We start from the raw sequence: 72,089 nt of genomic DNA, 5'->3' as shown, positions 1-72,089 counted from the left end.
ATTCCTGCGCAAGAAGCAGACGATCTGCTCTCCGCACATCTTGAGATAACCAAATTTCAGCTCCAAGGATTATATGAGGGTTACACGTGTCAATGACAGAACAAATGTCATCGTGTTCAGACAGGACACAATAAAAACGAAAAGTTGGAAGAGTTAAGTGATTTGGTTTTATTGGATTTGCAGTTTGAACGTGGAGAAGAGTGACAAGCAGGTCTTTTTGCGCCGTCGCGTGCACTCTTTCACGCAGTTGTTTACATCATCAAAAATGAAGCACTGATTTCCATTAAACATCTTATCAAAGCGAAGCCTGGACGTAGCATTTATGTTTTTCGCATGCTCAATCAGGCGATTGCCGGGCATATACTACTTTTTTCAAATAATCTTCGCAGATTGAAACCTTCTGTCTTTTTAGTTTAGAAGCGCCGAAAAGAATCGTTTCCTTGATTTTGAATTTATTGAAACGTACCACAATTGACCTCTGTTTACCATTTTGAAATTTGCCAATCTGATGCGTCGCCTGGAGATCAAGCCCGAGCCCAGTGGCACTTGCAATGATTCGAAAACAAGCTTGAGAACAGTGACTTCTGATTCCTGCAACGTTTATGTTGGAATGACGGGTAAGCCCGCAAAAAGATGATTGTTTCTTGCCAACCTGTTCTCAAGACCATCTTGCGTTCTGAAAATATGTTTGGTAAGCCTAAAATTTTCACTAGCATCCACTTTAAGTTGGTTCTATCTTAGCCATCATTGTGTCAATAGGGGTGAGTGCTTCGTCAGCTTTTTTTGTTTTTTGTTTTAGTTGAATGCCCTGAGTGAGCTGCAGAAGCTTGTTCTGGCCGGCTTCGAATCTTTTTTTTTTATTTATTAATTCATCAATACTCTAAGCCTGGGGCCCGAGACAGGGTGGAGTCCCAAAGAAAATCACTCGTGACCAATGTTTTGGCCGTTACATACACACACTAACTCACGAGTTTAGAGTGTGTTAAAACATCTTGAAACTGGAGTTGCACTACTTTAGTGCACGCAGTATCGTTACAAGTTATACATATACAGATTGGATTTAAAACACTATACAAATTTCAGACCAGCCTAGTACACACAAAAGCACGCGCACATAAAATGACAAGAAAAAAGCACTATTATCATAACCGTAGTAACTCATTTTCGAAAGCACTCAAGTAGCCTATTGGTACTCTATCATGGGAGAGGCAGTTCCATTCCTCTATGGTTCTGGGGAAAAGTAAACATTTGAAAGTATCGATACGTGCCACTAGGAAGTTTTAGTAGATCGTTTTCAAAAGCCCGCTACCGCTACAGGCGCGCGCTTCGGAGCATGCACCGAAGGGGCAGCGCGAGCACCCGCTACAAGTAGCGTGGCCCGAAAACACGATCTACTAAAACTCTCTATTATGGGTGTTATCTGGTTCGGGTGATTGCTTCGGACAAAACTAGTTGGTCTTGGTTTTATATATTGGTGAATATCAAAGTTGAAGAGGCTGCGATGCACTGACTACTACATGAATTTTAATCTTGTTATTTTTCGGCGTTGCTCGGGATGCGGCAGGTTGAGTTGTTTAAGCATGTCGCTAAAATGAGTCAGTCGTCCTATTGACCCCTTTCGAAATACTGCCTTCTATTGGCAGCTGTGAAATCCCTGCACAATGGCAGGCTAAAGCCTCAACGTTACGGCACACGACACATTGACCGAAAAAGGTGATGAGCGCAGTGACCTTGCACTTCCAACGCTGTGTGATTGACTCGTCGGATCGCAGTGTTGACCACGCTCCCACGTTCGCTATCTTGTAGAGTTACGTTCCTAGATGCAGTTGTTCCGCCATCGGCACCTGACTTTCGAAAGGTTATCTTGACAGTACGAACCTCGCTGCTCGGCTCTGAATTTTTAGGCCGCAGCTCTTAGGCGCCCGTTTCTGGCTTGAGCGGCGTCGCCGTCGGCGTAACCGCGCAGTGAATTTAGCGGGAATATTTCCCCGCTAAATGTAGCGGAAAAATGTCCCCACTAAATCTAGCGGAAAATTTTCCCGCTAAATCTAGCAAGAAAATTTCCCCGCTAAATCTAGCGGAAAAGTTTCCTCCTAAATCTAGCGGAAAAATTTCCCCGCTAAATCTAGCGGAAAATTTTCCCCGCTAAATCTAGCGGAAAACTTTCCTCGCTAAATCTAGCAGAAAAATTTCCTTGCTAAATCTAGCGGAAAAGTTTCCTCCTAAATATAGCGGAAAAATTTCCCCGCTAGATTTAGCGAAAAAAATTTCCCGCTAAATTTAGCGGAAAAGTTTCCCTCTAAATTTAGCGGGAAAATTTCCTCGCTAAGTGTAGCGGGAAAATATCCCCGCTAAATTTAGCAGAAAATTTCCCTGCTAAATCTAGCAAAAAATTTCCCCGCTGAATCTAGCGGAAAAGTTTCCTTGCTAAACCTAGCGGAAAAATTTCCTCGCTAAATCTAGCGGAAAAATTTCCCCGCTATATCTAGCGGAAAAATTTTCCCGCTAAATCTAGCGGAAAAATTTTTCGGGTGGTCACATGACCCCTTTTTCGAGGTTATATGACCCCCCGAAGTCGCGTGACACCCCCCAGGTCACGTGACCTCCCTCCCCGAGGTCACCTGGGAGGGTCACGGGACCTCAGGGGGGCACGGGGACCCCCCTCCCCCGGGGTCACGTGACCTCGAAGGGTGATCACGTGACCCTCCCCCAGGTCACGTGGCCCCACCCCCGAGAACACGTGACCCTCAGTACCCTTCCCTCCTCCACCTGAAGAGCTGGGCTCTATGCTTGCTTGCAAATTCTGGTAGGGGGCGCACTGTGATTAGGTATGCAGTTAGTTAAGCGTCTGGTGAAGGGGCTTTTAGTTTACTTAGTAATGACCATATTCTTCCTTCCGCTGAAATTCATGTGTATATTCTGATTGAGATCTTCAGTTATTGTAACACCCAAGTACTTGAAATTACTTACACGCGAGAAGGGTATGCCATTCATTTCATACTCGAATTATAAGATATTTTCCTTTTATTCGTTACCCTTGCATACACGGTTTTTGTGTAGTTAATTTTCACTTTCTACTCCGTGCACTCATTCATCATTTTTAGTGCCGATTTCAGTTTGAGTTGGTCAGCATGTTTTGGTATCTTTGAAGAGAATAAGCAATCGTCGGCCAATAGTCGAACCGTGAGGTCAGGGCTGAGTTTATCTGCAATGTCGTTTATGTAACTTAAGAATAAAACAGGACCCCGCACTGACTCCTGAGAGACGCCCTATATTACGTTTAGAATTCCTGATTTTGCGCCATTAACTTCTACGAACTACGCTCTGCTTGTAAGATATGATTGAATCCATTTGAGAATGTTCAGGTTTACACCATGTCAGGGCCGTATTCAGAAAATTTCTTGGGGTGGTGGGTAGGGGGGGGGGGGGGTGCGGAACACGGTGGCCATCTTGAATGGCCGTTTTTAGAGCGGAGCTCTTAGGCGCCCGTTTCCGGCTTGAGCGGCGTCGCCGTCGCCGTCGGCGTAACCGCACGTTGCATGCAACTCAGCTTTCATGCAGCCTGAGTTGCATGCCACTCAAAGGTGCTTGTCGCCACAACCACGCGTTGCAGGTAAATCAAGTTGCATTTAAGGTGAGTTGCATGCAACTCAGCGTGGCATGTCGCCGCAACCACGTGTTGCAGTCAACTCAGGTTGCATGCAACCTGAGTTGATTGCAACCTTCCGAGGTCACGTAAACCCCAGGCCGCGCGACCTCCCCCGAGGTCACGTGACCCCCCAGCAAGTCAGGTTGCATGGAAACAGTTGCATGCAAGCCCCGAAGTCACGTGACCCCCAGGCCACGTGACCTCCGAGGTCACGTGACCCTCCATGTTACGTGACCCCCTTCTCGAGGTCACGTGACCCCCACCCCGTACCTTCCTGTCCTCCTCAAGAGCTGCGCTCTAATTCGGCGTTACAGGGAGTTGTAAACGGCTTTCATTTTTTGTATTTGCTTTTAAAAAAACAGAAGCATATGATCGGCCGATAATCGCTTTTGAAGGCCTCCATAGCGTTCTTGTAATATACAAATGCCTTCGTCACAAAGGAACCCAAGCGTTGGTGTTCCCCTTTGCCCGTATATGCATGAGCAAACACTGCACAATACTTGCAAAGTGCTCTTAAGTGTTCTGATCAAGTGAGCCACGGGTAGCTAGCAGCCCAGTGAGGTTTGAACCTGAGGCTTCGTTTTGTTGTGGCTGGATATTGTAGTACCCTATTGAAAATTCCACCAAGATACGTAATTTGGGACACTGTCTACCAGTCAGCAGCCTTGATGGAACGTGATCGACCATCAGATGTCATCTGATGGTCCATCAGGTGAGGTCTGACTGCCACTGCCAAGAGATTTTCATCAACAAGGGCAGCTTTTATATAAGAGTAAAGCTATACGCACTCATAAATATCGCCAAATGCCTCGATAAAACAAAATGTTCGAGAAAAAAAAAAAGCAGCAACACCGCGGATCGAACTCGAGACCACTTGCGTACAAATCGGACACGTTAATCCCTTTGCTACGCCATTGCTTAGAAAATTAGATTTCACCATTCGTTTTATACGAGATGCTTCGGTTGCAAATGCAGTTAAGACTTCAGCATGTTATGCAAAGCACTCGTACATCACTCGCCGTACTTCAGTTCTACTCACCTGCCATGTAGAGTACTTTCGCGCCGTAGAACGATCCTTTTGTTCGCGCGTCTCCGGCCCAGTAGACCTGGTACACCTTGTCGTCTTCAACTACACCGCTAAAGCCCCTTACATCGTCGGAACTCACAACAGGCTGGGTCTTGTCGAGTAGAAATTTTACTAAAACATAAGACATTGTAGAGCCCGGGCAGGATCGACAGGTTGGAGCAAGCGGGCAAACAAAACGAGTCGAGAGCGATCGTTCGTGGAAGCTCGGCGAAGCCTCTATGGGCGAAGCGAAGTGGCGTTTTCGGCGTTTCGGCGGGCTTCTGATCAAGGTTGTCGGTCGGCTGCGTGTCATATCTCTAACATCAGCGGTTTTAGGGGCTCATGTCCCGAAATCGTTTTCTTGTGCATATATTATTTTTCGTATTCATAGATTTGACCAAGTATTCATAGATTTGACCATCCGAACGAACTTGACGTCCTTTGACCGTACGTCTGTCTGCACGTCAAAGCTTTTTGACGTACAGTCAGAGCCAATCGATGTAAAATCAGAATCGCCACCAAGACATCTTGATGGCATTTCGCGGCGGCCGACTGCCACCAGGAAACCATCAGAAAGCCGACAAGTGGAGTCTGACTGGAGTTTGACTGTCGGTCAGAGTAACTTGTTGGCCAATCAGACATGTTTGACGTAGAGTCAGGCACAGTCAGCGGTCCACTAGAAAACATTGACTGCCAAACAGGGTTACATTGATGGATTTTTCCTTCGGGTAAACAGGAGGAGTCCGAGGATTTCGCACCGACCTCTCCTTCAAAGCTATTTCATGGATACTTTGTGAGACGATTAACAGTGATGGCACCTGAGGTACGTGAGACGGAGTATGCGGAGGCTCCATCACCCACATCGTTTGTGTCTCGCCTCGTCAGCACAGGTTCGTTGGCTTCAAAAGTGCTTGAGTATTCAGGAAAGCACAACGTTCACTTTTTTTGACAAGTCTATGGGGCTGAAGGTCGTCGGCGCCTTTGATTTCTTCGACAAAAATTGCGGAAGGGAAGTCACCGAGAGGTGCACTCAAGCCGTAACCGTTTGCCACTTCAATAAGGTCTTCATGTTCGTCGCTGGCTGGGCGTCGTTCCGACTCAGTGGCAGCCGAAACACCTAGGTCTTCGGACACCCGCAAGTCATATGATTATCCTAATATGCTTGGGTTTCAGTTCTCTCAAGGGGGAGGGAGCATCACTCACTGCTGTTTCTGTCTGTAGCTCTTCGTCACTCTCAACGGGGCTAGCTCTGGCTCTCTTCTTGAAGACGAAATCTGTGTTTGCTTCGGTCTTGCAGCGTGCCTTTTCATGATCTTCTCGCGTTATACAATTTAGAAATATATTAAACATATATACTACAATTTATAAATTTCTATAAAACTCTTTGCAAAGTATAGACTTGGTCCAGACTGATTAAGAGTCTCGTCTTCTCCCGCAGTATATAAGGTTGCTGCCTCGCTAGACCAAGAGGAGGTGAGAAGAGGAGGCCAGACAACAGGCAAAATGGTCTAGCATGCTGGCTGCACACCAGGTGTTCGGCCTGCAGCGTGTCACTCGACACATACACATCGTTGCATGCGCTGTCCAGGCCTAGTAGGGGGGGGGGGGGGGGGCGTTTTGGGGGCTCCGTGGGGAACGTTCAGGATGGAAAGAAGGATACAGGGAAAAAAGGAACGAAGTAAGAACAGGGGTCTCCGGGATGTGAAGGGAAGAATAATACCCATGCCACACGGGCAACTCAAATGCCATTTACAACGAATGGCATTAGAACGATCGGCCAATCAGCGCGCGACGCTCCGAGCGTGGGGCGTCCCACTCGCGAATGATCGCGAGCCGATTCGTTGATCACACGGATGCCATTCGTTGTAAATGGCATTCGAGTTGCCCGTGCGGCTTGGGTATAATGTAGGGGGACTACGACACACACAAATATACACACAAAAAACATACTTTCAGCTTACGACAAAATTTATTTATTTGCCCAAACTCTGCCCCAGTAAACATGACTTGGGTGAGAGGGAACCGGGTGTAAGGGAATAAGAAAAGTATATACAGGCATACTTGACGCAGATTTCTAACCGCAACCCTGCGCATCCTCCGCAGGGTCCAGTGACGCTCGGATCCCCTGCGATTATAGGCACAGCTCGGAACGATCGAATCTTTGTCAATCTCTTTTCATCCTCTTTTCACCGCGCGAAACACCCCAATACCCCCGTCGGGCCCCCCAAAGCCCCTCAGGCGTCTCACCCTCGCGGTGTTCTGGAAAGTTGGACTGACGAACAGAAAACCGATACGTGCTTTCCTCAAACGTACGTGTTTATTGCTCGGGCGAGCATCTCTCAGAGGCGCTACGCGCCATCCCAGCCATTTCAGCTCTGAGGGAGTGTCACCCTACCTTCTGCAGTGTGCTATACGAAGCTCAATGTCATGTGAGCCTCGATTGGCAAATACGGTCTCTAGCATCCGCAACGGTCCACTGTGCGGTGAAACGGAACGTTCTATGAAGATGGGAAAGCGAGGCGCCTAGGTATCTGAATCTTCTGCCGAGGGGGATGGCACCCAGGCACTTGGCTGAGAAGGAAAAACAGGAGGGCGCTATCGGAGTGGCTCCGAAAAGACCGGTCGTGGCCGGACGCGTTGCGGTTTTCGAGGCGCGGGGAAAACGCGCTGGAATTCACGCGGCTTTGGTTAGCAGTAATAGTAAGTGTGCTGCGTGGTATATACAGGCACCACACGGGCACCCCTAACAGCATCGCTGGAACTCTAGCGTGTCCCCCACTCGGTCTCCCGATCCAGTGACTTTAGTGAAATCGAGACCAGCCCGGGCCTCTTTCGAAATGCGCCTCATTTCTCCTTTCTTCCCCATCCGACAGTGAAAGGGAGGAAGGGAAGGGGGGCAGAGGGGAAAGGGGTGTTGGTCAAATATATATTTCGGGAAGGGGGGGGGGGGGGGGCTCGAACCCCGAAACCCTCCCTCGGGGTACGGTAGTGCATCAAGTGTAAGTAGTATCCTAAGAAGCTCTGCATGTGGGACGCGATCAAATGCCTTCGATAGGTTCAGGCCTATTGCGTCCATCTGTCCTTTGTAACGGGCGCGTGCTCCACCAATGAACCAAGCTCGTGCCGGGCAAGCTCGCGCCCGGGCAGATAGCAAAGGCGCCATAATAAAAGGCTAGCCCTAGTTGACCTCCCTCTGTACGAACCTTCTTCTCGCGCTGATATATGGCGTCAGATATGGGATACGGCGACCACGCATCCTTCGGTGACTTCGCGACCAAGCCATGGACGGACTTCGACCTCCGGAGGGACTCTTGCTGACGGGCAACCTCGCCCAGAATTGGCGTACGTTCCAGTAGCGATTGGAATTGTACCTCGAAGCCACCGAGCCAGTAAAACCGCGCTCCGAGAAGCAGAAGGCCGCCATTTTGTTACACGTCGCGGGTCTAAAGGCGTTGGAAGTTTTTAATACTTTCCAATGTTCCACCGAAGAACGCGAAAGCTACGCTACGTTAGTGCAAAAATTTGAAAGCTACTGTACACCGTGCTGCAACGAGACTTACGAAAGATATATATTTCGCTCGTGCAAGCAGAACGAAGACGAAGCGTTCGAATGTTTCTTCAGAGACCTACAGCTCAAAGTACAGTCGTGCAACTTTGGAACTCTGGCCGAATCGATGATTCGAGACCAAATTGTTTACGGGACAGCTGACATGGAGCTGAGAGAAAGACTGCCACGCGAAGACCCGTTGACGCTCGAGAAAGCAGAACAACTTTATAAGGCGGCAGAAATATCAGCCAAGCAGAGGAAAACCTGGGACAGTCCGGGACAGACCGTGGAAGTCGTGTCGAAGCGACGCCAGTCCCGCCAAGTAGGAAAATGTGGGCGGTGTAACACGAAACACGAACCGAAGAAGTGTCCCGCATACGGCAAAGAGGGCTACAAACGCAAACGAAAAAATCACTTTGCGACACGCTGCAAGACAAAAGTTCCTGTTGATAGCGTGCACGACGTGCCCGAGGACCATGACTTCGACGTCTTGGAAGTGCAGAACTGCAAGAGCAAGGGCGAATGGTGGGTACAAGCGCAAGTGGCTGGGAAGCATATTGACCTAAAGGTAGATACCGGAGCACAAGCTAATCTGCTACCGAGGAAAGTGCTGCGCCAGATCGACGAGGCTGTTCCAGTGACCAGAATAACCTCAGGATTACGAGACTACAACGGCAACGTGATCAACCACTATGGAACTGCCGTCGTCACTGTAAAGTTACGTGACAAGGAAGCACGAGTGCAGTTTTTCATCGTGCAAGACCACCATCGACCCCTCCTGGGACTGCCGGCTTGTGAATACTTCGGACTCGTGAATCGCGTTGACGATGTGTCGCTGTCAAGCATGGCATGGTGACAAGACCTGTACAGTGCAGCCTGGAGGCATAATGTGGCAATATTCCTTTTCACAAATTTAGAATGGGCAGAGTCGTATGGCAGGATTTCCTTCATAGATCGCGGGTTGTAGCGCCAACATCCCCAGAAATCTGTGCCATCGCATGCTAGCGCCATCTCTTGGCGGATTATGGCAACGCTCCCATAGAAGCAATGTATTAAATATAGAAATACGGCAATATTTGCTCAACATCACATTTTTTCAGATTTGCCATGCTACCCGTCCAATCTCTGACACGATCCGATCCTTCCGCAAAAAAAGTCAAGATTACACCACATAAACTGCAGGTTCCTCATTCGAGTAAATTATTTTATGCATAGCCACTATGGGTGGTATCAGGTTTGATCGGTTTTTAAAATATATTATTAGGTGAGTGAAATAAATTTTAATTTTATATTATGAATACAACCCTCCCCCAATCATATGACAAAGTTTCGTGATTTGTATGATATTTTGTAATGGGTAGAGAAAACATCCTTCTGGGGCCCCTCTCCCAAACGTGCCACACAAAGTGATTTTCAAACCTCCCTAATTTAAAAATAGAGAAAGATACGAGATTTGCCATATAACTGCGACAAGGCAAAAACATCCAGGAAGCGTAGTGTACGCTCTGTCTTCTCTCAAACTTATTTGCTTGGGTTCCTGAGACCAGTTTGTCGAACCAGGCGCATAATCGATCAGCCAGCTGTTCAGAATTGTTTCCTGCATTCTGCTGCTGGGATCACTAAACTACCAAACAAAGAAAGCGGCTATTTGTTTTTTATTTAGAAATTTTATCATGGCTAAGAAAAGGTATAGAAATATTGTTATTAATCATTAAAAAATTATTGACCTTGGCGAAGCTACATTTAAGGCCAATAAAGTGGGAATATTGAGTGATTATTTGGCAAGGAAGCTGACTGTGCTTGATGGTCTCTTCATGACACGTCAAGCACATAAATTCAAAATATCGAGTAAAAAACATGTCGGTCGATCCAGCGAGGAGAACATTGGAAAATGAGAACTACGTAACGTCCTCGCTCGAACGCCATTCCCATCGAGGAGGCTTATTTTCAAGGATATGCAGTTGTACCATGATTGATTTGATGGACTTAAATTTTATCATTTTTCCCAGTTAAAGACCCGAATGTTCTAAACAAGTTCCTTCTGGATGAGCGGAGGCCCAAATTTGAAAAGTTGGACGAAGCCGTCAATACGGAAAAACCAGGTCTAGTTTGAAGCGGTTTTTCGCAAGACAGATTTATTTCCAAGTATTTGCCATGGCACCAGCATGTAGTAGAGGGATGAAAATGATATATTTCGCCCAGAATGGGTGCATGAGCCGTGCTCCAAAAGTTCCCTGTGAAGGCACGGGTGCTCAAACTTTAAAAATGGGACGAAACCGTCGAAACGGAAAAACCAGGTCCACTTCGGAGCGGTTTTTCTCAAGACAGATTTATTTCCAAGTATTTGCCATGGCACTAGCATGTAGTAGAGGGATTAAAATTATATATTTCGCCCAGAATGGGTGCATGAGCCGTGCTCCAAAAGTTCCCTGTGAAGGCGCGGGTGCTCAAACTTTAAAAATGGGACGAAACCGTCGAAACGAAAAAACCAGGTCCACTTCGGAGCGGTTTTTCTCAAGACAGATTTATTTCCAAGTATTTGCCATGGCACTAGCATGTAGTAGAGGGATGAAAATTATATATTTCGCCCAGAATGGGTGCATGAGCCGTGCTCCAAAAGTTCCCTGTGAAGGCGCGGGTGCTCAAACTTTAAAAATGGGACGAAACCGTCGAAACGGAAAAACCAGGTCCACTTCGGAGCGGTTTTTCTCAAGACAGATTTATTTCCAAGTATTTGCCATGGCACTAGCATGTAGTAGAGGGATGAAAATTATACATTTAGCCCAGAATGGGTGCATGAGCCGTGCTCCAAAAGTTCCCTGTGAAGGCGCGGGTGCTCAAACTTTAAAAATGGGACGAAACCGTCGAAACGGAAAAACCAGGTCCACTTCGGAGCGGTTTTTCTCAAGACAGATTTATTTCCAAGTATTTGCCATGGCACTAGCATGTAGTATAGGGATGAAAATTATACATTTCGCCCAGAATGGGTGCATGAGCCGTGCTCCAAAAGTTCCCTGTGAAGGCGCGGGTGCTCAAACTTTAAAAATTGGACGAAACCGTCGAAACGGAAAAAGCAGGTCCACTTCGGAGCGGTTTTTCTCAAGACAGATTTATTTCCAAGTATTTGCCATGGCACTAGCATGTAGTAGAAAGATGAAAATTATATATTTCGCCCAAAATGGGTGCATGAGCCGTGCTCCAAAAGTTCCCTGTGAAGGCGCGGGTGCTCAAACTTTAAAAATGGGACGAAACCGTCGAAACGGAAAAACCAGGTCCACTTTGGAGCGGTTTTTCTCAAGACAGATTTATTTCCAAGTATTTGCCATGGCACTAGCATGTAGTAGAGGGATGAAAATTATATATTTCGCCCAGAATGGGTGCATGAGCCTTGCTCCAAAAGTTCCCTGTGAAGGCGCGGGTGCTCAAACTTTAAAAATTGGACGAAACCGTCGAAACGGAAAAACCAGGTCCACTTCGGAGCGGTTTTTCTCAAGACAGATTTATTTCCAAGTATTTGCCATGGCACTAGCATGTAGTAGAAAGATGAAAATTATATATTTCGCCCAGAATGGGTGCATGAGCCGTGCTCCAAAAGTTCCCTGTGAAGGCGCGGGTGCTCAAACTTTAAAAATGGGACGAAACCGTCGAAACGGAAAAACCAGGTCCACTTAGGAGCGGTTTTTCTCAAGACAGATTTATTTCCAAGCATTTGCCATGGCACTAGCATGTAGTAGAGGGATGAAAATTATATATTTCGCCCAGAATGGGTGCATGAGCCGTGCTCCAAAAGTTCCCTGTGAAGGCGCGTGTGCTCAAATTTGAAAAGTAGGGCGAAACCGTCAGTACTGAAAAACCAGGTCCACTTTGAAGCGGTTTTTTTTTTCAAAATAGAGTTATTTTCAAGTATTTGCCATAATACCAGCATGTAGTAGAGGGATCAAAATTATATATTTCGCGTCGTCTACCACTTGAGTATAGAGAGACCAAGGTTCGAGAAGATATCATAGAAACAACGTCTGAGCGGATGAACACTGAAACCTTTCAGACTCGCCAAACTGCTTGGCCCATGGACAACACGACAACGCCCAACGAGCCTTCAAAGCAATTCTAAAAGCGCAACGTGCGCGCGTGCGTGCATCGTGTATGCGGACGCGAAGTGATAAGCTAAGCTATGTTTTTCTTTAATACTAACTTTGATCTCCCCTTTCCTAACAAAGTAGCCAGACCCTCAGTCTTTGTTCAATAAAACGGTGGCCGGAAGCGTACTGCTGTAGAAAATTATGTTAGCCCTGGAATAAAGAGCATTGAGAAAGAAACGGGTATTACTCTGTCTCTGTCACAAATGAACAGAAAGGTACTTCACGAACCTCGGAACCAAACCAACACAGAGAGTGCGCCACGTGATCAGACGGTATTGCGCAGCAGTGCGAAAAATGTAAAGTCATGTGGCACGCTCACCGGGCTGGGTTGGCTGGGATGAATCGTAACGTTTGCTGCGGTTCATTGAAGAGAAAAATTAGATATAGCTATAAATAACAAATTATAAACCAAATCGTGTAGGAGATTCTCATGGAACTTGCAGCATTTTGCACCGTCTTTTTTGGCGTAAACGCTTCTTCGTTAAAGGGGTCTGGAACTGTTATATAACCTCTATGAATCTTTGTCGACTTCCGTGAGGTCCTTTATATGGCTTCTTCCGTGAGTGCTTTTTTGGAATTCTGAAGATGCTCCGGAAGGGTACTGCGGGGGGATCACGTAGTGGTCGACGGTCACGCGTGACCCCACGGATCATGGGCACTTGACCGTGCGACCAGCAGGTTCGTTATTTCTAGTGTGGCTACGTGGTGGACGAAAACCGATGGGTCATGGTCACGTGACCCCCACCCACAAACAAACGACGCTTACGCATGAACATGTGGCCAGCAAAAGTGCGCTATTATCAGTATTATCAGGTTGCTTCCAACTCAGTCACGCGACCATGTGTGGCCATCAAAGGTGCGCTATTTCTTATGTGGTCACGTGGTGGACGGGACCCCACGGACTATGGTCGCGTGACCTCAGTGACGATGGACAGGTGATCCCTTATGATCATGATCACGTGTCCGTGCGACCACCGAAGGTGCGATATCTTATGTGGTTGCAACCACTACCCACTCGACAGACCGACCGACGTCAAAACTGAGAAAGGTTTTTTACCTTTATGATGTGTGAGGGCAGACATTAACATAAGCTCACGACGTTTTTGTTAGAGTATTTGAAGGCCTTGAGGAACACAGGCTCTAATCATTGTAGTGAGGTTATGCTATATGATCAAATTTTAACGACTGTGTCTGTTTAAAGCAATTAACGGAATATGACCGAAGAATTGCATACTTCAGGAATATTTCGCATATTTACTCGAATTAGTTTTTATACTAGACCACGGCGTTTGGACAAAATCAAAGATTCGGGAGTTCCGCTCGTTTCAGCTGAATTTACTGTGGAGTTATAAAGTCGTTCCTAAATCCTCCGATTTCCTCTTCTTACTAGCAGGAACCAATCTCGCTCGGTGGCCGCTGTGTCAGCGGAGTAGTACTCACACATTAGAATAAGAACGGCGTTGCATTGCACTTTTGGAACTACCTTTCTGATAGGAGTATCAGAAAGTTACGCTGGAATTATGCGGAAGTGAAAAAGGCAATATCATTCATGTTGTTGACAGAAAAACATTTGTATTTTTCCACACGTACGTGTTTTTGATTATATACAACGCACATGCGCAGCAGCCTGTTTCTTGAAATGTGAATAATCTTCACAATCTCGGTGCAGCAGTCCTCACTACTGCTCTTATGTCATGCTCCAAAAACGTGGTGGCGTGTGCAAATTTCTGATAAGTACTAAGAACTCCTGATATGGTCATAACGCCGTACTGAGCTGAATTGTGGGAGCTTGTCACGTGGGCCTGAAAGCTCCTATATAAACGCATGCACCCCGAGATGGTTCCTTTGTTGAACTTGCACGTTGCCTGTTCGTCGATCACTACTCGCAACAGCCATCCACCTCTTCATGTCCTACTTCGCGGTGGAGAGAGTTATCGCCAAAACGGTGAGTAAGATTTCATGTTATTTCATACTAGTGTATAATAGGACAGGACAAATTCTAATTTCTTTTTATATGCTATATTATAATGTACCGCAGATGTTGGTTTTAGCTTTTAAGGCCAGCTTTCGATTAATGCTCATATCCACCTATTTCCAGCTAGTAATTTCAACGTCGTTGAAATTTTAGTTTCATCGCATAGCCATGCTCTGTCTTTTGTGTTCGTAAAAACTTGGATGACGCTTAAGCTTCGCCTTTAAGAGTGGAACGCGATAGCGTTATCGGGCCCCGTTCGCATCGCCTTCTCATTCGCTTCTCATGCTCTTGAGTCACGCAACAACATAGTGCTCATGACACAACAGTCCTCGTTCCCAAGCCATGCAAGCGTGCGTTGCGTGGCCTAGTCAGTACACTGGATGGCTCGCCACCGGAACGGTCGTAGGTTTGAATCCCGCCCGGAATTCTTCAATTTTTTTTTTTTAAGGCGAATGAAGGACTTTATAAAATGAAATTATTTGAGACACGCGGCGACCTTTAATTCGCATTGCATTTCATGTTTTAATCACTTTCATTCCACGCGTGACGTCACGTTTCACGTGAGCTTTGTGGGTTGTTTGAAATTCCCGCGCGAGGTCATGTGCTGTGACGTCATACCCTATCGAACAATCCTGGATTTCCCCGTCAAGCCACCGACGCCGGCTTTTCTGCGACACGAGCTCGTTAACGCTCTCGCATTAAAAGCCCGTATTTCGCGTGCGTGTTCACCGTGGTTCGGCTCTTTGTAACAGTGAAGAGGGTAACACAAATAAATGGAGCACAAATAAAACGACCTTGTGCCTCGCCGGAAATCAAACACGGAACCGGCATTCAAAGGCAGCCCAACTTTAATGGTACCACGTTCACTGGAAGATGAAGTGAAAAATATGTCAGAAGTCATAGAAGCATATCAGATAAAAAAAAATGTTCCTGATAATTTTGTTAGCCAGCTCCTGCGCTCTATCTCCGCAAGAAAAGATTGATTTTATCGACACGTGACGTGACCAACAATGACGCTTGCGTCGTTGTTGGTCACATTGCGAATATTTGTGGCATTTGCTGTCTCTGTCTTTCTTCAGTCAAGTTCCGTTGTTTGTTCAGCGCTTGCCCTATTTGAATCTCTTCAGCTTTATTTCTTTTATGCGATGTTGTAATTTTTACAAATATGCACAACCAACTCGCCTGCATCGCTTCTTTAATTCTAGGGCAGTTTCAATGCCGGTCGCACAACCACTTTCAATGCCGGTCGCACAACCACAATCACATGACCTACAGAAAATAATTGCCATAAACACCTAGGCAGAAGTGCAGAGGTCTCTTGCGGCACCAGAAGACCAGGAAACCAAGCAATAGGCTCTCTACGACAAACAAATAGTTAAATTGAGTCAATTGCGATTTCATGGGGAAAGAGTAAATATACCGTGGTACTGTTCTAAAGTCGGTAAACGCAGACTGCGTTGAGTGTCTTAGCCTTTCATGGAAATTCCAGAAAAACAAAAGCCAAGCAAGTATCAAATCCCCAAAAGTAAAACAACTCAGAAAGCCACAGAAATCCGACGGGAGAAACAGGCTGACAAACACAAAGCGTTCTGCATCTATCGACTGTATACGTAGTATTAAGGACCCTATAAATTTCAATCTTCTCCACGAGTGCACAAGGAACACACCAAACATCTGGCTTTATTCTCTGTTTGGATAAAGCCAAATGTAGGAACAGAGTGACAATAAAATATCACGAAAAGCCAACGTTTATTATACAATGCAATTCTGCATTTAACAGTTCGATCGACAGAATAAATTGGAGCCTCAGGATTTTATTCAAGATCACTTTTTGTTACATTATGTGCTGTGATTATAACGAACTTTCCACTGACCTGCCCACATGAATCCAGTTTTATATATTATCTCATTAGACTGCAGAGAGTGTTAACGTTTGGCGTCCGGGTGATTGTACACTTTTATAATCAAGGTTGCACTTTATTTTGCAGAGAAAGGGGTACCTCCTTAAGTGGACAGGATACTCCAAGTGGAACTGCACCTTTGAACCACCTCGAAACCTGACTGCTCGCTGCTTGGCAAGCTTCGAGACGCCGTCGAGACCCACAGATGCTCGCCTCGAAGCAGCGCGGGACAGTTTCGTCCTCGCCATTCGCCAGAAACTGAGCAACACGAAGACCTCCAGTGGTCTGGTTAAGGTTCCTTTTGAACTCGACGTATTTCGCTGGGTGTTTTCTAGCAAGGGTGAAAGCCTTGGGAAGGGCTGGTCTCTTTATAGTCACGAGTCTGACTTTGAACGGCTTAATTTGCCGGATGGATGGAGGGAAGTGTTCCGTAAGTCGGGTGAAGGTGCTCAGATTGCTTTACCTATAAGGATGAAGCTAGTATTGCGTTTTTCACGTAAACTTCAAGGAAGTGACGGCGAGGTTCTCTCGTACCCCCACGAAAAAGTGCATATTTGCATTTCCACGCAGGCGCGAACTCGAAAGGGTCTTGATGTATGAACGGCTTAACATATTTCCTCGTGAAGAGAGCCAGTTATGGACATACTTCGAGAGAGTGTAGCGGTCACATTTGTGGGGGCCAGCGTATTGCTCAAGTGCAAACTTGAGGCAGTTGTTAGAGCATTAACCTGCGAGTCCAATCTCGGGATTAGTTCTATAATCCAAAGCTATGTAAGAGTCGCCAACGAAGGACAAATCAATGAGAAATTTCTCTCACAGTACCGAAGAACACTATCCACGTTCCACAAGTTAAAGGGCAGAAAAAGGTATAGTTTTCTTTCAAGGGACTCGACATTTCAAGTCGACCTTTCCGAATTAGTTGGTGAAGCATTCTTTGCAAGCTCTGAAGAGCTAGGTAGTGGCAGCCAAGGCAGCAGCACTCCCCATCACGACAGGTTCGAGCAAATTTCAACCATTCATCTGGACTATGAATCGGAGAGTACGACTCAAGTCGGTGGGAGTTCTCCGCCTGTTCAGACCTGTCTTGCTCTAAGCGGCCTTGAACGGAAAAACGTGGAACTACGTAGCACAGTTTCCAGTTTGGAAAGCGAGGTGGCCCAGCTAGAGGAAGCGAGGAGAAAACAAGACCAAAATACTGTTAATTTTGGTAACTATTCACACAGTGGCGCTCTTATTGGCCAAGGCAGCCGTAGGAATGACTACCGGCTTCTTTCCAAACTTCCGTCACAGCTTTACGACCAGTCAGAAGCCTTGGTTTTACAGTACGGAGTACACCTGAGCTCTGTGCTTGTTCAAGACAACCATGAACAGTTGCATGAACTGAATTACGAGGACGACAGCGTTACAAAAAATGTGCGTAGAAGTTTACCACATTCCTCGTTCTTCGAGATGACCAACGCAAAGAAAAAGCGTATTGAGGATTTAGTTATGTTCTAGATGAACACACAGTAAGCAACACCGCGTGGAATGAACTGAAACGAGTTCTTCCTAGTCTTCCTACGTTAAAAACAATCTCCGAGTGCAGAGACTATCTGGACGAAGAGTTTCAACTTTCCCGGACACCTGGAACTGCACCTGGGGCCCAAGTGTCCTTCAAGCGGGAGCTTTGTCGGTACATTAAGTCCGCTACCGAGAAGTCTCATGCCAACTTAGAAGAATTCTGTAGATCTAATCCTTCGGTTATCGTTAAAATCGAAGGGGACGGATGCAACGTGAGAAGAAAGGGCACGTGGACCACGCTGAGCTTTTCAACACCAGATGGCGATGACAGGCACAGCCCAAAGAATCACTGCCTTCTTGGTATTATTCAGACAAAAGAAAACTACTTCGCCCTTCGAGAAGGATTTGGAGAAATTGTCAAAGAAGTCAATGATGTGTCCGCGCAGAGAGGTATTCTTGTAGACGACACATTCGTGTCCGTGGATCTCTGCTTCGGTGCGGATCTGAAGTTTATTTTGCTTCTCCAAGGCATGCAGTCGGCGGCTTCATCCCATCCGTGTCCAATCTGCAAGGCCAGTAAGGAAGAACGCTCAAATCCCAGCATCCCATCAGGCTTTTTTAATTCATCTGCGATGACTCGTACCCTAGATGGAATGAAAAAAGACTGCGACAATATGACAAACTCTAGTCGTTGTCCGCCGCTGCTCATGATAGAACCCTCCCGTGTGGTACCTGACATCATGCACATGGGAATGCGAATAGTTGATAGGCTTGTTGAGAACCTCATTCTTGAAATGCAAGAAAAAGATTCTTCAATAAAAGTATGCTGCACATCAGCGAAAGAGGACCATGTGGCTAAGCTTATTGCGATTATCCACGATTGTGGCGTCAGCATCCATCTTTTTTCTTCAAATGATTCGAAACATCAGGGGAGGAGCTTCAGTTCGCTGACAGGAACTGACGTTGACGTACTGCTAGAAAAGCTGCCTGGTCGTCTTCGAGATGTCCTTCATCACGACACAGCCGAAGATGTTGTTTTGCTCTGGAACATCTTAAGAGAAGTACTTAATGTTTACAAGAATGATACATCGGGCTCTGACGTCTCGGCGCGAACAAAACGTTTTCTCGACGTTTTCGTGCAGCCGGGCGGAAACCGCAAAGGATATGGTCGAGACCGTGTGACTCCCTACATTCACATATTTTGTGCGCACTCGGCGCAAAAGCATGTACAACTGCACTGCCTTGGCCATTATTCCAGTCAGGGGCTTGAGAAGAAGAACGACACGCTGAAAAAACTGCACCAGCCCTTGGGAGCAAGAACACAATGTAAGGGTTACAATAGCTCAACAACAGAAGAAAAAACTCAGTTTGTTGAGTGCCAGCCTGGTGAAAAGAAGCTGTTAACCAGTGCACCGCGCAACTTTTTGCGATCTGATATGGTGTCAATTATTGTCGGAAAGATCGTTTGAGTTCTGGATGACACGAGGAAGTGCTGAGGTTTTAAAAGGATGGATGCTGAACGAAATATTCGCTGGAAGCTTTCGCTGCTTTTTACGAAAAGAATCCGGTGGTTCTTAAAAAAATAGAAAGAAAGAGAGGCAGAGAGAGAGAGAGACAGACACAGAGAGGGGGGGGGGGGAGCAACGCTATAAAAAATATCAGGACGGACTTAGCCTTGCCGTTGGAGCTGGCATTGTCCCGCTCGGCAGTGGTTCCAAAAGAGGTGAACTGGACTGACCGAAGTTTTGAAGGAACCGATGAAGTAAGCAAAAGAGCGAGATTAGTCGACGAGTCTGGAGAGGATGAATGAACTTACATTGCCTAAGGTCTGACACGCTGATAAATCCACAATGAGACTATATGAATAGCGCGGTACAGTTTTAGACGGGTTCTGAATGCGTAATTCTGTACGTTTGGTGATATCATTAAGTATTGTAGACTAAGAAAAAGAAGGTGCAAGCTTCCGGAGACTAAATAGACACGGAAGAAACTAGGAAAGAGGAAGGAGAGAGCGCTCGCACTGAAAGGATCGAGATGACGGTCGGGTACAGTTCAACAATACCTCCAAAATAAATAATTCATTATTTCCTTATATTTTAACACAGTTCGTATAATTAAACCGGCTTTTTATTTTTATTGTCACCGTGGAGATCCTTCCTCCATTTACTTAAAAAAGGCTTCTAAATATATTAGGCGTATTCCGGTTTCTGGGGCGGACGTGAGTACTATAAGTATGCTTCTGTGTTTTCGGACAAATTCGATAAAATCGAAAAAAATACTTCCGGTAAAATATTTTAATATTTATATTTACCCAAAAAACTCAAATTTTTCAGGACCGCCAACTGCTATGAATCCTACTGGTCTTAATATTTTCCAGGGATCTTCGAACAAGTTTTGCTCTACTTCTCTATATCTAATATTTATTTATTTATTTAAAAAACTGCAGGCCTTTTTCAGGCCCTCGCAGTATCAACTTTCGTTTGTATGATCACAAAGAACTTCCGTTTAGCTTCTATTTTAAAAAAGGGGAATCGTCCAACACGTTTCTCATTGAAAAGGATACTTTTACTAAATTCACAAACTGCTGTTTTCAACCTTTCGTTCACTTCACCGAAAAAGCCGAAAAACTCTGTACGATGAAAGAAAGCTCCAAAGAACTCCGAATTTATGGTAAAAAATAAGCACTAAACAACACTCCGCGATTTTAAGCAGAAATAAACTCCGAAAACGCAGAATCCTAATTATAAGCTGGATTTCGTATATGTTGGTGCAGCTTTTAGATTTCGTTATAACTTATAGGTAGGGTTCCATATTTTCGTGTATTCTTTTTTAAATTTAAGGGTGTCTTTGGGGGTTCATTTTTTCAATGTTCTCTGTTTTCGGTATCTATTCCTGGTGTCGACCATTAATCAGGGTTTATCAGGGCTTACGTCGTAAAAGCTATTGCACGTCTATCGCGTTTTTGCAACACACGATGCTATTCGCGCCAGTTATCACTAAGTGGCCCATGTAGAAACAATAATTGCAGCAGAAGGAAGCAGCCTCGCGGAAAAGGGCGGTTTGTTTTCGGGGTCAACAGAAATAAAGCAATTTTTCCAGTTAACCTGGGGTTTCATTTAATTCAAAAATTTCAGTTCGGAGTTTTTTAGTTTTACCAATTTCAAGAAAAATGACAAGAAAAAAGGAAGCCAGACATCAGCACAGCGAGTGGTCATACCAAAGAGAATATTTCGCTGCTGATGACTTCAGCGGAGGCAGTGTAGCGATACGATGGTTGTGGAGTTCATGGAAGCCTAATTTAGGCAACACAAAATATGGATCCTTTTTGTTGTAGTTTACTCGACACACTCGCCAATCTGCAAACAACTTTCCAAAAATATCGCATATGTATTGTCGGGTAGTTTTTCGAATACTTGTTCGGAATTCTTCCGCAGATCTGACTTTTTTGCTTCCATATCGCTAGATATGAAAACGCGGAATGAGAGTGTTATCGACTTCTTGCAACCGGGAGGCGCTGATACGGCGTGCTCGTCCGCTCTTTGCGCCCGTCTTGCGTTTGTTTGCCTCAAAATGCGCTCACAGGCTGCTTTTACACTCTCCCCCACCACACGCACACACACACGCGCGCGCGTTCACACGCACACGCGCACGCACGGACGCACGCACACAATGACACACACAAACAACCCGTCTCGTCGAATTAACCACCAACACTGGCGCGGGTTTTACTGCCACGTCAGCACGCTCTCTGCGTGCTCTTTGTGCTGTCCATCAATTGATCTTCCCCCTTTCTGTACTACTGTCTGAGAAGCTCTGATAACGTAGCTCTATTTTCTATTTTTCACAATTTTATTCATTGCACGCGGAACGCATTTCGGTTTGGCGGGAATTTGCACACGACGTAAAAGTTAAAGGTGAATACGCCACGTGTCGGTAAATAAGTGAACTAGAACAGCCTGTCACAAATTTCTGGCCATGACACACATGTTGCCCGGTGAATTGCAGCCGTGAATCCAGAAATTGCATGTACTGATCGTTTTGGAGTTCATAGGTGAACGTTAGGCCTGCAGAACAGCTCTTGAAAACGGTCATTACATCATCTACAACCTCTTGCATTGAGAATTTGCGAAAAGCCTTAAAAACACCAGATAATCGTCAACATATCTGTATACCCTGCCCACCTGTTGACGCAATGCCGTTTCAATGGACCTATCAAACTTCGCTAGGTAAATGTCGCATAGAACCGGAGCAACGCTCTAGCCGATGGAAATGCCCTCTCTCTCTACATAGTAGCTGCCGTCGAAAAGGACAAAGGTGGACTGCAAGTAGAACATTAGGAGTTGCAAACAATTGTCCGTCCCCACTCCACTGGCATTTTGGAAGGCAACAACGCCATTTTCTTCCGTGCACTCACGCACCGCAAGAAACAAGTGTTTGTGGGGCACAGAGGAGAAGAGTTTTTCTACAGCGACTGAAAACGCCATCGAGTTGTCGGGCACATCCTTACTAAAGGACTCAATGAGGGACTGCGAATGTTTGCAGAGGAAAGGATCATGAAGCTCTAGAGCACTCAGGTGCTTTTGCAGGTAACAGCTGACCAGTTTTTGCCACGATCCCTTCTCCGTGACAATGGCCCGAAGAGGCGTGTCAGGTTTATGGGTCTTGGCCGAAAAGAAGACCTCCAAAGTACCGGTCTTACACTTTCTTTTGCTGTTTTCCAACGGTGACAGCTCAAGGCTATTGCACAGTTTTAGGGCGGCACTCTTGACCTTTTTTGGTTCGAGTGGAGTTGGTTTGAAATTTTTGCAAACGGCATCACGTGCTTTTAGATCCAGTATGTCCCTCGCTACCACCACAAAACGTTCTTCCTTGTCTGCCTGCAGCAATCCAAGGTTTTTACTCAGGAAAAAGGAGACAATGTTCGCTAACATGTTCCCCGTGAGCTTAGAAGATCTCTTCTTTGCGCACCGCACCAGACAATCCACCCCCTCTAGCGTACACCTGTCCCTCGCCTCAGCAGGGGCTTTTGCAGACACGTCTCGCACTAAGGCTATAATTTTATATGGTTGCATGCGCGGTTCAACACTGTATTTTGGGCCTTTTGAAAGAGTCCTTGCGACCGCTTAAGGGACATTGACCTCACCCATGATACTCAAGCCACTCTGGGTAGGTGTGGCTGATCGCATCTTTTTGGAAATCCTCAGTCTAACGCGCGGCCACAAAAATTCCGTCACCAGTGCCACTAGCTGCAGATGCTCTGGAATCTCGATGCTTGCGGTGTCCTGTCGTTGCTGAGTTGCCGCACAGGCACAGTACCCGGAGGCAGTCGTAAAAAAACCTCACCTTAAAGTATAAAAGTTGAAATGGAAACTTCGATTCCACCTAAAAGAAGTGGTAACATCAATTGTCTGCAAGTCTAAACGTCAAAATGCAATTTCCTTGCATTTCCTTTAATAAAACATGGAAAAATGAATGATTATGGTCTTAACGATGCTGAACTGAATGTTGCTCTAAAATTTATCATGAAACACAACAGAAGCTTTCAGGACAGCATTCTTTTGTTACATTCGAGTTCGCACACAACAAAAAAAATGGAAGTTTTTTTTTAATCGGCAGCTTAACTTTCTATTAGTTTGATTACACTGATAATTTACGATAGGTTGTATATCTTTTTATCAGATGTCTGGACTATTGACAAGAGCTGCAGCATGTTCTGTTGCTTCATGCCTGCTTTGAGTGGACAGGTGGGGGGCAATAAATTGCAGGAATCTTCAAATTTAACAATAAAGATAGCTGTTTTGTCTCAGCTCATATCACTGCCATCTGTACACATGCAACTTCATGAGTCCTACCATGCACGTACTGCAAAACAAACCACAAGTATTTAAAAAATCACTTTATTAGAAACTAATGTGATACATATTGGCTCAAAAGCCTGCTTCGGCTTACCACAGGTGTTTTATCGCAAAAACTAAACAAATAACATCATAAGGAATAATACTAATACACCAAACTGGTTCAATTATTATACAATAATCAAAAATAAATTACAATGACAAGTTTTGTGAAGGATTGCTTTGCCTGCTTTGTGTTGCAGGATTAAATCAGAATAAAAATAAATTACAATAAGTTTCCTAAAGGCTTGGGTTGCCTACTTGCTGTTTTTCAAAGCTTCGTTTTTTTTTCTGCAGTTTCTTCTTTTATGGTTTGGATCCTCAGATAGACAGATGCACAAAAAAAAAAAAAAAAATCTAACAGAAGTTTGAATACACAATGGAACACAGAAACCTTTGTATTATAGCTGGAATATTCACCAAATACATATGGAAAACATTAAAACAGTAACCGTTATTGGCAATTCTTTTTTCCTGTTCTAGGAATGTGCTCCGAGTGCTGTCACAACTCTCACAGCTCTTACTAAAATATTTGTATTTTTTTACCCATGAGGGTGCTCAAGCACAAAAAGTGTGCTTCGTCGACCCCCGCCCCCCCCCCCCCCCCCCCCCCCCCCCAAACTGACCTTTCTACTCTCAGTACATGGCTAATACCAGAGAGATTCCTGCCGAAAAGTCCAGAACGTCAATTCATAGGTCCTCGCAGACAACGCACATGCTGCCAGATGTCCATGGGTGCTTTCTAGTGAAAACTAACGACGGGTTCCCGGAAGTCTTTTCTGGGTCCTGGGGAAAAAAAGAGTCAATGATAAGAAATAAGTTCTGGACGTCAGACGAAGTTATAGGTGAGCGAAGTAAAATTGTCGAGGACATGTTAAGTGCGCACAGTGTCATAGATGGAAAGTCCATGCAGCAGAGTGAAGACAAGTGAGGCAGACGCCCGTTGCTCCCTTTCTATATTTCGCTTTCCCCAATTCTCACTTGATTGTGAAGTGTTTCGTACGGTGGAACAAGTGCATCAGGGTGTCCACCAAATTACTGATTTGAAAATCCTGACTTTCCTAGTATTTCCCTTGACTATTTTGATAAAACTTCCTGACCACTTCTGGGTCGAAGGATCATATTTCGGAAACGTTATTCAGCATAGTCGTACCCATACGCAACCGTCAAGCTTTGTTCCGCATCGCCGTTCCACTTTCACTGGTCATTTTTCCTGATGAAGCCAACTTTTTGCCGATTTCCCTGAGAATTTCAGGTTGGTAGACACCCTGATGATGTATCAGGTTACAGACGGACATCAGAAAAATGCAGACTATTTTATTCAAAATTATTCTAGCCATCAGGAGGAACCTAAAATATTCCCATAGAAAGAGATAGAGAGTGGAGAGGCGAAGGAGGCTGCTGCTGCTATTGTCTACTTTTTCTTTTAAAAGAATATTAATTTAAGGCTCAAAGGGAACGTAAGTAATACATCAGTAAGTGCACTGAGAGCACTTGGAGCACAAGGGGCACGGCCCTTACTGAGGGAACCGGGGAGGGTACTAGGTCTAGCTGTACCTGTTCTGCAGCACCCTGCATAAGCTAGGTGCTAGGTAAGACTGGGGCTTATCTACTGAGAGTGTCTAGTATAGTCAAAGAAAGCATTATAAAATTTTTTGTTAGGCAAGCTGCTTCGTGGCTGCAATAAAAAAGAGTATATTAAGACAGGAATAAGGAAGAAAAGGAAGACGTTTTTTTTTCTGAATAAACTACTTCGTAGTGAGCACTTTTTTCTTCCTTTCTTGTCCCCGTCTTATTGTGCTCCCTTTTTAGTTGTAACGAACGCAAGCCACGATGGAATTTAGAGAGGGCTAAAAGCTTGCTTTAAAATCTGTGTGCCTGTGAGGGAACGCTTCATGTACAAGGCCTACTACAATGTAGTAATCGCCAAAATTGTTTTATCTGAGTAACAAAAGAATGCATCTCTGCATTACAAAGTATCCTATAACTTTTCGTGTACTGTACCGATATAGGCATCTTTTGCACGCAGAAATGGCGGGACACTAAAACTAATAGTAATTAGTTTATTATCTTGGCTTAGATAATCGTTACTGAAGTTTGGCAGGAAAGAATCGCCTTCGAATATGAGCCCGAATCTGGTCTTTGGTTTGTTTTAAGTCATGGCCACGTACTCCTAATAAAATACTGAAATAACCAGTTGAGAAGACAGCGGATGATACTTATCTCACTCGGTCTCCAGCTTTAAAAAAAATATGTTTACAGATTGGTATAGCGAAGACACCCTTCAAACAGATTTATCTTTTGCAACCATAGTTGCACGTGATTTATCCTTAACATGAGTAGTTACATCGGTAGAGTAGATTGTTGGGCTAGTTGGTTTTGGAACTTGGAATACATTTTAGTGCTCAAAAAACAAGGACAAAGAGACGAGAAACAGACAGCACAGTGCGCTACTAACAACTGATTTTATTACATGAAACGACACTTTTATACCATCCGAGTTTCTGATTTCGCTCCACCACTAGCCAACCCCATGCCAGGCCGCGTCATTGAAGAACGCACGCTCCTTGTCCAGTAGATCAATCGAGGCCACGCTGACACATGCTGCACCACCCTTCTTAATCTCATCTGCCTCGACTATCTCCCTCAGTTTTTTCCTTGTGCCGTGCCAAAACCTTGCTCTCGGAAAACAATGGCACAGACTTGCAGCTTTGACAATGATCCGACAGATGACCGTCCCGATAATTTCCAACTTTAAGTTTGTGTTCCCTCAGCCTATTATTAACACACCTACCCGTTTGACCTATATACTTGTTTCCGCATGATAAGGGGATCTGATATAATACTCCATCCGCACATTCAATGAATGGATCCCTGTGTTTCACCGCGCAGCCAGAAGGGGCCTTATGAAAAGGATCTGTCATCCTACAAAATCTACTAAGTTTGTTTGGTGCGGAAAACACTACTTTCACGTTTGATCTATTGGACACCTTTTTCAAGCCATGCGCCGTTTTGTGAATGTACGGTATCACCGCGACCTTTTGTTTATCTCTGAGAAACATTGGACGAGGGCAATATTCACTACGTAATCTTTTTATTACGATCTCTGCAACTGACACCACTACATTCTTCGGGAAGCCAGCTGCCAACAACCGCCCAGGCCTTCTGACATCACATGGTGGCATGATTTTTTGAGGGCGTTCACAACGCACATATTGGCAATACTACTTTTTACCAGTTTAGAATGAGCTGAATTGTATGGCAACAGGGGTTTTTGGGCTCTAGGGTGGTACATCCAACACACATATCTTTGAAAAAAGATTAGTCTGATATCAAGGAACTGTAACACACCATCTACCGGTAGTTCCTAGGTTAGTATGAGGGGGTGTAAGACGTTTTTAAAAACAGTAAAGAGGTCATCCACTCTCGACTGGAATTCTTCAGGCCCATGGTTCAACAGAACTAAAAAATCATCCACAAGTCTAAAAACTTTGATTTCGTTAAAATCGTTGCCTTCATTAAAGTGCTCAAAAAGAACTTTGTCCTGATGGGTTAAAAATATGTTACTGAGGATGGGTGCCAAACATGAGCCAATGCATACCCCTTGTTTTTGTATACAGTCCCCGTCATTCCATTCCACAAACGTCGCTTTAAGATAAAACGAGAGCATTTCAATGAAACTCTCTTCCATCATGCCGATTTAATTCTGGAAGGCCACTGTACCAAAGCGATCGATACAATGTTCCACGGATGTTATTAACTTGTCGTGCGGCAAAGAGTAGTATAAATCTTTAATGTCAAATGAACAGGCTGAAAATCCTTTGCCGGAGTTATCTTTTAAAAAATCTAAAATATCGTCAGAATTTTTTACCACAAATGGATGGCTAAAGCCCAAAACTTCCAATTTGTCTTGGAGAAAAAGCGCGACCGGCTTCTGCCATGAGCCCCTCTCTGATAATATGACCCTCAGGGGACATTGTTCTTCGTGGGTCTTGGCGCTAAACATGATTTGCAAGCTTCCATCTTTGTTCTTATTGATGCTCTGAGCTAGTTGATGAAGGTTCAACTTTTTGCATCGTCTCACTGTCTCTAATCTCAGCTTTTTTAGAGACACATCATCTCGGCGATTAAACACTGATGAGATCGCCTCAAGGGCTTTGCTACCGAATTCCACTTCCGTTAAAACCACGAATCCTCCCTCCTTGTCAGCTGGAAGGAGCGAAAGCCGTTGTTCTTTTAAAAACGACACCTCTTTTTTGACCTGACCTTGAGACACCGCTGGTTTGTTTCGAACAATCACGTCCACCCCCTCCGAAATACACCTTTCTACCTCTCCTTCTGGAGCAATTCTCGAAACTCTACGAACAAGTCCTATAAGTCCTGGTGGACTCAACTTTGGTTCAACGGCTAATTTCGGACCACAACCGAGAACTCGTCTTACATCATCAGGGATGGGCACTTGACTTACAGATTGGATGTTCCCACAGACCACCGGTTGCCTCTTCGGAAGACTGGCCCTGAGCTTCTGTAGTGTCAACCGCCAAAGGAATTCCGTGTTGCGTTCCACAATGTTGAAGAACTCCCGCAGACGGTGGTTGTCCTGATTTCCTTGGTTAGAGTCGCACAAAACAGCTCTTAGCAGGTTCCTGTAGACGCGTGCCTGCCTCTGCCATTCAGCTCACAGGATCTTCATCAACCTTGTGCTGTGCCCAGCTGACGGCTCAAAACCTCCAAAGAGCCTCTTCCTCAGGTGGATTCTTGCCACGAATGCAGAACGACGAAGTACGGGCTTGGCATGTAGCGTGAATCAGAAGTGGTACATTGGAGCATGGTTTCAACGAAGAACAAATGAAAGGGTCCGTTGTAGAAGAAATAAATTTCAGTAGAGTAGAGATTATTGGGCTAGTTGGTTTTGGAGCTTGGAATACATTTTAGCGCGCAAAAAACAAGGACAAAGAGACGAGAAGGAGACAGCACAGTGTGCTACTAACAACTGATTTTATTACATGAAACGACACTTTTATACCATCCGAGTTTCTGATTTCGCTCCACCACTAGCCAACCCGATGCCAGGCCGCGTCATTGAGGAACGCACGCTCCTTGTCCAGTAGATCAATTGAGGCCACGCTGACACATGCTGCACCACCCTTCTTAATCTCATCTTCCTCGACTATTTCCTTCACAGGTTTTTCCTTGTGCCGTGCCAGAATCTTGCTCTCGGAAAACAACGGCACACTCTTGCAGCTTTGACAATGATCAGACAGATGACCGTCCCGGTAATTTCCTACTTTCAGTTTGTGTTCCCTCAGCCTATCATTAACACACCTACCGGTCTGACCTATATACTTGTTTCCACATGATAAGGGGATCTGATATACTACTACCTCCACACATTCAACGAAGGGATCCCTGTGTTTCACCGCGCAGCCAGAAGGGGCCTTACGAAAAGGACCTGTCATCCTACATAATCTACTAAGTTTGTTTGGTGCGGAAAACACTACTTTCACGTTTGATCTGTTGGCCACAATTTTCAAGCCATGCGCCGTTTTGTGAATGTACGGTATCACCACGACCTTTTGTTTATCTCTGAGAGCCATTGGGCGAGGGCAATCTTCACTACGCACTCTTTTTAATACGATCTCTGCAACTGACACCACTACATTCTTCGGGAAGCCAGCTGCCAACAACCGCCTATACTGCGTGCCCAGGCCTTCTGACATCACATGGTGGCATGATTGTTTAAGGGCGTTCACTACGCACATATTGAAAATACTCCTTTTTACCAGTTTCGAATGAGCTGAATTGTACGGCAACAGGGGTTTCTGGGCTCTAGGGAGGTACAGTCAGGGACAAAAGTCCCCAGGACATGCGAGCTGCGGCTGAAACGCATTGCTTCTCCATCTGCAGGCGGGTCGCCTAGCTGGTTTCGAGATCGCACAAAAGCGCATGCGCTCTTCTGCGGTTAGGCGAGTGCCGCTCTTCTGCGAGTTAGGCGCTGTGCCGCTCTTCTGCGGCACAGCGCCTAACTCGGAATCGGGCGCGTGGTACGGCCTCGGAAATAGCGCTGGCGGCTGACGAGCGTCTGCTACACATTCCGAAACTCGAGATACCACTTGAGGCATTGCGCCGCTATTCGCCGTGTCACCGCACCTTGCTTTATAACCAGTTCAGCTTATCGCTCAATTGAGCTGCCGTGACTTCTTGCTTCATAGGTGCCATGTCAGTAAGCGCTATCTCCGAGGCGGTACACGCGCCCGATTCCGAGTTAGCCGCCGCGCCACAAAAGAGCGGGAAAGCGCACATGTAGCAGGCACAGTAGGACGCGCATGCGCTTTTCTCTGATCTCGAAACCAGGCGACCCGCCGGCAGATGGCACAGCAACGCGTTTCAGTCGCAGCTTGCGTGTCCTGACTCCTGGAGACTTTTGTCCCCGACTTTACATCCAACACATGTTTTTCAGAAAAGATTAGTCTGATATCAAGGAACTGTAACACGCCATCTACCGGTAGTTCCTGGGTTAGTATGAGGGGGTGTAAGACGTTTTTAAATACAGTAAAGAGGTCATCCACTCTCGACTGGAATTCTGCAGGCCCATGATTGAACCGAACTAAAAAATCATTCACAAGTCTAAAAACTTTGATTTCATTAAAGTCGTTGCCTGCATTAAAGTGCTCAAAAAGATGTTTAGCGCCAAGACCCACAAAGAACAATGTCCCATGAGGGTCATAGTATCAGAGAGGGGCTCATGGCAGAAGCCGGTCGCGCCTTTTCTCCAAGACAAATTGGAAGTTTTAGGCTTTAACGATCCATTTTTGGTAAGAAATTCTGACGATATTTTAAACTTTTTAAAAGATAACTCCGACAAAGGATTTTCAGCCTGTTCATTTGACATTAAAGATTTATACTACTCTTTGCCGTACGACAAGTTAATAACATTCGTGGAACATTGTATCGATCGCTTTTGTACAGTGGCCTTCCAGAATCAAATCGGCATGACGGAAGAGAGTTTCATTGAAATGCTCTCGTTTTATCTTAAATCGACGTTTGTGGAATAGAATGACGGCGTCTATTTACAAAAACAAGGGGTATGCATTGCCTCATGTTTGGCACCCATCGTCAGTAACATATTTTTAGCCCATCAGGACGAAGATCTTTTGAGCACTTTAATGAAGGCAACGACTTTAATGAAATCAAAGTTTTTAGATTTGTGGAAATTTTTTAGTTCTGTTCAACCATGAGCCTGCTGAATTCCAGTCGAGAGTGGATAACCTCTTTACTTTTTTTGAAAACGTCTTACACCCCCTCATACTAACCCAGGAACTACCGGTAGATGGTGTGTTACAGTACCTTGATATCAGACTAATCTTTTCTGAAAGACGTGTGTTGGATGTACCACCCTAGAGCCCAGAAACCCCTGTTGCCGTACAATTCAGCTCATTCGAAACTGGTAAAAAGGAGTATTGCCAATATGTGCGTAGTGAACGCCCTCAAAAAATCATGCCACCATGTGATGTCAGAAGGCCTGGGCAGGGAGTATGGGCGGTTGTTGGCAGCTGGCTTCCCGAAGAATGCAGTGGTGTCAGTTGCAGAGATCGTATTGAAAAGATAGCGTAGTGAAGATTGCCCTCGCACAATGGTTCTCAGAGATAAACAAAAGGTCGCGGTGGTACCGTACATTCACAAAACGGCGCATGGCTTGAAAAAGGTGGCCAATAGATCAAACGTGATGCACTGTAGGGCATTCATCCTGTATGAACCACCTGGTGAGCATTCAAGTGCTGTTCATCGATGAATGCCATGGTGCAAGTGCTGCATTTGTAGATTGTACCCTTGTAATTTGAAAGGAGAATCAAGGGAAGATTCATCTGAAAAAAAAAAAGGTTCGATTGAAGAGGGAAGCTCAGTTTAAACCCTCTTGGCTGGATGGGACACTTGGATAGACTTTCACTCTTGTGAACAGCCTGGGGAGCATTCAGGTGCTCTTGGTCAGTGACTGCTATAGCATGAGTCCCAGGTTTGTAAGTCAGTTCATCTTGGTGAATCTTTCCACGAGCACTCAAATGCAACTCCCTGTTAAGTCTTTCTGGGGAGGTCTGGCAAATGACTCGATTTCTGACCAAGTGATTTTGTTGACGACCTATAGATTGATATTCCTGTACAAACTCTGTGTTAAGGGTTTTGCGTTTGTATGGCACCTTGCCTTTGTGAAGCCCTTCGTGAAAACTCGAGCTCGATTTTACTCGGAACTCTTTGAAGCAGGTGCCACGTTTAAGTAACCTTTCACCTTTGTGCATAGCCTGGCGCCTACTTGGTCCTACGTTTTGTTTAAAAACTTTGTAACACGTGTCAGATCTGCTAGTTTCTTTACACTCATTAACTGTTTCGTGAGTACTAATGTGTGACTTTTGACAGATGTCTTCTAGACAAGTCGTTTCATTTTTTGAAGTTTTTCATGAACATCCAAAAAACACATCGTACGGAATAATTTCAGACAGGTGGGGCATTTATAAGCCACGGGCACGTGAATAAGCTTGTGAACATTCATCTTAAACTGAAAATTAAACTCTTCCAAAGAGGTGGAGCACATGAACCGCTTTGGGCCTGCATGAATTAGCTTATGATTGGTCAAGTGCTGTTTCTTTGCAAATGCTCCTTCAAGGGTTCCCTATTTGAAGGTCTTTTCATCTCTGTGGTAAAGACTCTTGTGAACACTCAGGGAAGCTTTGCTATGGTACAAATTTGCGCACGAGGGGCACTTAAACCACTTTTCATCACTTTGAGACATCTTGTGCTCCGTCAAGCTTGACTTTATTTTAAATGCTTTAGGGTAGCTGGGGCATTTAAATGGTTTTTCATGATTGTGAGATGTCTTGCGCACAATCAAGTTTGACTTTATTTTAAATGCTTTAGGGCAGATGGGGCATTAAACGGCCTTTCATCGCTGTGACATATATTGTGCTTCGTCAAGCATGACTTTATTTTAAATGCTTTAGGGCAGCTGAGGCATTTAAAGGGCCTTTCGTCACTGTGAACCCTTTCAGAAGTAGTTAAGCAACGCCAGTTAGCCTTGGTGTGGAACATGACATTAAAGGGGTACCGAAACAAAATTCCAGCGCTCGTTTTCTAGCTTGAACGTGTTGTATATTGCACCCTAACCTCAAAAGCACCAGTCTTCCTTGAAAGGCATAAGAAAACTAATGTTAAGGCTAAATAAACGATCTTTCAATGTGCACCTGGTGGACGCAACGTTGGGGAACTTGTACGTAGTCGTGACATAGCAGAGTCCTTTGATGCAACGCAGCTCTTTCGAATTTCAACATTTTCCATCTTAGCTTTCCTCCTAGCTCAACTCTCAAACCGCGCATTGTACCAAATGGTCCAAGAAGACGAAAAGGAAGGACTTCCCTCTTTCGCGGACCCTCGTTCGTGCAATCGGACACAGACATTGTCCCCCAGAAGATTAGCCCGTCGCTCAAAACTCGAACAAAAGTTGCTTTCCCCACCCCGTTCAGCCCTAAGCTGACGGAAGGTACGTGCCCGCGTGCTCCTTGGGCCAGCCACACGCTCGTTACCCCACGGGTACTTCGAACGGCTCGGTTGTAACGCGCTGACGCTATTGACACCGCCACAACGCTGACAACGCCACCAAGGGCCAAGCTCATAACCTCGCCAGCCTTGCTAACCAGGTGAAAATTTCTAACTGGAACCAGTTGGCGCCTCAACTGGTTTCAACTTGGACTAACTGGTACCAACTGGGAATCAACTGGGACCAATAGGAGTCCAACTGGGACCAGCTGAGGGGTCAACTGGTTTGAACCATTCCCAGTTGGGAGTCAACTGCTTTGACTCCCAGTTGGGAATGGAGTGAACTGGGACCAGTTAGGAAAGTAACTGGTTAGAGCGATTCCCAGTCGGACTTCAAATGCTTTTCCCGTTCCCAGTTCACACCGGGCAACAATTTTGAAAAGTTGGGGGTGCATTGACCTTTGCTAATGAAGAAAACTAAAAACACTAACATTTTTAGACTTATACAAATAGGAAAATTTTTAATTACTTGTACATTTATATATTTATAAAAATAATATAAAAATTTTAATGAACTAAATAATTTTAAATGGAAAATATAATTAGTGACAAAATGTTTCACCTAAATGAACATTTAGTGCATTATTAAAATAAATTAAAGCATTTATTTAAATACCTACAGTATTTTTTTATTTTTTATTTTAATAAATAAATTTGTCTTTTGGCCAATCAGAGCTAGCCGGCTGCCGTGGCTACGCCGTGGCATGCGGGTGCGGATTAGTGGTACGCGCTGTCGACAGATGGCGCTGCCTATGCTGACGCCGGCAAAGATTAAGTGAATGGTGGTAGAAATCGAGAGAAAACTAGGCATTTTCTTATTAACTGATGGCAATAGGGTTTTTATAGCCTCACTTTCTTTGCGGTGCGGTGTGAATATAGATTTCACATTTAAATATTCTAAGCTTAAATGGTAAAACAAAATGGCTAAGTGGTGTAAGCTACCGCCCGATCCAAAGGGCTCAGCCGGATTCATCCATCCATCCATCCGGAGTCGGACGGACGCTGCGGGCGCGGTAGAGAGAGGTCGCCATCGCCCAAGTTGGCGTCGTTATGAAAATGTCAAAACTACAGCTGCGCTTCTTTGGATCTAACTGTACACACACCATGGTGGCGGCGGTGAACTTCGAGGATGTAAAGATGCAGTTCAGCGATCGGAGGGCACCCAGGAAAGACTGGACGGAAGAGAGAGAGAGAGAGAAAGTTTATTATATAGGCTGCTTGCACTGACGTCACATCGCGCACTTTTGAACACCAAGTTAAAGGAGGAGAGGGAAGCTGCTTTTGTAAGAATTTTGAGTGACAGGTTAATGTTCTATAATCTTCTGGGAGGAGAATAGCGACGCCCGTGTATATCCGGGAGGTTTTTGATAAGAGGGGAGCTCCTTCTTCCCCTTTTTTCAGGAGGGGATCAGAAATGACGTCATTGCAAGCCACGTATAGGCTCCTTGCACTGACGTCACATCGCATACTTTTGAACACCAAGTAAAAGGAGGAGAGGGAAGCTGCTTTTGTGAGAATTTTGAGTGACAGGTTAATCTTCTATAATCTTATGGGAGGAGAATAGAGACGCCCGTGTAAATCCGGGAGGCTCCTGATAAGAGGGGAGCTCCTTCTTCCCCTTTTCTCTGGAGGGGATCAGAAATGACGTCATGTGCAAGCCACGTATAGGCTCCTTGCACTGACGTCACATCGCATACTTTTGGACACCAAGTAAAAGGAGAAGAGGGAAGCTGCTTTTGTAAGAATTTTGAGTGACAGGTTAATCTTCTATAATCTTCTGGGAGGAGAGCAGCGACGCCCGTGTTAATCCGGGAGGCTCCTGATAAGAGGGGAGCTCCTTCTTCCCCTTTTCTCTGGAGGGGATCGGAAATGACGTCATGTGCAAGCCACGTATAGGCTCCTTGCACTGACGTCACATCGCATACTTTTGAACACCAAGTAAAAGGAGGAGAGGGAAGCTGCTTTTGTAAGAATTTTGAGTGACAGGTTAATCTTCTATATTCTTCTGGGAGGAGAATAGCGACGCCCGTGTTAATCCGGGAGGCTCCTGATAAGAGGGGAGCTCCTTCTTCCCCTTTTCTCAGGAGGGGATCAGAAATGACGTCATGTGCAAGCCACGTATAGGCTGCTTGCACTGACGTCACATCGCATACTTTTCAACACCAAGTAAAAGGAGGAGAGGGAAACTGCTTTTGTAAGAATTTTGAGTGACAGGTTAATCTTCTAGAATCTTCTGGGAGGAGAATAGCGACGCCCGTGTAAGTCCGGGAGGCTCCTGATAAGAGGGGAGCTCCTTCTTCCCCTTTTTTCAGGAGGGGATCAGAAATGACGTCATGTGCAAGCCACGTATAGGCTCCTTGCACTGACGTCACATCGCATACTTTTGAACACCAAGTAAAAGGAGGAGGGGGAAGCTGCTTTTGTAAGAATTTTGAGTGAGGTTAATCTTCTATAATCTTCTGGGAGGAGAATAGCGGCGCCCGTGTAAATCCGGGAGGCTCCTGATAAGAGGGGAGCTCCTTCTTCCCCTTTTCTCAGGAGGGGATCAGAAATGACGTCATGTGGAAGCCACGTATAGGCTCCTTGCACTGACGTCACATCGCATACTTTTCAACACCAAGTAAAAGGAGGAGAGGGAAACTGCTTTTGTAAGAATTTTGAGTGACAGGTTAATCTTCTAGAATCTTCTGGGAGGAGAATAGCGACGCCCGTGTAAGTCCGGGAGGCTCCTGATAAGAGGGGAGCTCCTTCTTCCCCTTTTCTCTGGAGGGGATCAGAAATGACGTCATGTGCAAGCCACGTATAGGCTCCTTGCACTGACGTCACATCGCATACTTTTCAACACCAAGTAAAAGGAGGAGAGGGAAACTGCTTTTGTGAGAATTTTGAGTGACGGGTTAATCTTCTAGAATCTTCTGGGAGGAGAATAGCGACGCCCGTGTAAGTCCGGGAGGCTCCTGATAAGAGGGGAGCTCCTTCTTCCCCTTTTCTCTGGAGAAGATCAGAAATGACGTCATGTGCAAGCCACGTATAGGCTCCTTGCACTGACGTCACATCGCATACTTTTGAACACCAAGTAAAAGGAGGAGAAGGAAGCTGGTTTTGTAAGAATTTTGAGTGACAGGTTAATGTTCTATAATCTTCTGGGAGGAGAATAGCGACGCCCGTGTTAATCCGGGAGGCTGCTGATAAGAGGGGAGCTCCTTCTTCCCCTTTTCTCTGGAGGGGATCGGAAATGACGTCATGTGCAAGTCACGTATAGGCTCCTTGCACTGACGTCACATCGCATACTTTTGAACACCAAGTAAAAGGAGGAGAAGGAAGCTGGTTTTGTAAGAATTTTGAGTGACAGGTTAATCTTCTAGAATCTTCTGGGAGGAGAATAGCGACGCCCGTGTTAATCCGGGAGGCTGCTGATAAGAGGGGAGCTCCTTCTTCCCCTTTTCTCTGGAGGGGATCGGAAATGACGTCATGTGCAAGTCACGTATAGGCTCCTTGCACTGACGTCACATCGCATACTTTTCAACACCAAGTAAAAGGAGGAGAGGGAAACTGCTTTTGTAAGAATTTTGAGTGACAGGTTAATCTTCTAGAATCTTCTGGGAGGAGAATAGCGACGCCCGTGTAAGTCCGGGAGGCTCCTGATAAGAGGGGAGCTCCTTCTTCCCCTTTTCTCTGGAGGGGATCAGAAATGACGTCATGTGCAAGCCACGTATAGGCTCCTTGCACTGACGTCACATCGCATACTTTTCAACACCAAGTAAAAGGAGGAGAGGGAAACTGCTTTTGTGAGAATTTTGAGTGACGGGTTAATCTTCTAGAATCTTCTGGGAGGAGAATAGCGACGCCCGTGTAAGTCCGGGAGGCTCCTGATAAGAGGGGAGCTCCTTCTTCCCCTTTTCTCTGGAGGGGATCAGAAATGACGTCATGTGCAAGCCACGTATAGGCTCCTTGCACTGACGTCACATCGCATACTTTTGAACACCAAGTAAAAGGAGGAGAAGGAAGCTGGTTTTGTAAGAATTTTGAGTGACAGGTTAATGTTCTATAATCTTCTGGGAGGAGAATAGCGACGCCCGTGTTAATCCGGGAGGCTGCTGATAAGAGGGGAGCTCCTTCTTCCCCTTTTCTCTGGAGGGGATCGGAAATGACGTCATGTGCAAGTCACGTATAGGCTCCTTGCACTGACGTCACATCGCATACTTTTGAACACCAAGTAAAAGGAGGAGAAGGAAGGTGGTTTTGTAAGAATTTTGAGTGACAGGTTAATGTTCTATAATCTTCTGGGAGGAGAATAGCGACGCCCGTGTTAATCCGGGAGGCTGCTGATAAGAGGGGAGCTCCTTCTTCCCCTTTTCTCTGGAGGGGATTGGAAATGACGTCATGTGCAAGTCACGTATAAGCTCCTTGCACTGACGTCACATCGCATACTTTTGAACACCATGTAAGAGGAGGAGAGGGAAGCTGCTTTTGTAAGAATTTTGAGTGGCAGGTTAATCTTCTATAATCTTCTGGGAGTAGAATAGCGACGCCTGTGCGAATCTGGGAGGCACAAAGGAGGATCCCGATAAGAGTTGATCTCCTTCTTCCCCTTTTCTCTGGAGGTTATCGGAAGTGACGTCATGTGCAAGCCACGTATAGCCGCCCATGTCCGGGCAGTGGCTGCTAGTGGGTGAGGCCTTCCGGAAAGGCTTGGCGGGTCAGGTTGGAGCTTGGGGGAGTGTTGTTGAAATCAAGGGGTTTCGCACATGGGAGATGTGCTGCGCTAGGCGAAGTCAGAGGGCAGGGCTGAGGTCCGAGGGGGGAGTGGCCCGGCTCTCCCAGGTAAAGGGCATGTTGGGAGGGAGGAGATGTGGAAGGAGAAAGTGGGGAGATTGTTGGGCGCGTGGACAAGACCAGTAGGTGTGTCTCACGTCGGGATAGGCACACAGACCTGACAATGCGGGGTTCCGGGGCGGTTCACAATGTGGTGGGTTATGAGGTCGCACGGCAGGGAGAATATCTGTGCCTGACGAACGTATGTACCCTCGCGCCGTGTCAGGTTAGGCAGGTGGGAGGGGGAAGGGTACGGCGGGAAAGGCGGAGGTCTTTCGGGCGCTGTCTTTGAGCCTTGCGATGAGCGGCACGTTCCTCTTTCGGGTTGTAGTTCGGGGGCCAGGATTGAGGGCTGCTCGGAGTCTCGTTTGCGCGAGCAAGGGCGTGGGCCCTTTCATTTCATGCGGACGGAAGAGGAAACGCCGCGGAGAGCACAACGGCGAAAATGGCGGGAGGTATGGACGGTTTCGCCGAGGCCGTGCCGCCAGGGCGCGCTAGAGTATGCCAACCGGATGTGCTCCCAAGAAACTTCCGGTTTCTTCAGTTTCGTGCGCGTATTCGGAGAGAGGACGATGTTTTCGGCGTGTAAGTCATCTCCCTTGAACCGTGCACGTCGTGGGCCTTGCTGCGTTGTACCAGGGTGCAGTCTGAGATCTGGAACGAACCTTCTTTCGCAAGTGCGAACATTTAGGTTCCCCACAGAAACCGAGAGAAGGAAAGCCTGGATCGCAGCGGTACGACGGGACAATTGGCTGCTTACTAAGAGCTCACAGATTTGTTCTGCCCACTTCGTTCAAGGCAAGTATTTAATTTAGATTTTATCATCCCCTGCCACGGGTTCGGTGTTTTGAACGTTAGCGTTGCGAAACATTTCGCACGCAAACAAGCGTCCCGTAACATCGCCCGAGATGCTCGGGAGTGCAATCGTGAGTCAGCCGGCTTAGCCGCGTTTAATGGACCCTGACTAATTTCGAGGGCTAAGACTGCTGCTTGATGGCTCAAGAAGGTACTATCGCGGACTATGCCAGATTATGGGGACGTATTCGTTGTCTTTAGATGGTCGAGGCCGCGTCAGGAGCCATCGGGCACTTATGGTGCGCTGAAAAATCATCCGTTCGTGTATCCGACTCCGTTTCCAGGTGGTTTTCGACAGTAGCTAAAGCTAGGAACGAGTGCATCTCGGATTTCGCCTGTGCGTTCTTAGAGGATAAGTGCTTAGACCGAAAGCGCTGACAAGCTGGCCGACGCACTTCCCCATGATGCAGCTGCTGTCCAAAAGAACCTCGATCGGAGCCTAGTTTCAGGTTGTGTTATGTGGCTTCGTGTGCAACATTGCACTGCTCCTGTTTGGGAAAACTAAAGCATACGTAGGAAAGCAGCTGGGCCACCACATTTTAAATTACACACGTAAAAGTTTCCTCACGTGCGTGTGTCCGTGACACAAAAAAACAGTAAAAAAATGGCATAAAACGTAAGGGTGTGTCACTTTCTACCGTAACTTTTTTTTTTTAAGGAACATGAATTTGTGTCATAAATTACTCCTTTGCCCTTGTTCAATGAAGGAAATTCTATCAACATGTTCTCAGTGGTTTCCCCTCCCCACAATTTGTTTACTGCACAACTCTTCTGCAGAGTTAATATACAACTGTTACTGTTTCCACTGCACGCTTGCGTGTATTTTGTAATGTCTGTACATTTATGTCTTTCAGGCAGGCCATCTTCTGATGCAAGTCATCCTGACTATGTCCATACACTGTTCCCTTATCGTGTTCGAGGGAACCTCGAGCAGAAGATCGCACGGTACCAGCGTGCTAAGAACAAGCATGCGCCAAGTGGCCCCCCTGCAGTGGACCCTGGCCCTCCAACAGTCACCATTGAGAGTGTTGGCCACGAGGACAATGTTGAAAAGGCCTGTGACGCAATGACAGAAACAACACTTACTCTACAGGACATCTCAAACCAGATTTTGGAGAACAAATCATTAAAAGAGCGCATCATTTGTATGGAACAGGACTTGGCAGTCGCTAAAAAGAAGATTGCTGAGCTTGAGGAGGAAAAGAAGCCACCCAACCTTCCGGAAGTTACCAAAAGCACAGTCATGCAGTCTGACAAGACTGTGAAATTTTACACGGGGCTAGTGTCTACAGCCATGTTTAATGCCTTGCTGCAGTTTGTGCTGTCCATCTGGAATCCCCCACACAGGACATGCCTAGATTCAGAGCAGCAACTGATCCTAGTGCTCATGAGACTGCGACTAGGTCTTCTAACACAAGACCTGGCATGTCGATTTGGCATCTCAGCATGCACTGTAAGTGTAATTTTCCACTCGTGGCTCGACGCTTTGGCAGAGAATCTCAAGAAGTTCATCATCTGGCCATCTCGACGGTCGATTCAAACCCATCGTCCTCGAGCATTTCGAGACCCATTATTTGACCATGTCAGGGGAATAATTGACTGCACGGAAGTATTTTTCCAGAGACCAACTGTAATGAAGGCCAGAAGCCAAACTTTTTCCAGCTACAAACACCACAATACCATCAAGCTGCTTGTTGTGGTATCCCCGTCAGGAGCAATCACGTTTGTTTCGAAAGCCTGGGGGGGCAGGGTTTCCGACAAGGAGCTAACCTTACACAGTGGGCTACTTGACATGGTTGAAGAGGGAGATGTCTATCTTGTTGACAGAGGGTTCCGCTGTGAAGACATGTTTGCAGCTCGAGGCGCAACCCTTTTGATGCCCTCACTAACAAAGAAGCGCACCCAACTACCTGGAGCCGAAGTCACTGCGTCAAGGAAACTCTCCAGCGTCCGCATCCATGTTGAGAGAGCAATACGAAAGCTGAAAGTTTTTAGATTATTCCAGACCGAGCTGCCGGTAAGTTTCGTGAAAAGAGCTCTCGATGAGGGCTACGTGACCATATACAAGATAGCAGCGGTGTGCGGCGGGCTCGTCAACCTGCAAACTCCTCTCATCAACAGCCGCTAGGAAAGCTCGTGAGAACAGCTGGCAATGAAGGTTATGCAACCATGGACAAGTCAGCAGTAGTGTGTGGTGAACTTGTCAACCTGCAAACTCCTATCATCAACAGCCGCCAAAAAAGCTTGCGAGAATAGCCGGCGTTGAAGGCTATGCAGCCATGGACAAATTAGCGGCTGCGTGTGCTGAGCATGTCAACCTGCCAACTCCTATCAACAGTCACAAGGGCTTGGCTGTGCATCACTAAATGTTTTCATTGCAAAGGAAGCAACACATGGTGAAGTGTGAAGTCAGTGTGCCTTATAATAATTTCTTGAGTGCTAGACTGCATTGATCGGTAAATACAAGCATTTTTATTATGCTTACTTTTGGTTGCTGGGTGCATAATTTTCTTGACTACTAATTACGTGACAAATGAAAGTGCAAAGTGAAACACAGACGAGATAAGACACACGTATGACAAGGGCAGGCCTGCGCCTGTCCATGTCGTACGTGTGTCTTATTTTGTACATGCTTTAGTTTGCACTTTAACCTTTTAAACTACATAAACTAGACCAAAGTCTTTTTGCAACAGATAAAACCTGAACTCAAGCTGCCACCTTGACAGGCTTTGGCTTTTTTATAATTTAAGTCCCTTATGATCATAATATAAAATATTCACTGGTATGTACTGTACATGCTTGTTCGTCGAATTGTTCAGAACTTTTTGTATGTGTATAGTACATTCGGGGCACTTTTGAGCTGTAAAAATAACTTATAAACATACTTGACTAGTAACATCAAAGCCAGACAGCAAAAAGATATTCTTAAAATTTTTAATTGCATACAGCACAAAAAAGAAAAAAGTCCGAACAAATTGTGTTGACATTTAGTTGTCGCTGCAGTATGGCCGACAGTTTGGCATGCAGTGCACACCCATGATCTTGGTGTGCGTTTAAGGTTTACACACTTCAGATGGAAATTGTCACAACAAAGTTAACATTCAAGGCTATGCAGCCTAATTACATGCAGCAACACCAAGAAAAAAAAAAGTCCGAACAAGTTGTGCTGACATTCAGTTGTCGCCAGTACGGCTGACAGTTTGGCATGCAGTGCACACCCATGATCTTGGTGTGCGTTTAAGGTTTACACACTTCAGATGGAAAATGTCGCAACAAAGTGAACATTCAACAACACGGCCCGACCTAGCGCCATGGCAATGGCATGTTGTCCTCGCACATTCCATTTGCTTGAAGATTCGCATGGACTGCAGTTCTGGAAAGATGTGGTTAATAAAAAAGCACTCTGCTTTAAGTTTTGCAGCTGCCCAGAAATTCTCATCAAAGGTTATAACCTCAATATTTATGGGAGGTCCCGTAAAAACAGCAAAGTATGCTCGACGGAGCTTCGTAGCCGCCATTTGTGCTTGTACTTGGGCATAATAACCATGATCGTGCCTCAGCTGCAGGTTCTCATCGAGATAAGGTAAACGCTTAGACGTTTTAGTGAGGGAAGCACCTTTCATTGATGCAGCACACTTGACCTCCAGGACTGCCTTCTCGCAGCATGCGCAAGAGACAATGGCATCGGGAGATGCAGCTAGAAAGGGCAGGCTTCCTACAACAAACAAACCACACTCATTTAGTTGCAGGTCTTTATGTTTCAGGGACTCCTTTGCAATAAATGCTCGTTTAGGTTCTGGTTCCTTTTCGGAGCCCCAACGGAGGTTTGAAACACGAGGTGCCTCTATATGCCCCATAACCTCCGCAACAAGGCCATCGGCACCGCTCTGGCATGTAGCCACACGACCCAAGACAGACGCTGTTATTCTGCCCTTCCGTTCTTGCTTCCATCTGAGGGATCTTGATTGCCCGCGAGTGGCTTTCTCAATCTCAGTACAATGTGCAGCTGTTAGCCGAACTTCCTGGGCTGCTTTTAGGTCCATGTTTTGGTAAATACCACCAAGCGGCAACTGTGAGGGCGTCTCCTTGCGCTTGGCCGGTCTCTCTGGTTCTTGGTCAGCTGCTTCAGGAGCGGAGTCAGTTTCCTCGCTGTCCGTGATCGAGCACAGCAGAAGCGTTTTTGGGGCTAATGCCTATAAGAACAAAAACCGGATTAAAGTGTACATTGGTTGGTGACAATGTGTAATGCAAACATCACTGGCCAACCCTCGACCTGGGAGTTGAACCCGGATTTTTAGTGTAGTCATGCACAGTTACCCAGTCAGGATATTTCGGATGGCTAGGCACAAGACACTGGACTTATGAACTGAAAATAATTTATTTCGATTGTCTCACCTTTATTCGGTGCATGAAGCCGCGAACTTGTTCGTCTGTCCATGTCGGTACAGGTCCCCGTGGTCTCGGAGCAACTTGAATCACAGCCTGCCCTACCTTAGGCTTGAAGAATATGATGTCGCTAAGTGGTGCTGCCTGCATGCAATTTTGCAGTTAGTTCTTGCAGTTCTGAAAAAAGACTGATGTGACAGAGCAAAAGTGAAGACTTGAAATCATGAAAGGCTTACTACACTTTTTCTTGACACCTCAATCCACCTGCATGCCACATCAGTCGGTGATGGGTTGTTTAGCCCATACTTCACAGTTGCTTCAACGCTGAAGAGTAGAGCAGCAACGTGAGTACAGCATTCCCCCAGGCTGAAATCCACAACAGCATAAATATGATGTATTAAGTACCCAGAAAATGCAAGGAAAGCATGAAGCTCCATGTGTTGACGAATGTGACAAGCATAACACCATAAAAGCACCCATTAGATTAAAGAAAATTTCGCGCAACTTCGAAGAACTGCACAGCATCAAGTTTCATGACATGGCGGCAATTTGTAATTACATGCACTTATACTTTGATTATGCATAGCGACTCAAAACGATTGCCACTATGTAGATACGTGCAGCCTGTTCGCCAATGGTACATCAAAATAAAATACCTTAGTCAATCAGTGTTTTTGTGGGTAAACAGTGCCCGCGTCTTTCTTTTTTTTTCACGCAATTCTAAAGGGAAATCGGAAACCCAGACTCTTGTAGATATCTTAAAACTCGCGTGAGATCGAACAATGGAGTAGGAAATCGTGAGTTTTAGTAGATCGTGTCTACAGGGAACGATATTGCTAGCGGGAGATAGCGCTCCCACTTCGAATCACGTTTGTAGCGCACGCCCGGAGCGGTGGCGGGCCTCCGAAAACGATCTGCCAAAACTTCCAATCACTCAAATAGACTCTTGTGAATGAAGTACTCACCCGGCCATGCATGTGCAATGGGCACTAGTAACAGTTCCATCGTCCTGGACAACGCACCACGGTTGGTATGCTTTCGTTAGCGTTTGACTGGCCTCGACAGTTGCCGCAATGACGACGATGCCTTCCCCACGCTTGCCCGCCTTGAACGACACAAGCCGTTTCACTTTCCCACTCACAAAGGCGTTGTATGCTTCGCCCATCTTGTGGCTTTTGAACTGTTCCTTGGTATAAAAGCACACTCCTTCCACGAGATACATGAAGGTATCTGCTGCCGTGACTGGGGGGAAGTTCCTGGAGTCCGAAGAAAAGCTAAACCGTACCAGATCACCGTCCAGCGGGTCGGGCAGCTCTTGGCCTCTGAACGACAACTTCTCTCGATACCGATTCTGTGCCTCGATGTCGAGCCCTTTAAAATAGTCACTTGACATTTCCGTAGGCGAAAGGGTAAACACTCTGCACACTAAAATTATCACGCCGGTCGAAACATCGGCAACCCACCTCGTACGCACCATTGGGAAACCACGCAGGAAAAAACCGGAAATTGTTCGACCGGAAGTCGCGGGGGGGTATCCAATCAGCGTCAAGCGCCGCTTGTTTGCAAACACCAAAAGCGTCTATATTTCGAAAATGTTCGACTGTTGTGACAGAGATTGCAAGGTGGGAGCGCTACCGCATCCTATCAGGACTTCACCTGCGCAACGCAGGATCACGGGTGAGCACCTTTCTTCACGCGATGGGGAGAGAAGCTGGGGACGTCTTCACAAACAGACGCCAGCGGCCGATCTTCCTTCATCTCACGAATACTACCTCTGAAAAAGCGATTCAACCGTCGCAAGCAAGTGGCTAAACCTGGAGCGTGTACGTCACCGAACCTACTATTTAGTTTCATTCTCCAAGTTTTTGACAATAAAGTCTTGTCAACCCTCCATTTTTCTGCCGTGTTTCATCGTTGCTGGAGTTGGTACCAGCGGTAACTGGGACCAGTTGTCTGGTGGGACCAGTTGCAACTGGTGGGACCAGACTGGTCCCACCAGTTGCAACTGGAAACTGTTCCATAAACCAGTTGCAACTGGGAATTGTTCCATAAACCAGTTGCAACTGGGGCCAATTGGTCCCAGTTGAAAATTTTCGCCGCATTCGTGACGTATATATATACGTCACGAATCCGGGGAGTCTTTTCTTTCTGTTTTTGTTTGCGCCGGATATCCCATGACGCATCGCGCTCTCCGTTCGCTTCTCTTCGAGCGCTTGCTCGAGTGCACCGTTTGGAACGAAAAATAGAGCCAGTCGTTCAAGATACAAACGTGCGATTATCATTTACGGTTATTATCCGTCATGCTTGACTCATTTACGAACGAAATCTGAATATTTAAATTTTTGTTTCCTTACCCCTTTAAAGGGATGATTCAACGAAATTTGAAATATCTCCGTCATGTTCAAAAATAGGTTGAATATAATCCACAATATCCGTAAATAACAATCGCACGTTAGTATTTTGAGCCTGGTGGCTGTATTTTTTGTCATAAACGGCCCACTCTAGCAAGCGCTCGGAGAATGCCCAGCTTAGAGCACGTGACATCCGACGCAATCGTGACGTAGGTCGTCTCGGGACGAGCAAAGCTACTGCGAGGCTGACTTCGAGAGGATGGCCTAGTCGTTCCAGCCACCGAAGCGGCTGCTTTTGTACGAATTTTGAGTGACCGGTTAATCATCTATAATCTTGTGGACAATAGCGACTTCTGCGACACACAAAAGGCATTCTCGGGAAGACGGGAGTTTCTCCTTCCCCCCTCTTCTCGTCGTGGCCGGAGGTGAGACACTCAACGTCACTAGCTGTCAATTTTCCTAGACGAGCATTACAAATGAGGCGTCGGCGACATCCACCAGGTGCTCTTTGCTAATCGTTTAATTCGTTTTAAAATTTATTTTCGTGACTTTTTTAACAAGATATTGGTGTGTTCGATGTGATACTGCTCCTTTCAACACACATAGATCATAAAGTAAGCTCCGAAATTTCGTTCGTGCCTTTTCACTGCAAAATTTCGCAGTGAAAAGGCAGAGAGCTTTCGAAGGAAAGAAGGCGCAAAAGAGTCCAGTTTTCTTTTAAAAGTTCTATAGCGAATAATTTTTTGGGGTCCCTCGTTTTGTGTTTTTGAGTTTCTTTTTACACCTTTTACGACGTGCGGTATATGAAATTAGATTTCAGAATCGTTTCATGGCCCCTTTAAGAAAGTCATTGGGTTTTGGAGACAGCGAAGGAAGAGTGGATTCCAAGACAGTAGATATTACAAAGCAAAGATTAAGTGAATGGCGGCAGAAAGCGAGAGAAAACTAGGTACTTTCTTATTAACTGATGGCAAAGGGGATTTTATAGGCTCACTTTCTTTTCAGTGCGGAGTGAATATAGTTTTCACATTTAAATATTCTAAGCTTAAATGGTAAAACAAAATGGCTAGGTGGCGTAAGCTACCGCCCCATCCAAAGGGCTCAGCCGGATTCATGCATCCATCCAAATAAAGCCCCTCTATCCTGGGGAAAAAGGCGCCATTCATTGTTGTGGAAATGCTTGAGACACGTCCCGCTGGTCCCGCGCGCCACTTCTGGAAAGAACATGGCGTCTAAAAACTAGCTCAGTGCTGCGCTGTGCCGCCATGGTCTTCCCAAGGGCTGCACGTTGCACGTTCCTCGTGCATCGGCGCTCCTTGCGCTACTTTTGAAACATAAAGGGGCTCTAGTTGTAAATAGAGTGCCTTCATACACAGCATGAACTAATTGCGAAGGCTGTGCAAGCGCGAGCAGCTGCCCTTGACTGCTTCGACTGGAGCACTCGCTGCACGAGCGCTCGTGCAGCCACCGAGGCTTCATCCAAAGCAACAGCTCGCTCTTTTAGCATGCGCGGCTAACAATAGTCCATGCTAACGTGAGACGAAGTATAGGCACTCTATTTGTAAACATGAGTTGGCCTATACACGGCTCTGCCTTGCCCTAAGCCAGAGCCGTGCGCTAAGCAAAGCGTACCTCGACAGCCCGGCACGCGCGTGGGAGTCGCGTGAGAAAGCGAGGAAAACACGCGCCATATGCGCAAACTCTCTAGATGGCACTTTCCAGAGACTTTTTTTTAAAAGAACTTCTGTCAGGTGCCATCCAGGGGAGGATCCAAAGGAGGGGGGGAGGGGGGGGGGCGGGGGCGGCCGCCCCCCCCCCCCCCTTTCACCTTCTCGGAGGGCAATTCGACATGGGTGGACCCCCGGTGCACACGAAAAAATGGGAGAATAGTGTCCTTAAAATTTTCCGTCCCCCCCTTCCCCCTCAAAACGGAGTCCGGGATCCGCCCCCCGGTGCCATCTTGAGAGCATGGGCGCAGAAGAGTCAGCTACAAGCCAACCCCGAAGTTCCTGCCGAAAAACCGGGCATTTAATTGAAAGTTCTTTTACATTTTCTCCCCCTTTCGATTTCTAAACGAAATGGTAACACTCGGGCCATTTAGTTCAGTCAAAATGCCAGGCTTCCTAACGTACAATATTTTCCGTGTTCCAGTACAGTCATGGCAGATATCTCCCCTAAGGACAGTGGTAAAACAAGCACACAATACTTAAGTAATCTAAGACAACTCTGTAGAGGAACGATTCATTATCTTGAGAGTCTTCTTCCTAATTCCTTTAACGGGATCATAACGACTGTATGTATGTCAGCCTGCTCCATGCTTGGTCGTTGGATCTTCGCCCAAGAGGTGAAAAAGTCGCAAAGTGTCGCGAAGCGCAGCTAAACTCGAAGCACGCCTCGAGGCGCAGCAACGAAGTCGGGGTTTGCCAGCAACAGGCAAGATAGGCAAGAACTGTGGTGGATCTACAACGCCTACACATGCACTCCTAGTAACAACGAATAAAAGTTTCGGCAGAATATATTGAATGATGATGAGATTCCCACCTCGTCGAACTTTTCAAGATGCCAAATTGGGAAGTATGATACTTTTCGAACTTTTAAAGAAACAAAATCGGAAGTTCGAAAATCGTCGAATCTTTAAATTTAGTAGGGTCGAATTTGAAATAATGGAATGTTCGAATATAAGAATTTCATAAGATTCCAAACAATACAATTTATAATAAACGCAGAAGTTCAATAAAGCGAAACCTCTCGACCTTTCGAAACCCCTGGTTCAAGCTTCGCACCTTAGGTTCGAAAAAAGTTCGCGGCATCTCTAATTCTAATCCGCATTCCAAGTGCGGATTGTGTTGGATTCTTATCCTTATCCGCACGCACTCCAAGTGCTTGCAGGCTCCGCGTGGGAAACTTCGAACGACATTGCCTTACGATGTTTGTCATGTTGGCGTTATCGAGTGTATTGTGTTGTCCTTTCCTTTTTGTCTAGTATAGTCCTTGCTCCCGTAAAAGGGACACAATATGTGTATGGGTGCAATTAGTGGCGTCCCAAGGGGGGTGCGGACCGCCCCGGGTGTAGCGCTCCGGGGGGGTGTCGCGTGTCCCGGCGGGCCACGAGAAAGGGGGGGGGGGGGTGTTAAGGCGGGCGACAAGCGGGGGGGGGGGGGGGGGGGGCGGGGGAGGTGTCACCACGTGCCATCACCCCGGGTGCCACCGCCTCGGGTGCCGCCGACCCTAGTGACGCCACTGGGTGCAATGCCTTTCCCTGCTCAACTGCACACCCAACTGCACCACAAACTTTTAAAAGCAATAAACTACTATCACTATCAGTACACGAACATATATTAGTAAGTGCACGGTGTATATTCCGGCGGATACCTATGTTTCGGAATTCGTTAGATTTCAAACAAATGCAAACTTACCTAGTTTTTAAAATTTTTAATATTGATTAGCATTGGTTGGCGCATTCGGTTACAGATAATACTGTACTCGCGCCTCGGGGACTTGAGAGAAAAGGCATCAAACCAAGACGCAAGCGATCACTAGTTTTCCTCCAGTTTCTTTTTGTGTGTCGTTGTTGAAATCTTATTATTGGCAAACAAAAAATGAAAGATGTTTAAATATTCTGTAATGCCGAATTAGAGTGCAGCTCTTGAGAAGGAGGAGGGGGGTATGGAGGGGAGGGTATAATGCCCCACTTCCTCCTCTTTTGCTTCGCTTCCATTTAGCGGGAGAGTTTCGCTAATTTTCCCGCTACATTTAGCGGGAAATTTAGCGAAAAATTTTGCGAAAATTTACCCGCTAAATTTAGCGGGGAAATTTCGCGAACATTTTTCGCTAAATTTAGCAGGAACATTTTCCCGCAAAATTTAACGGGAAATTTCCCCGCTAAACTTAGAGGCGAAATTTTTCCATAATGCAACGCGCGCGGTTACGCCGACGCTGACGCCGCTGAACCCGAAAACGGGCGCCTAAGAACTGCGCTCTGAAACAAATACCAAAGCTGGTGTAAGTTTTTTATGGATAATGCGCCTGTGCCAAAGTCAGCGCTGTAACATTGTGTGGTGCTGAGCTGATGGGAGCAGTAATGTGGGAACGGTGGGGTGGGGGGGGGGGGGGGGGGGAAGGGCTAGTGAAAAATTTTTAGGACAGAAGTACCCCCCCCTCCAACACACACACACATACACACACAGATGTTCATAGCAAACCCGCAGGCTCGTGCACATACTCCCAGTGCTCGCAGCACCCTCGGCATGTTTCACAACTTCGATCACACGACCACACCTAACATCTTTTAACAACCCTTTCATCTATCGACGTCTCTTACAAACGCGCCATTAAGTCCATTTATAAAAAAAGCTACAATAACAATTGCCAAGGACCTTTCAGGCATTCCTCCATCTGGTAGTGTTGAAAGTATTTTGGAGATTGGGCGGGCTGGGGGCTCTGTTTTCAAATAATTATTGTTTACTGGACATGACTGATCTTCCTGCCCCTCCCCTTTCCCCGTTACTACGCCACTGCCTCCATCATCTATGAGCACAAAAAAATACCAGTCGAAAATCTTACACCAGCTCGTTCCAATTTCCCTATTCTTTCACCAATAAAAATGCTCAACGCTACAAAAAAAAATTGCCAGGTTTTTTTGTTTTTTTTTGATAGGAGGGGGGGGGGGGAATTCAGGTTGATGCGCTTGAGGTGCCCCCCCCTCTTCCTTTCCCATGCACATACATTGACACATACACACACACACACTGATCGCCTGTGTCCTCTTCTCCAAGATCCCCGACGCGCAGTACCGTTTAATCTCAAGTGCGCCACCCAATGCTAATTAATTACTTTGAAAAATAAAAACAAAAACATTTGCTTGAAATTATTTTAATTCTGAAACATAGGCCTCCGCTAAATTAAACACGGTAGAACTACTAATATTTCCGTAGACTCGTCGAGGCTGCCAACACGCCAGAGTCACAACAAAAAGCCGTGAACTTCTAAACTACTGTGCTCAAAGTTTCCCGCGACAAAATCCCGCCAGACGCAGAGTGCGGATAAGGAAAATCTGTCCCTATATTCGCACTCCGAGTGCGGATAGTGGTGAATTCTAATCCGCACTCCGAGTGTGGATAGTGGTGGATTCTAATCCGCACTCCGAGTGCGGATAGTGGTGAATTCTAATCCGCACTCCAAGTGCGGATCGTGGTGGATTCTAATCCGCAGTCCGAGTGCGAATAATTTTGGATTCTTATTCGCACTCCAAGTACCGATTGAGATGCGTGCGGAGGCGCGGGCACTACCGGAAGTACAATGTCCGCGCGCGTGGCGTAGGAAGTGTGGGAAGTTTTGCTAGGTTCCTTAGTCTCGTTAAGTGCGTTTCTCTTCACGCACTGGTGCGCTGCGAAGAAGCGACACCCGCAGGCGACAGCTCGATTCTGCGTATCGCTTCGCCGCAGCGCGGACGAGTGCGTAGGGAAAGAAGACTTCTCCACAGCGGGATGCTGCGCTCGCACTCGTCAAAAATGTGGACAAAGAGAGAAAAAAATGCTTACTTCGTTAAATGTTATTGTGACGTCTCTTCATTGTAGTACAATTTTCAAATTTGAATCACGGCTAGCATGCAAAGAAATATGGTAGGCTGTGGTGCCCTTACGAATTGCGTATGTCGTTCAACATTATACTTTTTTTTTCTAAATTAAAGATTTACAAAAGGTCATTCAAGTGTAGCCGCATATAGACAATTGTGTGGGGATGTAATTCTATATGAAATTTGTACCGATTAATTTTGTTTAGATATAGCGGGAATGCACTAACTTGTTCGGGAAGACAGTGAATCAAGTTAATAGTAACACTAAATTAGCTTTTGCAGTGGATGAATAGAAGCTTGAAAAAAAACAAATAAATTCTGAAGTGGGTATCTTAATAGCCGACACGATGTTACATCAAAACTTCATCTAAAATTCCATCGATGTTCATAATTAAAAATCAAAGGCTTTTAAATTCAGATTTTCACAGTTTTATAGTAACCGTAACACACAGAAGTGGGAAAACAAATACAACATTGCCTTTTATGTGGACAGTTCATTGTATGTGTTGTCCCTCCATCCTATAAGATATTCCATAGAGACCGCCTATCACGTGGTGGACGGGTTGCTGTAATTGTGAAAAGTAGTATTCAAGCTGTGATTTTAGATCAGATCGAGAATCATGAGAGCTTGTGTATGAAGCTGAATTGCTGGGGCAACAGCATTGTTCTGTACGCTGTGTATAGAGCTCCCAATTCTCCACCTGACTTTCTAAATCAGTTATATAACCACATGTCCTTGTACCGGAACAATAAGCTTGCAGTCATAGGTGATTTCAACCTCCCAGGCATAGATTGGACTCGATTGTCAGATGCTTCATGTCAGCATAGTGAAATTGTTTTTGACACTATGTTTGCCTATGATCTCCAGCAAGTTGTAACGGAGAACACACGGGAACAAGGTACAAGCCACTCCGTTCTAGATCTTGTGTTTGTTAGTAGATGTATATCTGAATATACGGTCAGTGTTGAGAGGGGGAATATCCGATCATAAGCTTGTTTACTTTTGTTGCACTTTGGCGAAAAAACTATCTGAACGGAAAAGTGAAGTTAAAATCATGAAAGATTTTTTCGGACGCCAATGATGAATGCATCCTGGACTATCTTGAAATGGCACTTGACAGTTTTATCAGCTCTGACGGGCATGTTTTATGGAACAAGTTTAAGGTTATCTGCCATTATTGTTTGGATCATTTTGTTCCTAGTAAAAAAACGCGTAAATAAGGCTCACCCCTGGATCCATCGGCAAATAGTTTACTTAAAGTGAAGGATGAAACGCCTTAGAAGAACAAAACATGCTAACAACAGTCGGCTAGAGAACATGCAATGCATTCAACAAGCCCGTGATTATTACGTTTCCAACACACTGACCAATTTTCTTACAAACGATCCTCAGAAGTTTTGGAGCTATTTGAGCAACAAAAGAAAACCAATCAGACAACTATCTGTCGACGGTACGGTGGTTGCTGATGACACAACAATCGCTCGTCATTTTAATGCCTACTTTCAGTCAGTATTTTCCGACGCTGAAATGAACGAGTGTGAGAATCGTGAATCGTCACATCTGAATGCAGACTTCATATCTCACGCAGGAATTTTTTTCTGTGTTATTGAATTTAGAAACCAAAGTCTTTTGGGCCCGATAAGATACCCAATGCCTTTTTGCGTCGTTTTGCTGGTCGATTGGCACGCTTTCTAACAGCGATTTTTCGAGTTTCTTTCTTGTCGGGCGTTCTGCCAAATGATCGGCTCTTAGCACAAGTTGTGCCGGTGTTTAAAAAAGGGGACCACTTATCTATGAGCAGCTACAGACCAATTTCTTTGACGTGTACATCGTGTAAGCTACTAGAACATGTGATTTCAAATATGATAACTGACTTCCTCGATAGTAATAACTTAATGACCGAGTTTCAGCACGGATTCCGCAAGGGGTATTCCACTGTAACTCAGCTTGTTACCACAGTACACGAACTTGCCTCCACGTTGGACAAATCTGGACAGGTAGATGTTTTATTCCTGGACTTCAGCGAGGCTTTTGACAGAGTACCACATGGAGAACTACTCCTGGAATTGCAACGTATTGGCCTTGATCCAGCTGTAGTAAAATGGATTGGCTCATATCTCCATGGCCGTAAACAGTATGTAGAGGTTGGTGCTGGTTGCTCGGAGATGCTTGATGTGACTTCCGGAGTACCCCAAGGAAGTGTCCTGCGCCCATTACTGTTTTTGAAATACGTTAATGATATTGTTTCTATCGTTGCCCCAGGTGTGAGCATCCGTTTATTCGCGGATGACTGTGCCTTGTTTAAAGAAGTAACGTGTCCGAGTGACCAAGTAGCACTGAATTTGAGTTTAAATTCTATACAGGATTGGTGCGACCAATGGAAGATGAGCCTGAATCTTGAGAAAACTGTTTTTCTTAAAATCACGAAAAAAAAACAAAAAAAAAACTTTGCCTTTCAGTACAAAATAAGGGACTATAACGTTTCTGAGGTAGATAGTTATAAGTATCTTGGACTCACATTTGGCAAACATTTGAGCTGGTCTAAACATATAGATAACATAACATCTGCTGCTTTTAGAAAGCTTGGATTGATTAAGAACAAACTAAAGAATACGCCCTCTAATATAAAATTACTAGCGTACAACTCGCTCATAAGACCTAAGGTTGAATACGCCAGCATTTTATAGGACCCCTTTACCAAAAAAGATATAAACTAGAGCGAGTTCAAAGGCGGGCAGTCAGATTTATTTACGATAAATTCAAACGATCCGACTCTCCCTCCTCACTAATGCAAATAAACCAAATTGATTTGTTACAGGAAAGAAGAAAAAAGGCTAGGCTGAAGTTTTTGTATCTTCTTGCAAATGATGGGGAAGGGGGGGGGGGGGGGCTTTCTATTAGTGGGTACTCATAGCTACAACCCGTTACTACCAGACAGACCAGACATTATCAGCCACACTTACTGGCACCTTACTTTGCTCGCACCAATCGTTTTAAATTTTCTTTTTTCCCCGGGACAATTAATGACTGGAATTCTCTTCCTACTGAGTTGGCCGTTTCCTCCCAGTTCATGACTTCATAGGCGTCAGTGCTACATTTCCTTCTGCTGCTGGTGGTTTTTTATGCTCTGTATATTAGTGCTGTATTTGTACTTCCTGTCGAAGGTATTGCTTGTGTATTGGCATGTACGGTGTGCGATTTACTCTTTCTTATTCACCCCTGCTTGGACCATATTGGTCTGCAGTATGTTATAAATAAATAAATAAAAAATAAAGTATGCCCCAAAACGAACTTCTGGCCGCTCCGAAGAGGCTCCTAAATTACTCCATTCAGTCACATTATTGATGATGTTATTTTTATCTCAGCCTCTATTCGGAGGTTTTCATTAAAACCATGTGCCATTTCTTTTATGCAGAAGCGTTATGCCCGTAGGCTGATAGAACACCACAATGTACAGCAATTGGAACAGACAGCGTTCTCACAGGAACACACTTTGCTCTCGCTACCGTGTGTGTTATCTGCCTGCGACATGTTCGACCATTTTAACTTGCTTTGTAGAGGAAAAATATTTTGTGGTCGCCCCAAGAGAAAAAAACAAACTACAATATTAAATTATACAAACAAGAAAAAAAATGATGTTTCTTGTTTATACACGTTTTGATAAGATAACGTGTCTTAAATGCACATACGAGTATCTTCAAGGGACCATGAAATGATTTTTCAACATCCTCCTTTAGTCCTCAATTTAAAGGCGAAACGGGAAATCACGTCGTCATGACGTGCTCAGGCACAGGATGCGGTGACTCCGCACTTCAACTATGGAACTTGTCATCGCAAGTGATGAGTGCCGCCACGGCACTCGATGGCCACGAAGGCGAATCCAAATGTTCGTTGACAGATTGATTGTTAACGAGCGCTTACGTCCCAGTGACTCAGTGCCTGTGAAGAAAATGTTCGCTAAAATTCTCTCCATAAACTTTTATGGCCAGACGTAGTGTTTAGAACTCTGCTAAAATTGTTAAAATGACTCTATATGCAATATATTCCCTCTAAAAAAAGAGAGGGTCTTAGATGTACACATTTGTGTAGATCACCTTTGAAAGGTTTGAGGAGGTAAGAAATAGTCCTCTATATTTTAACATGTTCATGCGGAAAATCAGGCTTTCGACTTTGTACCCTCTTTCTTTTAACTTACGCAATTAGTAAAATTCCCGTCTAAACAGCCCAGAATTCGTTTCTTGCCCCTTTAATCAACACATTAGTGTAAGATTAGCAACGCTCCGCGAACGCCGCTTATAAAGTAAAAACGAGTGGTTTTATTTTTATGATTTTATTCCTGTTTTGTTAGCACGTTTTACCGCTTTAAAAGCAGCCTGCAGTGTACAAATATGTGTGCACTTGCTCTCGCCGTACGTGCATCATCAACCTCGATTAATTTTTGTTGAAAACTTAGTATATCAATAGCCTCTACTCCAAGGATTTATTCTGATCCCCCAGGATGAAATCGACACTCCCCTGGAATTCTTTGTGCAGAGAAAACAAAATCTTGCTCCAAGAAGACCCGAATTTCAGAGTCATTGTTTCGTGGCGATTTTTAATTATCTCTGCGGATGATTTCTTTTTCATCTATTTCTCACTTGCCTTTCCAGTGACGTCTGGCAACACCTATAGCTAGCTATACGATTCCATGTGAGGGATTCGCATTCAGACAACACTTGACGTCAGTGTTGTTTTTTTTATATAAAATTTATTATTTACAGCGGAGACATCAGACGCCACTTGGGGCACTTCTCGCTGTCTGAACATCCATACAACAAATTACTTATGCTTACCTTAATTGTGCGGGTCAAAGAGACCTGCCCTTTTGCACAAAATGTGTATAGGACTAGGGTTTCGTGAAAAGATTTAATAAAAAAAAATATAACGGGAGTGTATGAACGCCAGTGAAACAAGTGTAAGGCATAAATGTAAGGGAAGTGTAACGCACACGAATCGAGCCTCTGTTAACACAATTAATATCATGTGCTGTTTATACACCTGCTAACTGTATTGGAGCAATTAAGTTGAATTAATTTTCGCTCCCAGTGATATATTTTAATGCCAAATGTGTTATTAAATGTGTCGAATTTGAAAACATAAAAATCGACTGTAGCAGAACTCAAGGCATCAAATGGAAATAAGGAACAGTAGATCTTTTTCGGGTTATTGTTCCCTCTCATCGCTTACTTTTATAACATGGTCCTACCCAGTTGCCCGGCCGCGCCAGTGCAGCGGCCGGGCAACTTCCGGTTGAATCGAATGCACCAGTTCCTGCACTGCGGAACTAGTTCAGCCAGTTCAGGCGAATCGAACAGACCTACAGAATTCGGCTTACCTGACGTCGTGGAAGACCTGCAACATGCAGCATCAACTATATATGATTCCAGGAATGGAAAAGACACTTTGCGGGGTTCTCTCGGTGCCGTACGCGCGGTTCATAAGTCTCGAACGTGCCCGGGACTCCTCCAGCCAACTCCCCCCGAAACACGATCAGTCAAGGGTCTCTGAAGGCGCTGTTCGAAATGCGGCCGCAGCACGTCGTTGCTAGTTTATCTACCGACCTGAAGGATGAATTTCCTTTGACCCGAGGGCTCTGGCGTCGGGTCAGGCTGCCTTTATGACACGAAAGCAACGGAAGCCATCTTGATGCCCTCGAGTCAAAGGGAAGCCTTATGCCGCGGCCAGACTGCTAATTCATCGCACAAAAGACACTCTGGAGACACTGTCTAAGATCTTCCTTGGATGACGGTCAGAGTGGTCATACGAAAACGCTCTGCATACATGTTCGAAGCCTATGAGGCAAACATGGTTCTCATGTGCTTAGGCGTGTCCGCAGACGATTCTGTCATAATGTGTTCAGCGAATACAATGACTTGTATGATGTATGGGCGATGCGTCCTTCGCGGAAATGGCGTGTCGTAGGAAAGAAGTGTTTCCACGCTTGGAAACACGGGACTCGGCACAAAGAGTGAGATACCTTTCTTAAAACGAGGCGCTGTCTCGGCTGGCCGCTAAGACTGCGACCACCCCTACAGTTCCTCGTAAGTTTTGTTGGTACGCTGAAACCTTGAAATGTATAATCGGCGGGGTAGCAGTCTCGTTTGTGCACTCTCCGACGGAAGTCTATTCCGGGTTAGGGCTGAAAAGGGGTATTGGGATGGTGATATTTTTAAGCAATTGGTGCCGTGTATAGACCGTTTTATCGTGGGTAGCGCCATTTTGAAAGAGAGAGAGAGAAGAGGGGGAAAGGGCTACCGACACTTTCCCTCTTGCTGGTGCGTTAGAAAGAGTGAATGCCCCGGATGGAGAGGCTTCGCCGGTGTTGGGTGCGTGCATTTCCCGAATTTCGTTCACGCTTCCTTCTTTGTTTGAAACTCCCAAACTTAATTCGGGCCACGGGCTTAGATGGCGACAGTCCCCCGGTCACCGGGACACCATTGAGGGGTCCCGATGAGTGCAGAAATAACGACAGGAAACGTAGAATACTGTCCGAGAACCTGTAGTTTGTACGGAATCCGGCAAGGCGAATGCGGCTGCAATGTCTTCAAGCTCCATCGCTTTCTACATGACCCCGATCTCCGGCGGCAGTGAGTTGCGTCCGTAAACCGAAAAGACTTTTCCCCGAAGCCATCCTCTCAACTGTGGTCGGAACATTTTTTTTTTTTTTTTTATATGGAGCGCCCACTGAGCGCTTACCGCGGTTGAACATGAGGTACGCTCGCAAGGTGCGTGCTAGTTTTTTCGTGATAATTGCTGTTCCAGCTTGTAACTCTTTGTAGCTAACTTTATCTTAATATTGATATTTTAAAGTGGTGACATTGACTCGATTTTATCATCTACAACACTTAGTTGAAGGCTCATTTCCGCCGCCAGGTGGGGCTGGAAATTATCGAAATGTTATTTGTATCGGTTTTTCTGAATCGCGATCTCCTGCGCGATACCAGAGAGCAGTGATTATGTTGTGATTATAAGCAATTAGACAAGAGTCATGTAACGGGCGCTCCGCTGCAGCGAGACGCCGAAACGCACTTGTCCCGAGCGATTGAATGTCCGCTCGTGCTTCTCGCGTTCCTCGCGCTATATACCGCTTTTTTTTTTTCGTCGGGTTTGAAAACTATGTTTCATCCTCGCCGCTGCGAAAGCTGCGCGCTGAATACCGGACTCCCCGAAAAATACTCTGTGCTACCAGATCCTCACGCTCCAAATCTGCAACCGGGCACTCTAAGGCTCCGTCATCGAACTGCCAGGCTTTGTGAGTATAGAGGAGGCAATGGTATAACCCAGCGCTGATTGTCTCAAGCCTTCTCGAGTCTGGTTGATTGATTCCAAAGTTTTGACTTGCGATTGTCCTGTGTGACGCCCAGCTTTGAAGTTCGCCGTCTTCATCGCAAGAACTCCACCGAGTTTTATTTGTGTCTCACGCTACTTTACACGAAAGTGATCGAAACTTATGTGGTCTATTGCGTCTAAAGGCAGCTTTTAATTAGCGTCTCTTTTTATTTGATTTTTTCTTATTATGGATGTACCTTTTGCTGCAAATAAAGCTGTTCTGCTTCTTTTTTTTTTCTGCATCCTGTATGCATGCGTGGATATTTGTGCCCGTGTTACTTTGCGTGTAGAAATGTCTGCAAGCATTGGCAAGGCTTTCAAGAGCGCGGAATTTCAAACTCTATACAAACGAGTAATTTTAACGAAAACATTAAAATGATATGCTCCCGTAAAACATATAGCGAGTAGAACAAAAACGTGTTCTTTGCAAACAATTTGTTCTACCAGAGTTCCCGGTTTTATTGTTTCGCCTTATATAGTTTCAATACCTGCACATTTCCATTTCTGAATATAAAAATGTATAGACGCTTGAAAAGCACCTGTAGTATGTTCGAAGCACAAATTTCTAGATCACTAGAATAATGCCCACAGCACAGTAAAAGCATAGCTTAAAAATATATCTGGAACCTAAACCCCCTAGTCTGCGTTCGGCTTTCTTCTAACTCACAGAAGGTCAGTGAACAAAGAAAAGACAGCACGTCCTTCTAGAAGGGTCCTTTATTTCCAGTAGATTGGGACGTTCTGTTCCGACATCGTCAGGTAAACGGCGTAGGATTTCAATAAAAGAATGCCTGACATTGTCTTAATGGTCATGGTCGCTGCATATTCCAGATTTTCTATCGAATATCGAGTGGTCCTTAACTTGAAGACAAAAGGGGCATTCAGCTCTGCATGAGTTTCTTATGTATGGGTTGCACTAGAAGAAGGAAGATACATAAAACAATATTAAAATATAACACGAACTTATAGACTTCAGTTGACATGAAATAAAAAAAAATTAACCAATATTAACCAACATGGTTAATATTGACCAGCTCGCCTGCACCTTTACATTTTTTGTAGATAACAAACATAATAAATGTGTACCGAAATTGCCCATGTTGGGAAAATGAGCCAATTGTTTAGTTCAGTTACACGTCAGTAGAAGCGTATCCATTGTTCAAGAGACAATTTATTGTCAAATTGAATTTTTGTAATCAACGAGAGTTCTTTCAGGGTGGCATATCAACTGACAATTTGTATGCGTTCTTTATGGACATTGTGAAGTATCCTAACTTATCAACAAATTAAACTTGTTTTCATTAAAAACTAAGATTGCAGTGGCACATAAAATGTCACTAGATTTCGTAGATATGTTTGAGAGAAACAAAAAGCAGAAAAAAAAACTGAATGCTTTCTCAGATATGAAGTCTAAAATTTATTCAGTACTTTAGAATGAGTTGTTTCCTCCTGGTTTCAATTAAAAAGGATTCATAAAATATGTCTGCTTGCAAGAAATGTCAAATTAAAAATTTTAAAACAAAAACACGTTTAGACTTTTGAAATTCAACACTCAACTTTAACCCTGTCTGTAGGAATACTTTTCAGTTATTCAAAAAGTGGTCAAAATCGCAATGAGAAAGCACACATTTCATATACTTTTAATTAGCGCAAGAACACTAGCCAGGATGGAAATGTTTTTGTTTTTGTATGCGCGTGCGCATTATTCATTAATACACGCACCGTCAAAAGGCGCTTGACACATATTTTCGATGTAAAGTGCATTTATATTAGATCTAAGACATATTGCGTATTAGTGGCTATTACTATGGGAATGTGCATTTCGCATATCAAGTTAAAAGCAGTTTGTTCTACAAATAAAAAAGTCACATTAGTTTCACAGTATTGTGGAATTTTGATACGTGTGGTAAGTTCAAGGCCCTCGAGGCCGTGGTCTGTACCATAACCGATATACCGGAAAATTATATATTCGTCACTACACTTGTAATCTCTCGATTCGCATCAGTGGTGCATGTTGATGTTTATCATTTCACCAGCATTGTTCAGTTTTGCCGCCCGTTCGGGCCTTATGCTTATAATCAATTTTCCTTGTTTTGCAACCAAAACAGGAATTCATTTGTTTTAAATTTTGTAGTAGTTATTTCAAATAACCTCGCTCAAACGTTGCGGTCGTTACATTGAAACGCATGCGCAAGGGGAAACCTAGTTTAGAGAAAGTGGCGATGAGCCTCCTTATAGCGAATTCGGATGGGTCAGGTGAGGTAACATTTTTGTAATGAGCCGCCGCAGACTGCCGCCGCGGAGCGGTGTGAACGCAGTGGGGAAGGGACGGGTTAACACGCGCCCCAGTGATTCACGCGCGAAGTATAAAAGCCTTTTTTAAGCAGTGTTTCCTTTTCGATAAACGGCGTTTCTCTAAACCGTGCTTCGATAAAACGGGCACGTTCTGTAAAACATGCTTCGACGAAATGGCGTTCGATCAGCTGTAGTAAACTTGTTTTGCCGTCAAGGAGGACAGTGTGTTATTATTTTCTTTCAACTAACTAGAGTAGAACTAGATGACAATGGTCGATTGGCCCATCATTTCTCAAGTAATACACAAAGCGCCTGGTAATCTTCAGTCATGCGTCTCGTTTTAATACAAAAATTAATTGCCACTATTTTTGAAGATTATTTAGATAAGATGCTGTATAGTCACGTAAGTTTTTTTTAACAAAGTAATAACCATTTAGAGTTCACTGCCCCTAAATTAGAAAACCACTATCTCAAAAAGGTCTTCAGCAGAAAATTAGGAAACCTTCCATTAATAGAAGGTTAGAAACAACAAAGTTCTCTATATTTAAAAAAAAAAGTATAAAATGGGGATAAAAGGCAATCAAAGTATAGAACAAAGAGAGTGCAAGACATATTTCAAACTGGCAGCTTGGACATTTATTGGGGGTCCTCTCCGCCGACCATCACCACCTCTGGAGCGGCGGCCTGGGTAAAAAGGAGGGGAAAGGGTGGGGCAGATAGAGGGTAATACTGAAGAGGTGTGTTGTTGGCGAGATAACGACCCTGGAGATATGGCCCAGGTCGTCTAGAGAGGTTACCGTTGTGAGCTGAGGTAAATGATTTAGGCATCCGACAACCTGAGCAAGGGTGAGCCGATGTTCCCTGACGAGTGATGCATGACGAAGTTCTCAGTTATTCCGTGGCCGTACCTGGACCATACCAACAAGCCTAAGAGCATCCCTCGTAGCTCCCGCTTCGCCTGAATTGCGTTCTTCCACAAAACTTCACATAGTCTCAAATCGCTGGTCCACCGACACAACACCGAAGACTTCTTTGCATGCCGTTTCAAACTTTCCTCGCTCTGCAGCAAGGCAAAACTTGAAACAGGGAGGACAGAGGAAAATTGAGACTCACTCTCGCATGACTCCGGCCCAAAGTCTCAACCCTGTCTCCCAGTGGGCCTTGTTTTGGGAGTACCGCCAAATAGGTTGACCAGTGAAAAATTAGCGACTCCCTCGCCGGGAGGTGATTTTCTATTTTTCTTATTCCCTTGTTTTGCCCGATCTCCCGAAGGTCACCCGGGGGGTTATTTCCACCGGCCCGCAGTGGTGGTTGTAGAAATACAAAGGGGAAAAAATCGAAGTGAGGAGGGGAGAAGGTATAAAGATTGTTTAGGCTAGGTGGCTCAAGCTACCACCCGTTACAAAGGGTACAGCCGCTAGCACCCATCCATCCATCCAACCATGCCAATGAATATGTCCGTGCCTGAAGCACTGTGTATTTCATTTCGTTTCGATGTGCTTCAGAGTATATTGGCCAGGCCGGCCGGTGCCAAAGAGACCTTCAAAAGTGCCGATGAGGTAAAACAAGAGGTCTCCAACCCGTCCGTTCCGAGCCATCACCCGATCGCACAGCACGCCGCAACCTGCACAAACTTCGATCCTGATTTCTCCCGATGAAACTTGGAAGCCACAGGTCCAGGTACGGTGGTACGGCCGCGAAATAAATGAGCCATTTGCCATGCATCATTCGGCGGGGAACATCGTCTCACCCTCTCTCAGCTTGTCGGATGCCGAAATCAGTTCCCTCTGCTCACAACGGTAACACCTCTAAACCCTGGGGAATATCCCCACAGTCGTGAGGTCGGCGACAAGTCGTCCCTTCCCTTTTCCCTTTTCCCTTCCCCCACCCCTTTTTTCTCGTTCATTGCTCAGGCCACTGCTTCAGCGGTGGACGTCGTCGGTGGCACTGACCATCAATAAATGTCCAAGCTGGCAGTTGGAAAGATGAAGATGTCCTGCCTTCGTTTTATATGTCGCTTTTCTTCTATCCCTGTACCTTACCAGCACGGTCCAATTCAACGGGTCTAAAATGATCCTTCAAAGTATGGTAACAATGCAGTTGAAGTAGAGTCAATCGTGCGTTAAAATGTCTTAAGAGTATGGTAAAAATGAACATTCCAAGTTCTTAACAAGTTTACTAAATAATCGGCCAATTTACGTAGCAACAAAAATACTTTCTAAAAAGAAGTATACTCCAAGTTCCCGGCTTTTCGGGTCGCTCAAGTGCCCTTTATGCTGCTACCCGACCCCCCAATTTGTCGACTCAAGTTACAGCCTCAAATATTTCGGCAGATGGTGCAGATTTCTCTCACGGTCAAAACTTCGATCAAGGTGCATCGTTCCCGGCACATTTTGATAGTAATAGCTAAGCTCACTTAATATTTATGAAGTTGTGACTCTATCATGGTACTGGGCGTGGTTACACGTAAAGTGAGGCAGCCTTAAGAATCGGAACCTTATATAAATGTAAAAAAAAAAGAATATATATTTTGGTGAACATACCGGTTCGTTACATTTATTTCGGGGTCTCCATACGCCCCTCGGTCTCTGGCAATCGCAAACTCTGAGAAAGAAAAAGAACTATATAAAACGGCTACGCAATTCTAAAACGTAAACTTGGTTGAGGCTATTATTCCAGTTATGTCTGACGTTCTCTAGAACGAGTATCTTGTGGGAATTAAGTACAGTACAGGTAAGAGCAGCAGTGTTAAGACGGTTTTGGGCTGGGGGTCAATGAAGATTTCGGGCCTCGGTGGACTGTTCCGGATAACTGAAGAAACGCAGTTAGATTTGTATAAAACAAACATCATACAGCTGCGATGCCAGGCGAACACAGTGCAGTTTTATCACGAGCAAGCCAATCGCAGATTTTTCGTTCTTTCTCTTAGAACAGAAATGCTGTCATTAAAGCTACCAGTTTTTATGAGAGCATTGGCACGCATAGTTGCAGAAAAGCAATAATTCCTCGCACCAACCTAAGTGATCGATCTCAATGCTTCTAAATAATATATATGCATAAAATATGTCATGTCTTGGTCGCAGAATGTGTACAATGTAAAGCTACCCGTATCTTCCCCCCTCCAGGCATAACACCACCCCCGATCCGCCGTGCTGGCGTCCTACAGGGTGCGGCCGTAAAAACTTTCACATTTGGTACGCCTAGCAAAAATCGAATTTCAAACGCACATACCTGAAATCGGGCACACGAACGTCGTTTATTCCAAAATTTTTTGCCTATTTTTTTCAGACATCAACTCGGGAGTAGGGAATTATTAGAAAGATAACAAAAATGGCAGACGTGCATTTCCTATGGCCTATACCCAACGTTGCCTATACCCGCCCGTTCGCCGTCTGCTATCTGGTTCGCGGCGCCGCCCCCAGGGGGTGCACTGAACGCAAATACGTGGAAAACGCCGCACGAAAGGCTGTCGTCGGGCGAGATAATCTCGATAAAAAGTGATTTTACCGAAATATGTGAACGATTATGCCCTTTTACTTGAAATTTAAAAACTGGCGGACGCCCTTGTTTAATAAAAATATGTTCTAAAGCAGACGAACGTGTGCCTTTCTTTGTTGTCTGCTTATCTGTTGGCGGGTCCGTTGCCGGTGAAAGCGCAACTTTGGAATCAAGAGTGACGCTGCTGAGGCATCTTGATTGTTCCTAGTTATTGTTTTTGTTTCACTATCTTCTGCAGTTATTATCAAAATATTTTCCGCGCCCCCCTGCGATGCCGCGATACTCGGCAAGTGAGTGTGGCCAAGCAGTCAAGTGGTACGTGGAGCGGAGCTCGGTGGCCACAGCACAACGAAAATTTCGCACTGCATTTCATAAACGCCTGCCTTCACGCCCAACTATTTTGACTTGGGCGGATCGTTTTGTGAGTGGAGGAGACTTTAAAAAGAAGAATCCAGTCAGTGAACGTGAGAGCCTGCTGAAAAATGAGGAGCTCATTGATGCGGTGCTTGCTGTCTTCGAGAGTGACCCGCAATTGTCAACAAGACGAGCAGCCAGGTTGTTCGGAATTTCGGAAAAAAGCGTACGACGGATTCTGCGGAAAAATAATTTGTGCTTCTACAAGATGCAAGTTGTCCAAGCCCTGCACGACGGCGACAACGTCCGACGTTTAGAATTTTGCAAGACGGAGTTGTTGCGAATTAAGAGCAACCCGGGGTACCTGCAATTTCTTTCATTTAGTGACGAAGCAAACTTTCACCTAGATAGACGTGTGAACCGCCAGAACAGCAGGATATGGGCTCGCGATAACCCTCATGCCGTGGACGAACGGCATCTCCATTCACCGAAGGTGACAGTGTGGAGTGGGATTTGGCGTGGGAAGGCACAGTGGGCCCCTTTTTTTTTTTCGATGGCACCGTTAACGCAGATGCCTACTTGGACATGCTCAAAACGGGAATTCTCCCTGAGCTTGAAAGGTGCCACATGACAAAAGAAAACTGTATATTCATGCAGGATGGGGCGGCTCCCCATTACGCAAAGAGCGTGAGGGCATGGCTCAATAAGACGTTCCCTCGGCGGTGGATGGGTCGGGGATCAGATTATATGGACTGGCCTCCACGATCCCCCGACTTAAATATGTGCGACTCTTTCGTAGGGGGATTTATAAAATAACTTGTCTACAAAAAGAGGATCCCCAGCATCGAAGAGCTGAAAGAAAAAATTGAGGGCGCGTTCCTCGAGATCGACGATGGGATGCGCGAAACGGCTTTCCCGGCGTACGAAGCTCGACTTCGGCTTTGCGTGTCTGTAAAAGGCGGGCACATCGAATCGGCCGAACCCTAGCCGTTTAAAGGGCCGCTGCAGCATCAACATTATTTCAAATCACCGTGACAGAAGAGGCGCATCAGAAGATGTATTTTTCAAGAATAAACAATTGAATGAACGCACAACTTCCACTTTCTGACGGAATTTAAACTATTAGTTTCCCTCTTACTTTCTCTCGTGCTGCTTGCCGGACGCGGAGAGCAAAGTAGAGGCTGCTGATAGAGGTACCAATGGGAAACCAGAAAAAAGACGACTATCTCTGTCAAATACCAGCCATTTTATCACCGGCCCACCGAAATAACTCCAGCGCCGTTAATATTGCTCCAATTAATATGATTTCTTTTTTTTTTTTTTTACAAATACGTCTTGCGACATGTGTGTTAATTATACCCAAGCTGTATGAAAAATAATTACTTTATGTGTTACAGCGGCCCTGTAAAAATCAGAATGAAATGATAACTCAAAACGAACTTGTCTGCAACGGCAGCAGCACCACTTGCTATTTCAGGCTGTAAATAAATGATCTCGTCACATCATGGTGCCTTCTTGCTTGCATGACGATCTGTCAAAACTTAACTTGAAACAGGTAATTTCAACAATCGTTCATATATTTTGTTTAAATCACTTTTTATCGAGATTATCTCGCCCGACACCAGCCTTTCGTGCGGCGTTTAACGCGTTTTTGCGTTCAGTGCGCCACCTGGGAGCGGCGTTGCGAACCAGATAGCAGACTGCGAATGGGCGGGTATAGGCCATAGGAAATGCACGTCTGCCATTTTTGTTATCTTTCTAATAATTCGCTACTCCTGAGTTGATGCCTGAAAAAAATAGGCAAAAAACTTTGGAATAAACGACGTTCGCGTGCCCAATTTCAGGTATGTACGTTTGAAATTCGATTTTTGCTAGGCGTGCCAAATCTGAAAGTTTTTACGGCCGCACCCTGTAGGTCATATATTCGTTATGACAGCTGTAGGATTGTGTCGCCTTGTAATAAATTCCTGGTAAGAGAGCATAGCAATATGTTGGCGAGCTGATTTAGCCAAATAGATTGCAATAAATCACGAATACAAACGCGATTACTTGGTGGTGTTATGGTTGGAGAGACTTTTAGAAACGTAGCCAGCAATTACAAAGGTTTCTGGTGACTGGAGGGAGGTTTCAATGCTTTGCTATCGTATCCTTCAGGAACGGGCGAGCCTCGCATTATACGTTTCGTTTTTTTTTAATTTGTGTTTTCTGAGTACGGAGGGGTAAAGTTTACAGCTGTACTCCAATCTATCCATCATCAAATTGCCATGTGCAGAATTTAATTGCCACGCCACGCCGAGCCACGCGTCTACACGGCGATCGCTGTCTGAGTTAGCTTCCGTAAGAATGTAATCTTGCACTAAAACTCCCTCGCATTGCGAAGGACACCCCCAAGCCATGAAAGCCATGATATGTCTCAAGTAGCACAAAGGGGGCTTCAAAAGAGGGGCCGACGGTGGTCCTACCTGGGCGACCCACGTGGGTCCCACGTCGGTTTTGCAACTCGGACCCAAATCGACCCGACTTGGGCTGCCCACGGGACCTCCCGTGGCACCCAAAGCGGAGCTACTTGGGCAGCCCACATGTATTCCCCCTTTCCGTACCTACGGGGGGCTTACATGGGCAGCCCACAGGTGGTGCCCCCGGTAACCTGATTCTGCTTAGGGTAATTTCATAATTTCCCTAGGGTGTGGGTTATTTCAGTGCATCCCAAATTCAACATGCCCCAGCTTCCTCATGTGCCTACTGGAAATATTATTACCATTTCGACAGATCAATAAAACGTCTTGAGCAAGACCATGGAAAATTGGGCATCTCCGCGTGTACAAAATGGTACAATAACTGTGTACGTTTCCTTACAAAATCCTGTTGGACACGTAATAGGGGTACATAGCCAGCTTGAGCTAGCTACAGACATAAGACATTCCGACGAGCGTGCTTGTAATTCACCGTCAAATTAAATATTCTGCTTAAAACAATTCCACACCGTGTAACTAAGCCTTCTCAATACACACGCTGAGTAATTACTTCGCAATAAAATTTTCCAGATCTAAACATTTCTTTCTCACGCTTAATATTACAGTCCTTGGCGATTTAATATAAAGTTAAACCCATCTTCTTTGTTGAGTTCCCAGAACGCCCAGTAAATATTCCTATTATGGGAGGAAAGTGACATTTTTAGAGTGTCGCAGGTGATTCAAGTTGGGCATGCCCACGCCTTGCCCTCTTGGAGCCCACATCTATGCTAACCTTTCCCCCGTATAGCCGAAGTGTGGCCCAAGGGGACATTGTATGGGCAGACCAAATGGGGGATGCCCGCGCGGTCCCCCGTGGAGCCGACATTTCTACTAACTCTACCCCTGTGTACCCGAGGCGGGTCCCACAGGGCCATTGCACGGGCAGCCCAAGTTGGGCATGCCCCCGTGAAGTGAAGAGAACATTTGTGGCAACTCTACCCCTGTATACCCGAGGCGGGTCCCACGGGGGAATTGTACGGGCAGCCCAAGTTGGGCATGCCCCCGTGAAGGCCATATTTGTGGTAACTCTACCCCTGTATACCCGAGGCGGGTCCCACGGGGGAATTGTACGGGCAGCCCAAGTTGGGCATGCCCCCGTGAAGAGAACATTTGTGGCAACTCTACCCTTGTATACCCGAGGCGGGTCTCACGGGGGTATTGCACGGGCAGCCCAAATTGGGCATGCCCCCGTGAAGGCCATATTTGTGGTAACTCTACCCCTGTATACCCGAGGCGGGTCCCACGGGGGAATTGTACGGGCAGCCCAAGTTGGGCATGCCCCCGTGAAGAGAACATTTGTGGCAACTCTACCCCTGTATACCCGAGGCGGGTCCCACGGGGGAATTGTACGGGCAGCCCAAGTTGGGCATGCCCCCGTGAAGGCCATATTTGTGGTAACTCTACCCCTGTATACCCGAGGCGGGTCCCACGGGGGAATTGTACGGGCAGCCCAAGTTGGGCATGCCCCCGTGAAGGCCATATTTGTGGTAACTCTACCCCTGTATACCCGAGGCGGGTCCCACGGGGGAATTGTACGGGCAGCCCAAGTTGGGCATGCCCCCGTGAAGAGAACATTTGTGGCAACTCTACCCTTGTATACCCGAGGCGGGTCTCACGGGGGTATTGCACGGGCAGCCCAAATTGGGCATGCCCCCGTGAAGGCCATATTTGTGGTAACTCTACCCCTGTATACCCGAGGCGGGTCCCACGGGGGAATTGTACGGGCAGCCCAAGTTGGGCATGCCCCCGTGAAGAGAACATTTGTGGCAACTCTACCCCTGTATACCCGAGGCGGGTCCCACGGGGGAATTGTACGGGCAGCCCAAGTTGGGCATGCCCCCGTGAAGGCCATATTTGTGGTAACTCTACCCCTGTATACCCGAGGCGGGTCCCACGGGGGAATTGTACGGGCAGCCCAAGTTGGGCATGCCCCCGTGAAGGCCATATTTGTGGTAACTCTACCCCTGTATACCCGAGGCGGGTCCCACGGGGGAATTGTACGGGCAGCCCAAGTTGGGCATGCCCCCGTGAAGAGAACATTTGTGGCAACTCTACCCTTGTATACCCGAGGCGGGTCTCACGGGGGTATTGCACGGGCAGCCCAAATTGGGCATGCCCCCGTGAAGGCCATATTTGTGGTAACTCTACCCCTGTATACCCGAGGCGGGTCCCACGGGGGAATTGTACGGGCAGCCCAAGTTGGGCATGCCCCCGTGAAGAGAACATTTGTGGCAACTCTACCCTTGTATACCCGAGGCGGGTCTCACGGGGGCATTGCACGGGCAGCCCAAATTGGGCATGCCCCCGTGAAGGCCATATTTGTGGTAACTCTAGGCCTGTATACCCGAGGCGAGTCCCACGGGGGAATTGTACGGGCAGCCCAAGTTGGGCATGCCCCCGTGAAGGGAACATTTGTGGCAACTCTACCCTTCTATACCCGAGGCGGGTCTCACGGGGGCATTGCACGGGCAGCCCAAATTGGGCATGCCCACGCATAGTAGAAGTAAAACTCATAGGGTTACTGTGTTGGCAGCCCAAGTGGGCTTTCCCTCCCTTCCTTTTCTTGCAACCACCCTCACTTTGCCTTCGCATAACCTAAGTGGGATCCCCGGGGCTATTGCTTGGGCAGCCCGAAATCCGCTTAAGCTATCCCTCTCCACTTTTCCCACGTGGGCCGCCTTCATGGGCTATCTAGAGCCCTTCTAATAAAGGAAATTTCGAAATAAATGTTTCCTTATTAAAACATTCTAGACGCTAAAAGTATGGGTGGATTTGGCAAAATGTGTTACAATAAAAGCATGCTAAATTTGTACTTCTGCGTAACAATTCAATAGGAGTATAAAATTATTGAAAGTAAAAATTGAGACGTTGGATTCTGTCGCCCTTCCCCTGTTCCTTCTACTTTTGTTGCTCCCAATTCCTCCACCCAGTATCTTGATTTTTTTTTTTAATGGTGTACCTAAAAAGAGTACTGAAGTGAAAAAAAAATTATAATTAAGGAGCAAATACTTGGTCGCCAATTAAAATAAATTGTTTGGGCAATTTTTACGCCGTTAGATGCAATTTAGGTGGGTGTAGCCCTGCTCTAGGCCCCGCTTCTGCTTACAAAACTAAGCACGTTTTCTCATGCTTTCATTGGTTTGGAGACATGATTGAAGTGTGAAATGTTAGTTGTAAAATTGTCTTTCAGTGCCATAATAGTATTTATATCGACAATTATTTCATGTTTGAGAAACAAACAATCTAGATAGAGTCATTATTGTTTTTAAGATAGAAACTCCGAGATTGCCTTTCCGATTCGAGTTCAAAGGAAAATAGACATAGATGCCGCGTTTGTGGCGTGCTCACCTAGTTGTTCTGTGATATTTGGAGGAAGATGCCCTCAACTGTCTGCAGCAAGCAACTGTCGGAAGTGCGCGTCCTCGGGAGCGCTGTGCGGGTTCTTGGGTTCGCAGCGGAACTGACCCAAGCGAAGCGCCTCACGTCAACTATGTTGCTTGATCTGGCTTCATTTGTTCCTTTGCGCGTGTTGGTGCTGAATACCAGGGGTTTCCCTGGGAACTGAAATTAGGGGGGTGTCTAAATCTTTAAGGGGGGGGGGGGGGGGGGGGGGGTTAGGGAGTTATTGAGAATAAAGCAGTCGTTGCGGATTAAGAGGGTGCATTCAGAAAAACAAAAAAAAAACAAGGGGAGGGGGGTGTACACCACCGCTAGGGGGTGTGTAGGGAAATCACTGCTGAATACAGATGTTGGTTCCCGTGAAAGCGGCCCCGCGGTTCTGTGAATTGTGCAGCAGTTGTTATTGCAACTGTGGTTTAATACCGAGAAGATACCTAGACAGGTAAGAATTTGTGAGCCATTTGGCTGGAGGAAATCGGGCGTTAGGCTCGCGTATCGATTTGGACTATGTTCTTGTCATTCCGCTTTAAAAAACAAGTAGCTCTCAAGTTTCGTAGTGCACCTGGCCTGCCAAAGCGCACATTTTTAGGTCACGTCTTAATTGTGCGTTATGGCGCTCATTCACCTCGCTCGCGCATGCCAAGCGAAGAAAAAAACGGTAAAATAAATGCTGAAAGCTTTTTTTTAGTCTTCTCAGCCGCTTTTTACAGCACATCAACAGACGCTGACAGACGCCGTGGCTCGTGCGTGATGGAGCGCTAGAGCGCCGCTTGCATGGTCGAGTCTTGCAAGTGTTGTAAAAGTTTTCAGACGGGGAATGGAAGAGCAGACGGACGAAGGCGAAAACGGATGCCGACGCTCAGTGTTCATGTCCGCGTCCTACGGCATTGCAGACGACGATAGACGGTGGTGAAAGGTCAGACAGTGCCGGAGGCCGTCGCTCGTCTGGTTCCACGACTAACAGACGGTGTCGTACGTCAGAGACGCAGCGGATGTTGCGGAAGAGAGCCACTGGGTTTGTTGGCGTGTTCACTCGACTAGCCGAGCAGCCAAGCCAAGCCAGTAGTAATGGGCGGGGCCACTGATCTGTGGGCGGGGCTTAGGGCGTGCCGTGACCTCCACCTAAATTGCGTCTAACGGCGTAACATTTCTTGAATTTATTGTGTATTTATTAGAAAAAATATTTTAAAAATACGAGCCTCATCTATGCCCCTAAAACAAATTTTCTCACTTCAGCGTTTTTTTTTTAAGCATAATGTATTTCTCATGTGCTATGTTAAGACATGTTGTAAGCATGTACACCGTAGTGGCCAGTCTCGGTCGACGCGCGGACCTCATCTCTAAAACACCAAGCGCACAGAAAGTGTATTATACGTGTTATTATATATTGATAGTCTACTAAGCATTATAAAATATATACATA

At 45.7% G+C, this 72,089-nt stretch overlaps 2 protein-coding genes and 1 pseudogene across 2 annotated transcripts; 1 reads left to right on the top strand and 2 right to left on the bottom strand.

Moving 5' to 3' along the window:
- Positions 1-31,405: 31,405 nt before the first annotated feature.
- On the bottom strand, positions 31,406-38,758 carry LOC115328809 (annotated as a pseudogene).
- A 1,077-nt stretch (positions 38,759-39,835) lies between these two features.
- On the top strand, positions 39,836-41,054 carry LOC120850182. Its single transcript, XM_040222612.2, has one exon. It carries the CDS (start codon positions 39,993-39,995, stop codon positions 41,052-41,054), a length of 1,062 nt encoding a protein of 353 aa, XP_040078546.1. The 5' UTR covers positions 39,836-39,992.
- Positions 41,055-41,941: 887 nt separating this feature from the next.
- LOC120850193 lies at positions 41,942-44,705 on the bottom strand. Its single transcript, XM_040222625.3, has 4 exons — positions 44,278-44,705; positions 43,549-43,678; positions 43,322-43,456; positions 41,942-43,119 (listed from the first exon to the last, which is right to left on the bottom strand). Exons 1-4 carry the CDS (start codon positions 44,703-44,705, stop codon positions 42,100-42,102), a joined length of 1,713 nt encoding a protein of 570 aa, XP_040078559.2. The 3' UTR covers positions 41,942-42,099.
- Positions 44,706-72,089: the final 27,384 nt, after the last annotated feature.

This window comes from Ixodes scapularis, unplaced genomic scaffold (assembly GCF_016920785.2).
Source record: "Ixodes scapularis isolate PalLabHiFi unplaced genomic scaffold, ASM1692078v2 PGA_scaffold4__175_contigs__length_147842914, whole genome shotgun sequence".
Taxonomy (NCBI): Eukaryota; Metazoa; Arthropoda; class Arachnida; order Ixodida; family Ixodidae; genus Ixodes; species Ixodes scapularis.
This window is presented reverse-complemented; position numbering and strand designations above follow the sequence as displayed.

Coding starts and splice junctions, on each gene's coding strand:
- LOC120850182 (XM_040222612.2), top strand. CDS start 39,993: ATGACAGAAACAACACTTACTCTACAGGACATCTCAAACCAGATTTTG.
- LOC120850193 (XM_040222625.3), bottom strand. CDS start 44,705: ATGTCAAGTGACTATTTTAAAGGGCTCGACATCGAGGCACAGAATCGG. Junction 43,679..44,277: donor CATTGCACATGCATGGCCGG/GTGAGTACTTCA, acceptor TGTGGATTTCAG/CCTGGGGGAATGCTGTACTC. Junction 43,457..43,548: donor AGGTGTCAAGAAAAAGTGTA/GTAAGCCTTTCA, acceptor AATTGCATGCAG/GCAGCACCACTTAGCGACAT.